General features: G+C 41.1%; 1 protein-coding gene across 1 annotated transcript; it reads left to right on the forward strand.

Moving 5' to 3' along the window:
- Positions 1-33,241: 33,241 nt before the first annotated feature.
- Positions 33,242-40,229, forward strand: LOC122042385 (probable methyltransferase PMT21). The gene is made up of 8 exons (XM_042602483.1): positions 33,242-33,420; positions 34,617-34,915; positions 35,423-35,571; positions 35,695-35,890; positions 36,465-36,675; positions 37,250-37,922; positions 38,048-38,125; positions 39,813-40,229. Exons 2-8 carry the CDS (start codon positions 34,646-34,648, stop codon positions 40,030-40,032), a joined length of 1,797 nt encoding a protein of 598 aa, XP_042458417.1. The 5' UTR covers positions 33,242-33,420; positions 34,617-34,645; the 3' UTR covers positions 40,033-40,229.
- The last annotated feature ends 31,860 nt before the right edge of the window (positions 40,230-72,089 follow it).

Genomic DNA, 72,089 nt, shown 5'->3' on the forward strand with positions numbered 1-72,089 from the left:
TCTATTATTGTTGTGGGTAACTTTTTCCAGTTCTTGTACTTAACTCCTGTAATCTTTGTGAACTATTAGTGGATTGACCAATGAAAGCACTCGACGATTGCGAGCCTTGGAGTAGGAGTCGTCGAAGGCTCCGAACCAAGTAAAACTTGGTTTGTTAGCATTGGTTTATTTTTTTTCTTCCGTTGCGTACTTCGATTAATTTGCTATCGATTTTCACCATCGCTATTCACTCCCCCTCTCTAGCATTCTTTTCGATCCTACAAGTGATATCAGAGCAGGTACCACTCTGAATTGGTGCAACCACCAATTAAGCAAAGAGGGTGATATTTTTTTCTTCTTTTTCTTTTCTATTTTTTTGTTTTGAGTTTTTTCGATATAATCCAAATTGATACAATTACCTCTTTGGATATTTTTTTCGTTGCAAACTACTCTAAATTGGTGTAACACTAGTTCAATCTTAATATCTTAATTTTTCTCCCACACTGCTAATCCAAGACCTAGTCTTGGAACAATCTTTTCTTTTTCTATTTGTGTGCAAGATTCATGGCCCAAAACGAGGGATACAGCACTGTCCGTCCTCCCCTCTTCAACGATGATGACTTCCTGTACTGGAAGAAGCGGATGGAGGTATATCTGAAGACCGACTTCGATCAATGGTTCAGCGTCACCAAAGACTACAAGACTCCCGTCGACAACGCTGGAATTCCAATAAACTCGGAGAATTGGAATCCGAAAATGAAGAAGAAGGCCCAGATCGACTTCAAGGCGCTCAACACAATCCAGTGTGGATTAACAAAGGAGGAGCTAAATCGCGTCGGCCCACACGAAAGTACGAAGGAGCTGTGGGACAAACTTATCGAACTACACGAGGGAACCAACGACGCGAAGGTAACAAAAAGGGACCTTTATTTAAATAAATTATTTAACATAAAAATGCAGGAAGGAGAATCTGCGAGTCAACTTCATGCAAGGATAAAGGACATCCACAACAGGCTTCATACAATTGGTTATCAAATAGAGAACCAAGACTTGATAAGGTATACTCTAAACACGTTTCCCCGAAGTGTACTGTGGATATCTACATGGATGCTTATAAAATTTTGAGGAACTTATCTAAATTAAAACTCAATGAATTGTTTTGTGAACTTGAACTCCATGAACATACTAATATAGGTTGAGAAAGGTATTACTCTTTTTGTAAGTCCCTTAAAAGAAGTCAAACAGAAGAACAAACCAGAGCCAGAATCTGAACCTGACTCAGAAGACGAAGAAGAACAACTTGTGAATATGGTCAGAAAAATGTTCACAAGAAGAAAGAACAACTTCTCGAAGAAGGACCTGCAAAAGGTAATTAAGTCAAATGACACGAAGGCGAAGATCATATGCTACTGGTGTAACAAGAAAGGACACTACAAGCACGAGTGTCCAAAGGTGAAAGATGACAAATCCAAAGCAACCAGAAAGAAAAAGGCACTCAAGGCGACGTGAGACGAATCATCTTCAGAAGAATCAGATACCGAAGATCAGAAGCACTACAACTACCTCGTACTGATCGTAACATGACCGGAATTAGAAAGCGAGTCGGAACAAGGCGACGAGTCCAAAGACGAATCAAGCCACGAGTCCGCACTTGTTTCCGAAGGTTCGAACGAGGTATCTTCTATCCTAACCTCAAAATTCTTTAGAATTATCACATGTTTAAATAATAAATTAATTAAATATGAAAAACAAAATGAAACACTCCTTGAGGAAAATCAACACCTTAAGGAACAGATTGAAAGTACAAATCTAAATCAAGTCCTAAAACTTAGGAAGAAAACAAAAATTTTAAAAATGGAATTAATAATCTTAAAGGATAATTAGAATCCTTCATAACTAGATAAAAAACTTGGACCTGATTCTTAAAGCCCAAAAAGGTGTATATAATAAATCCGGGCTTGGATACAAGTCCAGCTCAACAAACAAAACTTTTATATCACTGATAAGTCAGAACAAAAATCTGACTAAAGTTTGAGTTTCGAAAGCGTGTCTTACCATGCAAGCAAGACTCAATAAATTCTATGTACCCAAAACTGAAATTCATTATCTAAAACCAAATCCAACTAAACCCATTAACTCAAAACTAAAGAATCAAATAATAAAATAAAGTCAAACAAGTTAAACTCAAATAATAAAATAAAGTCAAACTCAAATAAATCAAATAATTATCATCAAGTTTATTATAACTATAAAAATAAACGACGTAAACCTAAAATATAAAAACTCAATAATTTAGGGTGAGACTCCAAATTAGTTGGCACCTCTAAAATATTAGTTTACCCTGCTGGATAATTAGAATTAGATCAAATAGGGACAAAAGTTTAACTTGAAAAATAGCATTAGAGAAGTTTTGGATGATAGTAAGTTAGGGATGCTCTGTCTATGCATGTCTAGGAATATATGCCTTCAACCTGATGTATTTGTCTTAGTAATACTAACTGAAGCTACCCTCTACCAATCCTAGCTACTAGCTAGTTAAACCAAAGTTTTGTGATTAAATTCAGTGGATATAACTATTTGAAAAACCTCGAAGACATGATTACTCTAATGATGTCTAGGTGACTCACCATAGTCTAGAAGTTTATCCAAATAATACCTATTTGTTAAACCCAAAGCTAAACTTGAATCTAATACAAAGTTAAACCAAACCCTGAAATTCAATTTAACTCATCTCACAAAACCATAGGATCCCTCTTGTTTGAAAATTTAGATTAGTGAGATGAATAAGGATAATTTAAAAATTAAAATTTAAACTAAAATCAAAATAATTAATTCATTAATATTTTGTGCAAATAACTTTAAAGATATTACTTGTGTCTGAAAAATCTTTGATTAGGGGAGGATATTTATTCGAATAATTTTGAAAATTCTAGGAAAATTTATGTACTTATATTTTCTAAAAATTTCCTATTTTGTTAGTTTTTCAAAAATTTATTTTAGCCTTAGCCTAGATCAAACTCTTAGAAAGAATGATCCTATAGATCTAGGAATTGAGCATCTCACAAATACACTAGGTTACCCTGACTGTGTATGTATAAACATAGAATGGTATGAGATGTGTAGACATTTTGCCTGGACTTCAGATACTTATATCAGTACATCAACATAAATCTGGGTGAAAAATACAACAAAATATTGATCAAATCAAGTAATCCTTTTTCAGTAAATATCTAATTGGTCAAAAATACTTGATTTGACTAACCAAGTAAATACTACTATATTCTGATAGTTAGTTAGTAACCAAGGGTTAGACAGTTAAGGACCAATGATAGATGAATAATTTTAACTAAGTTTTTATTACTATTACTCTTTTTAAATTTTTATCTCAATTAGTCTTCTAACCCATGTTAACTTAATCTTTGACTTAATTACTAACTTAAATTAATCTTCAATTAATTAATTAATAAAATTAACTCAAAATAACCTTTAAACTTGAATTAATTAATCAACCATTAATCAAATTCATACTTTTTCTTAAATCAATCTTTAATTAACTTATTAAGCTAATTAATCATCAAAATTAATCTACGTTAATTAACTTAAGTTTCAACTTAATTTCACAACTTAAAATTAACTTATAAGTTACACAACTTATTTAATTTAGTCAATTCTATAAATCTACTTCATTCTTAACCTAAATCAAAGAATTGACCTAACCTAATTATCTCTTAACTTATTTTAACAGATTAATTAATCTATTAAAACTCTCAAATAAAATCCTTAACCTTAACAACTAAATTAACCATTTTAACTTAATCATCTTCTTTACTTAATTTTCCAAGTTCACCTAATAAAAATTAATTAAACAATTTGTCACTTAGATTAATCTTTAACTTAATAAATTTTAAATTAAATAGCTCCTAAAACTTAACCCCTAACTAATTAATTTTTAAAAAATTATATATATATATATATATATATATATATATATATATATATATAATAAATAAACCACGAGTGAGAGCTCAAAACCAAGGGTGCTCGCCCCTGGTATTTGGATCTGGGTGCCTGGACGGGGGTTCAAGCGCCCTGCATCGCACCCAAATCCAAGCGCCCGAACCCAGTTCAGGTGCCCAAAATACCTTATAAAATGATTTTTTTTTTTTTTGGGAGGCAACCTTTGCCCCTCATCCTTTTCTCTTTTGCAAAAACCCCCTCACCGGATTTTACGAGCAAAAGCAAGAAAAGAGAAAATATTTTTTTTCCTAAAACTTTCTTACTTCGGTAATTAAGCCGTGCATTACGGATCAATCGAGGTCGTCAGTTCTCTTATAAATATTCCTGATGCCTCGGTAAATTATTTTTAACCTTAAACTTTATTTATTTATTTATTTTTGCTTAGAACTTCATTTTTAGACTGTTATTTATTAATTAGGAAACGATCATGTTCTGGTGCTGGCCCCTCGACCGCTAGTACAGACTCTAGGTTCCCCACTGATGAACTTAGGGTTAGATTTGCTTCTACCATATATGTTCTTATACCTTCTAGACTTTTAGATAGACAATTTTTCATGCGATCATGCATTCCTACTGTAGAAATTATTGATTATTACAGCTTGCATCGATTAGTTTATTGTTCCAGTTCAGTTAACATAGGTGTGTTGAGCTGTATAACAACCTAGTTAGAGTCGATGATTTTACCTACACTACTAGGGTCGCTGGTATAGATATGACCTTATCTCCCACTATTATTAGTGACTTTTTGAGGTTGCGTCCATCCGCATGTCCTTTCCAGTGCTACCCTCCTCGGGATCCATCATTTGGCGATCCCTACTCATATATCACACTTGATACGATTTATTAGTATTTTTTGGGGGTTAGCGTGTACCGACTGTAACCCTATTTAGATCAGTTACCCTTAGAGTCCAGGACTATGTCCTCTATCGAGTCCTAGTTACATGCATTTTGCCCCTGACCACTCGCGACATAGCGATGATGCGTCCTTTTCATTCCTTTCTCCTTTATGTATTATGTCATAGATTAGATATAGACATTAGTTTACATATATTCCAGACCATCTTCTATTCGGCTGATATCCCCACTAGTCAACAGGTCCACATGCCCTACTGTCATTTTGACTGCATACATTGCCTCATTGGACATTGATGTCATCGTAGGTGATGTTAGAGCCCTAAATGAGTTTGACATGGTAGGTGCTAGGAACTTCTCCCTAGAGGTGCACATATAGATGATAAGGGTGTCATATCCTGGAGGAGAGTGGCCCAGCACCAGCCCGATCCAACTGCCCTACCCCGACCTGATCCTGAGGCCCAGGATCAGCCTGATCCAGCTCTAGATGAGGAGGCAGAGCTAGATGGATATGTTGCTGATCTCTTTGGGGCACTGACACCGACACCAGCATCGGCACCTCCAGTCCCTCATAAGTTAGATGACCGAGTTACCGGACTTGAGGCTGCCATGAAGAGTCTTTGACAGGAGGTCTCCGATCTTCGATGGGACATGCCCAGTTCTCGAGAGGAGAACTAAATTTGTCATACTGAGTTGATGGATCTCTTACGATCCTAGAGTTCCAACCCATCTTCCTCATCCTCACAATAGTATAGTCTTTGACTGTTATTATTCTTGTTTGGTTGTTGTTGACTTGATATGACTTTACTTTCACTTCAGTTACTAGTATTCCATTTTTCTTTAGCCAGTTTCACTTTAGTGATTTGACTTGCTATTGCTTATTACATAATAATTGATCTTAAAATGTTATCAGATTAAGGGGGAGAATTTTACTTATATAAGTTAAAAATGATTTCTAAAAATGATCTCTTTATATTTTTTTAAAAAACATCTCTCTTTGAAAAATACTTTTAGAATATTTTGAAAAGTTATTTCACTTTGAAATTGTTTTTCAACAATGCTCTTATATACATACCTCCTTAGAAGTGTTGCTTTAACTTCCTTTTACTTATACATTTCTTTCCAAATTTTTTACTTAGAAAACTTTGAATTTTTGAAAATCATTTTGACAAACAACTTTAAAATATTTTTTGAAAAGTTATTACTTTTGAAAATCTTACTTGCAAAATTTTTTAAAATATTTTTGAAAAGTTATTACTTTTAAAAATATTTATTCCTCCTTCCAATTAAACCCTAATTATTTAAAGTAATTAGTGCTCAAAATTCCTGACATTGACATAATTCTTTGAAACTTGCTTGAAGATCTCTGCTTACAATATTTTCATACTTTTCTTTTTATGTATTATGCCTTATTTTCTTTTGATGTATGCCAAGGGGGAGGATAGTGGGGCAAGTTAGGAAAATTGAACTAAAAATTGAACTCACTTTAAAAACACTTTATGCTTTATTAATTTATTATATATTTTTTTCTCTAACTTTAACCCAATTGTCATTACATCAAAAAAAAAGATTGTTGGTGCAGGTTGCACTAACAGTCTGGTTTTGATGTATGCCAAATAGGTTAAAGTTAGATGGATTGTTTGTCTAACGCTTCTACCAAGTGTGTAAGAGTTGACTGGTCTAAAGGACCTGACACCAGGTTGAAATCTAACTAGGTCCGCGGGGCCCGATAACTCGTGCAAAGTTCAGATGGGTTCGCGGGGCCCGATTTCTGACAGGAAGTCCCGTTGGGTCCGCGGGACTTGACAACCAACTGAAATCCAGTTGGGTCTGCGAACTTGACAACTGGCAGGAAGACCTGGTGGGTTAGAGACAAGTCGAGTGACTGCAAGTGGTAAGTAAAGGTAAACAATTGGAGGAGAGATCCAGTAAGGATGCGTTCCCAATTGAGGGACCTGTAGGCATCGGTCTAGCTTAGGTCCATTTGGGAAACCTGAGCTGAAACCTTGACTAGATCCTTAACTACTCATATTCTATTATGTTGTGCTAACACTGTTTTGCAGGAAAAAAAATCTATTTTTAGGTTGCCCAAGATTAACCTTTTCTACAGGGGAAAGCTGTTGAAGAAAAGGAGTCCGGGCGCCGGGAATAGACCCATATAAAGACCTTTGACCCGGAACTTAAAAACAACAACTACTACAAGTTTTCTTCTTGCTCGGTGCTCCAAAAAGGCTCCCGTAACACTGCTACGCTCCATCGACAATCGACGACCAAGACTTTTCAATTCTATTGTTGTTGTTGGTAACTTTTTTTAGTTCTTGTACTTAACTCCTGTAATCTTTGCGAATTGTTATTGGATTGCCCAACAAAAGCACTCGACGAGTGCAGACCTTGGAGTAAGAGTCTTCGAAGGCTCCGAACCAAGTAAAACTCAGTTTATTAGCATTGGTTCATTTTTTTCTTCCACTGCGTACTTCGATTAATCCGCTATCGATTTTCGCGATCACTATTCACCCCCTCTAGCGTTCTTTTTGATCCTACAAACACTACCATGGGGCCTGGTCTGATCTAGATCAGACTCAATGTGGGTCTGATTTTCTGAAAACTAGGACCATGTTTTAGTTGAAAGTTAGCATAATATTGTAGCACCTCCAAAAAGATCGAAATAAGCAATGAAGGATAACGTTAGACTCTTTGCAACCTTAGAAAATCACTGATCGATTTAAACATGTCTAATTCAGATCATGCCTAACCTGGGCCTAATTTCCAAGATATCAGGACCACATTCTGACTGAAAGTTAGTATAACATTATAACACCTCTAGAGAGATCAAAATAAGCAATGGAGGGCAATGCTAGACTCCTTGCAACCTCAGAAACCTATGAAATCTAAAATAGTTCTAATCAGACCTATCCAAGTTCATAAGTGGATTTCAGTCAAAATATACCAATTGACCTAGACAAGTTTGATCGAATCCATTTGAGGTCTTATGAGTTTTTGAGATTGAAAGGAGTCTAACAGTGTCTTCCAATGCTTATTTTAGGTCTTATTCATGCTAGGTTACATTTATAATAGTAGGAAGAGGTATAGTAAGCACAGAGCTCAATGCCACATAGCGAAGAGAGAGGGTTAGAGACATGATGAGATCACGTGCATCCAAGCTATAAGTACCACAGGTTGGCTTTGATGTGGTCAACCAAGTCAAGTTAGGCCATGTTATATTTTAATCCTTGTGTCTAAGTGTGCAGGAACTTAGGAACATAAGAAGTCGAGTAGAAGACGCAGCTAGCGAGAAGAGTAGCACAAGAAGCGAGTTAACGGGCTTGATGCATCCGAGGGACGAGGCGCTGCAGAACAGTACACCGGTGGATGAGAATGACATGCGCGACGCTTCTGAGGGACAAGAAGCTAAAGTGAAAGACTGCTCGAGGAGAAGGTTGGAGTTGAGTTCAGGTGAGCTCAATTCTGGATGGCCGAAGAATCACCCAAGGTATCAGAGTCGAAGTCGGACAAAGTCAACTCTAATTTGACCTTGTCCAAGCGCCCAGATTTCAGGCTCCCAGAGAGGGTTCAGGTGCCCAGACTGCCTTGGTGGTGAACAAGTGCCACGTCGTTGCGGATCACTTTCGGGTCCATGTTAGCAGCGATTTAGGCGCTCGGACTGATCCGGGCGCCCGGGAGTGGATAAATGGCTTATCACTTAGCTGTTGCGAAACTGATTGAGACAACTAGCTGGGGTGCCCGAATCGGGTTCGAGCGCCCGAGATCCGCCATATCAGTAAACGATCACTTCGACCAATGAAGCTATAAAAAGAGGCTTGGGGCACGAGATTCAATATAACACATGAATACGAACACTATACTGTCATTTTCTTATTATGTAGTGATCCGGCAGTAAGAATGGGGGACCCACTTCCTGAAGGGTCCCAGCCTGAGGACAGATGGAGGGCTGACTAAGCGGGTAAGGGCCGCGTCGAGCAGTTGAGCGGGTCCAAGCGGAGCCAGATATAACCCAGCCATCGGCTTGGGTTTTCGACGCCAAGGTGGGTGTCTGCCCGGCTGGAACCGAAGGGCCGAGCGGGTGGTCCGTTCGGCCAGGATAAGGGCGAGGATACAAAGGTTAGCCGAACGGCCTATTCGTTCGGCTCGGGATATGGGATGTCAGCAAAGGCATGTCTAATGATTATGCCGTACACAAGATTTCACGATAGAAGATCTTGCCGTCACATCATGGAGAGGTTGATACAGTAGCGGTATGACCTTATGGATGCCCTTCTGACAGACCCATACCTGGGCATGGTCGAAAGCAGGCGATTGCTTTGATTGGCGTGCCCAGGCTCCTTCGAGAGGTCTATATAAGGTCTCCATTTCTTCAGGGGAGGTACACGAGTCTTCTGTTTCTAAGCCACCTCTTTGTTATTCCTCGCCTGACTTGAGCGTCGGAGGCCGTCGCCGACACCCTCCGGCTCGGTTTTGTGCGGTTCGCGGAGCACTCGAGGATCTAGCGAGGGCGCCACATCCCAGTTCGTTGACCCTGGTTGAGACGGGATCAATTTGGCACCGTCTGTGGGAGCACATGCATCGGCGGAGGCAATGGGCGAGGCTGGAAGAATATACCGTGGCACTCTCACAAGAAGAGTTGGGCCTTCGGTCGAGATAAGGCCGCCAAACTTGTGGAGCAAAAGCAGCGGCGGTAGACAGCCAGGAGCAACAAGCAACGTTTGCGTCGCGGCGGCGGAAGCACCTCCACCCCGCATTCCATCGAGCCTTATTTCGTACCCTGGCCGTATCAGCTCGAAGGATAGAGGATCTTCTTGAGACGAGATGCCTAGGCGAGATGACAGAGGGAAAGCTCCCGAGCGGACTCATCTCCCGAGCGGATCAATCGCCAATTTTGGAGGCTATTCTACGAGACCCTCCGCCCAAGCGCCCCCCGCGATCGGCGAGTACAATGGAACAACCGACCGGATGATCATGTTGGGAGCTTAATCCATGCTCCATCAATATACCGATGGAGTAAAGTGTGAAGTCTTTCTTACCACTCTCTCGGGATCGGCTCAGCGGTGGTTTCGGAGGTGCCGGACGGATCCATCACAAGCTTCAAGGACTTAGCGGCCTTCCTCCACCACTTCGCCAGTGATCGGCGTTATCAAAAACAAGCGTAAGTCAGCTCGCCATCGAGCGCCGGCAATCGATTAGCTACCATCGATCCAACCAAGTGGCGATGGACATTCCAACGGTCCCCTGAAACCATGATGAATGCCTTCACACAAGGCCTAGTGGATGGAGATTTCTTCCGATCGCTCATCAAAGCCGCCCCGGGATTATGATCACATGCTACATCGGGCCTCGAGTACATTAGCGTGGAAGGCGCAAGCCGCCGGAAAAACTCCAACCGGCGGGCACCTATTCAGGCGAGCAGGCGACCGCCGCTCATCAACCGCCGGGGACCAAGGGCAAGCAATCCGCTCCCTCGTGTAAGGTCCCAAGAAGTAGATGTCGCTCGAAGCAAGCCAAAGAAGAAATGGACCCCTATGTTTGCTCCTTCCACACGGATCGCACAACACAAGGGATTGTCGAAGTCTTCCTTTCGTGGCTAAGCCCGTTCCAGGAAGGCCGAACGGTCTCCTTCCATCGGCAGGAGGCAAAGGACCCATGAAGCCGCCGGACCCGCAGAGGCGACATCAGCAGGCCCGATCGGCGCCGATCTCAGCGGGAGAATCGCCGGCGTCAAGAGAACGATCGGCCGTCCGCTCGGGAAGAGGAAAATAAAAATACTTCCGGCGAGATCAACGTTATTCTGGTGGGCGGAGGAGACTCAGCCGAAGAGAAAGGCGGTCGGCGACTCTGATCCACGATCGGTTGTAGCAGGCGGGCAAGAGGACGGAAATCACTTCGGGCTGGAGACTTAGAAGGAGTAGAAGTGCCCCACGACGCTCTGCTCATTAAAGCGGTAATAGCAAATTACACTATTCACGCATATTTGTTGACACAGGGACCTCGGTCAACATTATATTCAAGAAGGCGTTCGATCAGTTGCAAATTGATCAGTGCTGCTACCATGACAACGCCGCTCTACGGGTTCACGGGTAACGTACAGCCGGTCGGACAGATCCGGTTGGCTACCTCAACTGGAAGAAGAGCCGCTCGGGAGGACCAGGACAATAAACTTCGTGGTGGTCGACTCTCCTTCGTCCTACAGCGTCATTTTGGGACGACCGGCCAAGCGATCGTCTCAACCTTCCATCGAAGATCAAGTTCCCGTGGAGGACAAAGTAGGAGAAATACGTGGCAGCTAGCAGCTCGGCGGTGCTATATAGAGATGATTGACGAGCTTTATTCCGCTCGAGCGCCGGATCGAGGTACACGCCAGCGAAACCTCCCTTTAATTTATGATGAAAGGAGGAGGTTCAGATCCATCGACCCGATCGGAGGCCGACTTTTATCGCCTCGATGCGGAGGAGGCGAAGGAGGAGTTGATCAATGCCTCAGCGAAATCATGATGTCTTCGTCAGGTCGACACATGAGTTGCGAATTTCGCGAGCATAGCGGCATGGGTTGCATGTCCGGCCGGACCTCGGCGATAAGCGGAGAAAAGGTTTGATGTCGGCGAATGCCATCATCAGGCGGTAGAAACTTACGGGGCCCCACATCTGGTCGATTCGTGGTGGCTAACGTAGTATTAGTCTCAAGCCGGGCGGCAAGTGGAGAATCTGCATCGACTTCGAGACTTAAACAAAGCATGCCCCAAAGATTTTTATCCCCTGCTGGACTCCATAGCCGGGTGCGAGTTAATATGTATGCTCGACGCTACCAAGGCTATCATCAAGTGCGCTCGCCCGTGAAGATCAAGAAAAGGTGACTGCCGACGGCACGTATTGCTACAATGTGATGCCGTTCGGATTGAAGAATCTGGGGCCACCTATCAGCGCTTGATGAATAAAGTGTTGGAGGGATCGGGCGGAATCTGGAAGTCTATGTGGGCGACATTCTTATCAAATCAGTCCGAGCGGCCGATCTCTTCAAGGACATGGAAGAAACCTTCCGAGCGCTACGCAAATATGGAGTCAGGCTAAATCCCGAAGTGCCTGTTCGGAGCAAAAGGAGGCGTTTCTTGGGGTACATAGTGACTGAGCAGGATTGAAGCAAATCCCGACAAAGTGAAAGCTCTACAAGACATCGCCTCCCGAAATACAAGGAAGTGCGGTTGACGGTCGGATAACTACTTTGTCGATTCATCTCCAAAACCGCCGGCCGGAGCCTACCATTCTTCAAGATCTTGCGCAAGGCTACTAAGTTCAATGGGATGAAGAATGTGACCGGCGTTCGGAGAATTGAAAACATATCTCAATTCTCTGTAGCCAAGCCGATCGGGGTGAGTCACTTTATATTTATCGTCAATCAGTAGGCATCTGTAGGCTCGGCCTTGTGAGGCGGCGAAGCGGTGTATTTTAGAGCCACATTTAAAGATGCGAATCTCGTTACAGGGTTGAGAAGTTGGCCTTTGCTTTGGTTCTAGCGCTCGGCGCCTTCGACCATATTTCTTGGCTCACACCATCATTGTCCGGACGAACAACCCACTAGGAAGAGTGTTGTTGAATTGAAGCGTCCGGACGGCTCATCAAATGGACGACAGAACTAAGTGAATTTGACATCCAATACCAGCTCGGCGATCAAAGCGCAATCCTTGGCTGATTTTGTGACCGAAGTGCAAAAGCCAGAGCCGGAAGCTCTGTGGAGAATATATGTGGATGTGTCTTCCACTCGGCTCGGAAGTGGGATTGGAATATTCCTGCTCTCGCCTCAAGAAGAAAGATGCACTTATCCGTCGGCTAGATTACAAAGCTACCAACAATGAGCGGTATGAGGCCCTCATGGCGGATTATAGGCGGCCACGGCATGTGGGAGCCGGTCGGGTGACACTTTATTCAGATTCACAGTTGGCGCCTCAGCAACTATCTGGCACCTTTGACATCAACAGCGCTCGGCTTAAACTCTACGCTGAGGCCTTTGAAAAACTCAAAGCTAATTTCCGCGAGGTTCTTATTCAGAAGATTCCCCGAACGGAGAACCAGACAGCCGATGAGTTGGCCAAACTAGCAAGTTCTATAACGCCGGTCATTATCCCGAAGCCAATTGAACAAGTATCTTTGGTAGCACATGTTGACCGGATGGAAGGCCTCATATTTCCGGACGACTGGAGGACACCCATCATGGAGTTTTTGCGCTCGGGCACCACTCCTGCCGATCGGGATGAAGTCCAGCTGCTCAGGAGGAGGGTCGGTCGGTTCACACTCATCGGCGATCAGCTCTATAAGAAGGCTTTCTCTCGCCCGTTGTTGAAGTGTGTGAGCTCGGAAGACTCGGCTTACATCCTCCAAGAGGTACATCAAGGATCGTGCGGAGGACATTCAGGCGGACGATCACTAGCCAAGAAGATTTTGCTAGCTGGATACTTTTGGCCGACCTTACAAATGGACGCCGCTCGGACAGTATCTACGTGCCTTTCTTGCCGAAGTATCACAACTTCAGACCGGCAGAGGAGATGAAGACATCAACCATTTCATGTCCTTCGATCAATGGAGAATGGATATTGTGGGTCCATTTCCGATGGCGACCGGGTAGAGAATTTTTGCTGGTGACGGTCGATTATTTTTCCAAGTGGGTGGAGGCGAGCCACTAGCGGGATCACCGGCGGATGGTCAAAAATTCATCGGCAACACATCATCATGAGTTCGGTATCCCTCGCGATTGGTTTCGACAATGGGCGGCAATTCATGAGGAAGGTGCTAGAAGATTGGTGCAAAAGCTACGACATCGAGCAACACTTCCGTCGTGGCTTACCCAAAGCAGCGGTCAAGCGAGTAGCCAGCGGAAATTCTCCGTGGCGCTCGGCTCGACCACGTGGGAGGAAGTTGGCCGGATGAAGTGCCGGGCGTTTTATGGGCCATCCAACGGGCGTCACACCTTTTCATCTGGTGTACGGCGGCGAAGCAGTCATTCCGGTTGAAGTCGGCGTCGAGTCCGTCCGGGTCCAATTGTACGATGAAGGCAATGCCGATCGGAGGAACATGGAGCTGGATTTGATTGACAAGGAGCGAGCCAGGGCATCCATTCGGCTGATGGCATATCGTCAACGAATGAAGCAAAATTACAACCGCCGCGTCATTCCCCGATCATTCCAGGTCGGCGACCTTGTCTGGAAGAATGTCAAACCGGTCGGCAACGTCGGCAAGCTTGAAGCTCCGTGGGCAGGTCCCTTCAAAGTCATCGAAAAGCTCCGCTCGGGTGCGTATTATTTGGAGGATGAGGACGGTCGGCAGTTAGATAGGCCGTGGAGCGCGAACCACCTCCAGCCTTACCGGGCGGGATGAAAGGTGTACCACTGTAAATCATCCTATGTACTTTTTTCGACTGAATACTGGAAATGCAGAAATGAAGAATCAAGAGAACAAATATAAGACATTGTCAAGAAACGAAGGCCCCGCGTCGTTCGGCCGGAGGTAAATGGGTCGAGCCAAGCGCTCGAGGATCGAAGACCCAGTACCTTCCGGACGGAGGTAAATTATCCGAGCCAAAATGCTCGACGAAGCAGACCCTGAGCCGTTCGGCCAGGAGTACGTTCTCCAAGCTGGGTGAAAGGGGCATATGGATTATCCGAGCCAAGTGCCCGAATAGCGAAGGCCTCCCAGCCGATTGGATTCGCAAGCAAATGACCCGTGCTGTTCGGCCGGGCACAAAGACTGTTCAAGCGCGAGATAAGTTATGAAGGCCGAGGTCGCTTGACCTGGTAAGGAGTTAGCCTTGAAGGCCGTCTAGCCCAGACGTTAAACCGTAGAGCTGCGCCGACCGGCTATAAATAACCGCGCCGTCGAGCACCGACGTTAAAGATCGAGAGACGAGCCAGCGTCTATAAACCTCCGAGCAGAAGACCGACGAGCCCCGTCGTTAAAAATCGAGAGCCGCGCCCCGCCGCGCCGTCGTACAGCAACGCCGGGTCGACGGCAACCTCTTTCTCGATCTCCAGGCCGCCACCGCCACGGCCGCGATCTGCGTCAGCGGGCTCCCCACCAGCCGCTTAAACCGGTACCGCCGCGTGCCGGCGAGGAAGACCAGCAGCCCGAGCGCGATCGACCCGGCGCAGATCCCGTAACCCCACCGACGCCCAAGGTTGTCCTGGATGTACACCAGGACGGTGACGGCGAGCAGCGAGCCGAGCCCCGTCGTTAAAAATCGAGCCGCGGCCAGGCTATAAATATCCATGACGTCGAGCTTGACGTTAAAGATCGAGGCGGTCCGGCGTCTATAAACCCTCGGTAGGAAACCGGGAGGCAGTAGCGTCATAAGCGTCAGGCGGAAGCCGGCGAGCCCGTCGTTAAAATCGAGGCCGGGCCGGGCTATAAATATCCGTCGAGCACCGGCGTTAAAGATCGAGACGAGCCGACATCTATAAACCTCAGCGGAAGGCCGGCGAGGCCCGTCGTTAAAATCGAGGCGCGTGAGGCTATAAATATCCGCGCCGTCGAACAAGGCGTTAAAGATCGAGGCGGTGGCGTCTATAAACCTCGGCGAGACCGCGAGCCCGTCGTTAAAAATCGAGAGCCGCGACCGGCTATAAATATCCAGGCCGTCTAGCACCGACGTTAAAGATCGAGAGCAGGCGGTTTATAAACCTCCGGCGAAGACCGGCGAGCCCGTCGTTAAAATCGAAGCCACGTGGGCCGGCTATAAATATCTGTGCTTGTCGAGCACCGGCGTTAAAGATCGAGGCAGAGGCGTCTATAAACCTCCGAGCAGAAGACCGCGAGCCCGTCGTTAAAAATCGAGAGCCGCGTCGACCGGCTATAAATATCCGCGTCGAGCACCGGCGTTAAAGATCGAGGCAGGCGGCGTCTATAAACCTCCGAGCGGAAAGCCGACGAGGCCCGTCGTTAAAAATCGAGGCGCCGGCCGGCTATAAATATCCGCCGTCGAGCACCGGCGTTAAAGATCGAGGCAGGGCGTCATAAACCGGGCGGAAGAACCGACGAGCCCGTCGTTAAAATCGAGAGCCACGCCGACCGGCTATAAATATCCGCGCCGTCGAGCACCGACGTTAAAGATCGAGAGACGGTTCGGCGTCTATAAACCCGCCGGCCGGAAAACCAGGAGACGAGCCGGCGTCTATAAACGTCCGAGCGGAAAGCCGTCGAGATCCGACGTTAAAGATCGAGAGTCAAACCCGCGACTGTGAGCTTACTGGACGAAACTAAGGACGCCAAATAACGAGCGTTCGCAAGTACTAAATTGATTAAGTCCGATCGGCCATCAGTTTGCCAATACTTCGCATTCACTGAATGCAAACAGCATAGCCAAGCGCTAAACGATTTCGAGGAAAACAAGTCAACTGATTAACCTGATCGGTCGTCTAGTGGGGAACACGTCGAGCTTAACTGACTCTACGAATAAGCACCAAACAGACAAAAGACGGCAATGAAGGGCAAGCAAAAATAGAGGCAAAAGAAGACAATTACGCCGATCGGCTCATGCAAAAATTTTACATCAGCAGATGAAATACAGAAAGTACTGGGAAGAACTCGCTTCACTCCGGGTCCTCAAAATTAAAAAAGGCGTCCGGGATATCGTCAATCATAGCCGCCAGATCTGAAGAGGGAATGCTCAGGTCAGCAGGAAGGTGCCCCCCCTTCTTCAAATACGCCATGGTGACCTTGACCGCCTCGGCGAAAGTTGAGGAGACGTTGCCACCGAACTTTTCGCCGAACCGCTCCGAGCGGAGGTATTCTTGGCGCGCTGCTGCTAGGCGACTCGGCTCCCCTTCCTTGTACTTTCTGAAAGCCGCTCGGGAAGCAATTAGTGAATCTTGGAGGACTTTCTGGTCCACCTCCGCTTTAGTGCGTTCAGCGGAGCGCCCATCCCGTTCGGCAGCTAGTTGGGCTTCCAGATTCTTAGATTGCTGATCTAGGGCTCGGACTTCAACTTTCATCTTGTCCAGATCAGCAATCGCCCGCTTCTTCCGGCTACTGGCGCGCTTCACGTCTGCGTCGCGTTTCTTCACCAGGCCTTCAAGTCGAGCCACCTCTGTAGCCAGGTCGGCGGCCTTCTTCTGTTCGGCCGCGAGGGCATGATTCACCCGCTCTGCTGATGGACCCCCCGATACTTGGAGTTTTTTCATGAGATCCTCCAGCTCGGCTAGCCGATGGCTAGTGGCGATTTGCTCGGCCCAATGATATAAGGGAAATAATAAAATCAGAAACCAAATAGTAGCAGGGCACGAGAAGAAAAATGAACCTACCTGAGTGGCCTGCTGCATGTGGTTATCACCAAGCTGCTTGGGCGTCATGAGGGCCACCTGAATCTGAGCGTCCTCAAAAAGCTTGGCGAGCGGACCCCTCAAGGTTATCTCATGAACGGGGCTTGAAGGCCGATCGGCAGACAATAAATATTCCTTCGATGGGAATCGAAGGGTAGTCTTGACGGTCGGGTGGCCAGCCGGCACTTCCTCAGCCTCAGTCGCCTGGCCCGAGGACTCCCCAATGGTTGAAGTTTCGCCCAACCGTCGTGGCGACAGCAGTCGGTGGAGGAGAGCCATAGGACATGCGGTGGGCGAGCCATTGAGGTCCGATCTGCGGGCGTGCGATCTGGCGGCGACCTCGATCGGCGCTGTGGTTCGCCTTCTTGGGTCGGCGGAGGCTAGGGTCTCTTGACGTTTCAGCTGAACTTCCGTGGTGAATCCGGCTGGGGACTCCAGCTCGGTGGGCGGAGAAGCAGGATCCGCCTCAACCTCTGTTGAGGCGGATGGAGTAACTTTTGTTTGGGCGGACTGCGTCCCCAGCTGGTTGGGATTAGACCCCGCGCAGCGATTCTTTTTGGTAGCCGCCTCAATCTCACGGCTTTCAATTTCGGATGATCAGTAGCCCATGACTTCAGCTGCAAGGGAAGAAATTAAAATCGAGTTAGACAAAAAGGCGAAGAGTAAAGGTCCTTACCCATACGGTGGGGAGATTGGCGAGCAGGAGATAATCAAAATGTACAACACCTTGAGAAGCAATGGTCGATTTTTATCCGCTGACCGGACAACAGTTTGTCGCATGAAGGTAGGTTGGATTATACGAATTTGCGAGCTCATTTGAGTCGTGATCTGCCATTTAGTTCGAATCTTGGCTCGAAGTCGTATATAGAAGAAAAACTCCTTCCAGTGCTTGTTGGAGGTCGGCATATTATCAAAAAATTTGAAGCCTATTCTACTTTGGAAAATAAAGGTGCCCAATTCTGATTGTTTGGGGTAGAAGAAGAAGTGGAATATTTTGGGGTCAAGTGGAATACTATGCAGCCTAAAGAGGACGACCACCCCACTCAACAGCCTAAAGGAATTCGGCACAAGTTGGCCGAGCGGGATGCGGAAATAATTACAAACTTCCAAAATAAATGGATGGGTAGGAAATCTAAGGCCACCCTGGAATTGGTCTAGAAAGAAGCAAATGGTACCGATCGGCGGGTTATGGGGCCGATCGGTCGGGTCGGCTATAACTATTTCATGGTCGTCCAGGATCCCGTACGTCCGAACAAGACGCCGAGCGCCCTCCTCGTCAAATTTACTTTCCATACTCATATACCATGGACCGTGAACATGGGTAGCGGGCTCGGAAGAGCTCGCCATCTCGAAGAGACAAAAGGATAGCAGCGAAAGAGAGGTGAAACGATTAGGAAAGACCTAGTAAGCGAGGAAAGAAGGCTCACTAAGAAGGAGATGGGCGGAGAAGATCGCCGGTGAGATGGTAGCCGCCGAAAAACGGGAACTGGATCGCCGGAGGCCGCCGCAGCAGAGGAGTCAGGAGGACAAAGCACGAGCAAAGATGCGGCGGAGGAGGAGGACTAAGGCTTTATATGTAAAATACCGGAAATAGGCGAATATGATAAAGGAATTTTCCGGAATTTTTGGACATTTTTCGGGAATTTTTCGGAGCTCGTACGGACGAGTTGTCGGGGATAAAAACGGGGTCCGGAAAAGCCTGTTTAGGCTACCCCATTTAAATGAGGAAAAGTTTATATATTTAATTCTTTTTTTTCTTTTTCCTTATTTATTTTCTTTTCCTCGTTACTGTGTCGTTCCCTTCTTTCTTCCCCTCAGCGCGCCCGACGCGATTTTCCCGAGTTCCTTCCCTCGGCGCCGACCCGTGCCCTAACCGCTCGGCAGTTCTTCTCCTCTTCAGTCCTTCTGCCCGGCGCCACTGCTCTTCCGCGGCAGAGATATTTTCTCCTTCTTCTTCCGAGCCATCCACTCGACGCCTTCTTCTTCCACTTCCCTCAAGCACCGGCGACAAATCTGCCACCGCCGACCCACTGTCGCCTTGCGTGCCGTCGCCTTTTCCCTCTGCGGATTCGCGATGCCTCTGCCCTAGGTCGCCGTCGCACGAAGCACCGTCGACCCACCACAGATCTCTCTCACCTGTGCCGATCCGTCGGCATCCGAGACCCCCCAGTTGATTCCTCACCATGCCCTAGATTCCGGTTCGTGGTCACCGCCGCACAGAGCAGTGCCAACCATCACTGGAGATTGCTTGCTTCCATGCCCTAACACTGCCTTACTGCCCTCTTTTATGCTCTGGTACTGTACTGCCGAGCCAACAAGGTGAGTGGGTCGTATTTGGAACATTTGGTTGCATGCTTGATTTCCTTCTGATCTGGTCCGCAGGTGTGGGGTTTCTTGGATCTGGCAGTCGTTGATTTTTCATCAACAGTGATACATACGAATTGAGGTAAGGACATAGGGAGTTGATGCATGATGTAGAGGATTGTTAGATTTGGTAAATACATTGAGTTAGGTTGGAATTGGATTATTATGATGATGAATATGAAATAGTTTGATTAGGATCTTATCCTATTGGTCGTTGAGATTTTATTTAGCTATTCGTTGAGTTCTAGATAAATAAATGTACGTATATTGGTGACACAAGATTTTGACGCGAGACGAGTATCTCAGAATTGGACCTTTCTATTTTCGGAGGCGGGTACTTTTGACTTATGTCATTTGATATGCTTAGTAATTAAATTAACATGTTGTATTAATTGTGTTTCTTATCTGTTTCGGTTAATCACTACCCAAATCTTACATGCTTGATTGATTGATTGGTTTTGCATCTCAGGTATATTTTACCTGTTTATACATGCTTATAGGGGTAGTGATATGCCATGCTTGACCATGTTCAGGACCTAGGTTTTATACCTTCTGTATACCTTTGGATTGTTTTGGATTCGTTGACCTTTGATGCATTTTTATATATATGTGGATTAGGTCAGGATATTCTTGTGGTTAGTGCCATGCACCATTTGCATGATTGCATGCTGTGCGATAGTCCGCCCATTATTGTTGAGCACATGCCAGTTACATGGATCTGCACACACCACCACTCATGGGTTAGTGGTCGATTTGGCAGAGTGTGTTGCAGTAGGACTCTGTTAGGCTCTGCCGCCATGGGTAGTGTGACACAACATGTTATCCTGCAGGATTCCTCCCGTCTTTGAGTACTGGAGTTGAGAGCATCGCTCCCCATCAATGATTTAGGGTAGGAGGATAGGTGTACTCCGACAGCATCACTCATCACGAGTAGTGACGACAGAGTGCACGGTTGTCACGACCCTACCCACTCGGCCTCACTTTTGTATGAGATGATCGGCTGGCGTCAGGACGTGACATTGGCATCATATGCATGATGCATTTATTGCTTGTGTTTGTGTTTGCTGCATTTATATGCTGCATATTGTTTGGATACCTATGTTTGACATGCATCAGATTTTATCCCTCGAACTGTTTGACCTTATACTCGGGACTGTTAGTACGATTCTCTGTTTATTTCGGATGCATTCTTATCTTTCTTATCGAGACCCATGATTAGTGTTAGGTGTTGTTTCTTTACTTTGCATATCAACTGTACCTGAGGCTCACACCCCATTGTTGATATTTTCAGGTTGATGCTGTCGGGAGGAGTTCCAGTCGCTAGTCATCCCTGTGCTGGTCCTGCAGACCTCCAGGATATGTTTGGTTTTCTTTGGTTTCTTTCTGTTCTAGACTGTTTGAACTCGTTATGTTCTGGATTTATTTGCTTATGGACATGATATAGATTTTATTATATCGATGGATTTGGATTTGGTTTTTTTATTCTACTACATGCCTGCCTGGTTGGCAGAAGAGGTGAGTTCATCGGTTTTGAGCTTTACGAGTGTAGTTGAGTAGGGTGGTTTTTGAGTCAGAGTATTACTACTTTGTATATATAAACTGCGTGGTGATTGATTTTTATTATTGTTATGATTCCAGCCGCTTGTGGCCGAGTATTTAGTGCTTGTAGAAAATTTTTGATTGTCCGCTGTACAGGGGAGATGCTGCCGAAATTTTCTCGGACAGGGACTCTTCTGGGGGCGTGACAATTTAGTGGTATCAGAGCACAGTTTTACGATCTTTTGTTTCGTATTTTGGATTTTCGGGATTTATCTGATACCAATTTATTTGATATCAGAGCGGGTTATGATACTTGCTTTTGGGTGTTCTGGAAATTTATCGGATACCTGTTATTAGTATTCGGGATATTTGGGTTAGCCAGGTTTGCGAGACAAACTGGGCATTATCGGATTTTCGATATGGTTATGTTTCGGATTTCCGTTTCGGATTTATTTGGATTTCCGGCGATATGTACGTTCGGAATTTTGAGGTCAAATTGGGGACTGGACAGCGACGGAACATCTCCAGACAGCAAATAGGTATGTTGTTATTTTATGTTGGTTATATTGGTATTGATATCTGTAATTTAATTTAACAGATATGAGACGATCTACTCGTATTGCTGCGAGACGTGGTGCTGGACGACCACGTGCGAGGACCACGGGATCTCTGGATATGCCAGAGATGCCCACTGTTAGTGAGCCTGTCAGTCAGGGACAGACTCAGGATGCAGCGGGAGCATCGGGCTCTCAAATCCCGATAGCTCCTGTAGAGATACCTACTTTGGCCACACCGACGGTATCCACGCCTACCCTGTTTACAGTACCATCAGGGGTACCATTGGTGTACCCGACATCTGCTCCAGCGCAGCCTACGGCGTATTCAGTGCCACCACCACTTGGATCTACAGTGTATTCTATACCAGTGGCACCTGTACCCCCAGTGCCTACAGTAGCAGCAGCTGCTCCACATCCGGTACCTTTTCCTACCGTACCTCCAGTTGCCACCACTTTTGTTCCCCAGGCAGTACCACCGACGGCTTATGCTCCGGTATATACAGCAGCACCGGGAGTTCCTCCTCCGGTTTATTCCGCGGTACCACCTGTAGTAACAGCTCCAGTGTTTCCGCCAGTTCCTGTAGCCGTCCCGACACAGTTCACTGATACTATCGCTGCACGAGCTAGGATTCCAGCACTGGCCGAGTCGATGAAGACTCGTTTCACTCTTTTCCGCGGAGATCTCGATCTGAGTATGGCTCTGTCATGGATAGAGACTATGGAGCAGACTTTCTTCTATATGGCTTGCTCCGAGTGGGAGAAAGCAGAGCTGGCTGCTTACCATTTACGGGATGAAGCTAATGTTGGAACCCCGAGGTGTTTTGATGTGATCAAACAAGTTAAGTTAGGTCCTGCGTTGTTTAACCCTTGTGTCTAAGTGTGCAGGAACTTAGGAACACAAGGAAGTCGAGCGGAAGACGCGGCTAGCGAGAAGGACGGCACGGGAGAGAGCCGACGGGCTCGGTGCGTCTGAGGGACGAAGTGTCCGCGGAAGAGTACACCAGTGGACGAGAAGAACGTGCGCGGCGTTCGAGGGACGAGAAAGGAAAGCGGAGGAGAAGGTCGGAACATCAGGTGAGCCCTTTTCCGGATGGCAGAGATCACCCAAGCGAGCGGAACCAGAGTTGAAGACCCGGACCAAGGCGAAAAAAGTCAACCGAAGTTGACTTAGGGTCTGAGGCGCCCGGAACTGTCCGGGGCGCCCGGAACAGTCCGGGGCGCCCGGAACCCCTTCGGGTGCCCAGACCAGCAGTTTTGACCAGAACGCGTCTAATGCGTTCTGAACGTTGGGGGATAAAGTTTTATCCCCCCAGGGCGCCCGGAATCCTTCCAGGCGCCCCGACCAAGGCTATAAATATAGCCTTGGTCCATAAGCAAATTAATTAATCAAGAACAACTACTTGTAATCCAGTGCTTTCATTTGTGTTATTTCTTTCTGTGCTTTCAACGCTGTAAGAGGCTACTCCGCCCAGAGGAGAATCAATTAGTGCGCCTTCTTTGCCTTGGATTAGCAATCCTCTGATTGCAAACCAAGTAATTCCTCTGTGTCTACTTTCTGTTTTAAATTAGTCTCTGCCTTTTTAATTACAAGTTCTTTTAAGTTAGTTGAATATCCGAGAAGGGTTTTTGGTTTTATTTTGTAGGGCAATTCACCCCTCCCCTCTTGCCGGCCTCCAAAGGGACCTACAGGTATAGGACGCTTCAGGAGGACTAACCGCCGATCGAAGCAACAAAGATGGCCGGACCAAGCATCGTTCCACCAAAATTCGAGGGGAACTTCACAGACTGGAAGCGTCGTATGGAGGTATTTCTAAAAACCGAGATTGAAATTTATTTTATTATGAAATACGGTTTTGTAGCTCCAACAAATCAGAACGGTGAAGAAAAAGAAGAAAGCAATTGGACAAAGAAAGAGCAGAATGAGTTCGTAGCAAACAGCCGTGCGGAACATCACCTGCTAAGCGTATTACCGCCTCAGGAAGTAAACCGCATCAGAAGCTACTCATCAGCTAAAGAACTTTGGGAGAAGTTTCTAGAACTCCATGAAGGCACATCCGAAGCAAAGCTCGCTAGAAGGGACATCCTCCGAAACAAACTAATGAACATCCGCTTGGAGAAAGGTGAGAAAGTAGCCGGTCTACATGCAAAGGTAAAAGAACTAGTTACTGGTCTCGAGAACCTCGGTGAAACGGTAAAAAATCGGGACGCATTACGCTACGCACTCAACGCCTTTCCAAGAACTCCAGAGTGGACGTCAATCATCGATGCCTACTACATCTCAAAGGACCTGGAGGTAAGTACATTATAGGAATGTTTTTCTACTCTTGAATTACACGAAACTAGATGTGCAGGAACGACGAAGGATACAACCCAGACTATAGCGCTGAACACAACTCAGAAGGATGAACTCGAGTCAGACTCCGAAGACGATCAAGAAGCGCACATGGTAAGAAATTTTAAAAAATTCTTTAGGTCTAATAAATTTAAAATGCAGAATAAAAAGAATCAAAAAGGAGGAAGAAAGGTGCGATGCTACCAGTGTCAGAAGGAGGGACACATAAGAGAAGACTGCCCAGAACTCAAAAAGGACAAAAGGAAGTCTCCCAAGAAACACAACCTAAAAGCAACTTGGGATGACACTTCTTCATCTGAATCAGAAGCTCAAGAATACGCCGGGATAGCACTAATGGCAAGCTACGATGGACAAAGTATATCAGAATCGAGCAACGATGAAGAGGGAGCGACCTCGGATGAAGGCAGCGAAGCAGGGGGAGATTCAGGCTTTAAGTCTGACATGGTAAGTGAGGTATGCCTCTTACCCCCTGATCAACTTTACTCTGGCATTAAGGCAATGACTAAATCCATGTATAAATTAGAAAAAGAAAATGCCAAATTAAAAAATGAAATTTTGGAAACAAAAGGAATTTTAGCAAAATCATGTCTAATAGAGGATTTTGATAAATTGAAAATTCACAATGAAAAACTAAAAGAAGAAATAGAAAGATTGAAAAAATATAAAAGTTCAAATATTTCTACTTTTAGAAATTATAGAGGTTTAAATTGGTATTATAGATTTCATCAAAGTCAAATTAGAAATATATCAAAAATCTATGTACCTAGGAAATACTTGGTTAACCCTGTAGGTAGGAACCTCTACTGGGTTCCAAAAACCTGTTTAATTTAACTTAGCATTTTCAGCAAGGAAATTAAACGACTAATTTCATTATGAGACTTTGGCTAAGGAAGTGGTTGTTGCTCCAATAACCAAGAAGGCCTAGTGCCTCGCCACGACCGGGAAGCCAAGTATCGAAATGAAAAGTTTAATTGACTAACTGAAAAAGCATTAATTTAATTTACCTAATGCTTTAAAAGAGTTATTCAATTTATATAATTTATAATAAATTTTTTTAAATTAATTTTTTTTTAATTGACTTAAAAAATTTCTGAAAATTATTGACTTAGAAATTTTTTGAAAATTGACTTAGAAATTCTTTTTGGAAATCGACTTAAATCTTTTTAAATTAACTTAGATATTTTTTTTAGGATTTTTTCTATGAATACTGTCTTAGACATTTTCCTTTGAAAATTACCTTAGAAATCTTTTATAAAAATTCACGTTAAAATTTTCTGAATATTGACTTAGAATTTTTTTTTTACTAAATATTCTCTTTTGAAACATTGCCTTAGAAATTAATATTAATTGCCTTAGAAAGTTTTTATGAAAATTCACTTAAAATTTTTTTTACCTTATACTTGTTTAAAGAACCCCTATTTTTAATGTGATCAAAGGGGGAGAAGAATGTTAAGTCTAGGGGGAGGTATATAAACTTTTTTATGAAATATCTTTGGACTTAATTACAAATAAATTATTTTTATTGCATCTGTTTTTCCCTAGCTTAACTTGGGTTGCTCACATCAAAAAGGGGGAGATTGTTGGAACCCCGAGGTGTTTTGATGTGATCAAACAAGTTAAGTTAGGTCCTGCGTTGTTTAACCCTTGTGTCTAAGTGTGCAGGAACTTAGGAACACAGGAAGTCGAGCGGAAGACGCGGCTAGCGAGAAGGATGGCACGGGAGAGAGCCGACGGGCTCGGTGCGTCCGAGGGACGAGGTGTCCGCGGAAGAGTACACCGGTGGACGAGAAGAACGTGCGCGGCGTTCGAGGGACGAGAAACCGGGAAGGAAGGCTGCTCGAGGAGAAGGCCGGAACATGGGTTCGGGTGAGCCCTATTCCGGATGGCCGAGATCACCCAAGCTAGTGGAGCCGGAACAGAAGACCCGGACCGAGACGAGCTGAACCGAAGCGGAGCGACCAGACGTAAAAAGTCAACCAGAGTTGACTTTTGGGGTCCGGGGCGCCCGGAACCATCCGGGGCGCCCGGACCCCTCCGGGGCGCCCGGAACCATCCGGGGCGCCCGGAATATGGTTTTTGCCAGATCGAGTCAAACTCGATCTGAACGTTGGGGGATAAAGTTTTATCCCCCAGGGCGCCCGGAACCCTTCCAGGCGCCCCGACCAAGGCTATAAATATAGCCTTGGTCCAGAAGCAAATTAATTAATCAAGAACAACTACTTGTAATCCAGTGCTTTCATTTGTGTTATTTCTTTCTGTGCTTTCAACGCTGTAAGAGGCTACTCCGCCCAGAGGAGAATCAATTAGTGCGCCTTCTTTGCCTTGGATTAGCAATCCTCTGATTGCAAACCAAGTAATTCCTCTGTGTCTACTTTCTGTTTTAAATTAGTCTCTGCCTTTTTAATTACAAGTTCTTTTAAGTTAGTTGAATATCCGAGAAGGGTTTTTGGTTTTATTTTGTAGGGCAATTCACCCCTCCCCTCTTGCCGGCCTCCAAAGGGACCTACAGCTAATGCCTGGTGGGTTACTCAGCGTTCTATTATTGGTGAGCGCAACGTCACATGGACCAGGTTCAGAGAGGCTTTTGAGAGCCGTTTCTTTCCACTGTCCTATCAGATGTCTCGCCGACAGGATTTTATGAGTCTGAGACAGAATAACCGCTCAGTGACCGAGTATAATACAGAATTCCTCCGGTTGGCTCAGTTTTGTCCAGAGTTAGTTGCGGAGGACAGAACTCGCATGATGCAGTTTATACAGGGATTGGATGGTTATCTGCATGTACAGCTTGCCGGATTAGGGATTACATCTTACTCTGATGCATTGAATCGAGCTTTGATGATAGAGTTAGCTCGGCAGACAGCATATCCGGACAGGAAAAGAAAGCATACGGGTCAGACATCAGGGCAGGTCCAGCAGACTCAGGCGACAGGACAGCCTCAGAGTAGTCGCAGACAGTCAGGTCAGAGTTCTTCTGGGGCGTCTCGTAGGCCTCAGAAATCAGGGCGGTCTTCTTCAGGACGTTCCCGGTTTTCTCAGCAGAACCGGCAACCACCTTCCGGTGATACTCATTGTTTCAGATGTGGATCCAGAGATCACCTCACCCCAGCTTGCTCTCTGGGACAGTCAGTTTGCTTTTATTGCAAACTGCCGGGGCACCAGAGCCGAGATTGTCAGCTGAAGGCTCAGCACACGGCTTCCGGAGGGTCAGGTCAGAGGGGACAGTCTAGTCAGTCAGGGGCATATCGAGGAGGGCAGAAAGCCCAATCTTCACAGCGTCAGCAGGGAGCAGCTCCCTCCGCAGCAGCATTTGGCATGCTTGGACAGGAGTACTCTAGTGCTTCTATAGCACCCCAGAGTTTTGCTCCAGGACCATATTATCCGACTCAGGGGCAGTATCAGACTCAGTTCCAGCCAGCTGCACAGTATCAGTCACCATCCTCTCAGTCTTATCTGGCACATAGTCCAGCAGCGCCTCAGTGGCAGGCTTCTGCCCAGCCGCAGCAGCCGCTGGCAGCATTACCACCTCCTCCTCCGCCAGAGACTGGTCGTGTTCATGCTATTACCAGAGAGGATGCTCAGCGGGCCGACGGATCCGTTTTCCGCGGTACGATTTCCATTTATGCATTTACTGCTGATATTTTGATTGATACTGGTAGTTCGCACTCTTTTATATCCCGTACCTTTATGCGGGAGATTGGTAGATTACCTACTGTTAGGTTGCGGCGATTGACTGTCTCCCTACCGTCCGGTGATACTTTAGACGTCACCCAGGAGATCAGAGGTTGCCCGTTAGACTTTGGCAACATGATACTTACGGTAGATCTTCTAGTATTGGAGATGGTCGAGTTTGATATCATTCTTGGTATGGATTGGCTATCAGTATATCATGCTACCGTTGATTGCCAGACGAGGGTGGTCACCTTTCGGCCTCCGAACCAACCCTCGTGGAGTTTCACTGGCATCAGAGACGACGGCATCTCGATTATTTCGGCGATTCAGGCGCAGAAGCTGCTGTCTCACGGCTGTCATGGTTTTCTGTTGTCGTTGATCAGTACTGAGGACAGTAGTAGTTCGCAGCTCTCCGACGTTCCTGTTGTCCGGGAATACCCAGATGTATTTCCAGAGGAGCTGCCAGGTTTGCCTCCCAGAAGGCCAGTGGAGTTCGCTATTGAGCTGATTCTGGGAACCGCGCCGACATCGAAAGCTCCGTATCGTATGACACCAAAAGAGTTGAACGAGCTGAAGGTTCAACTCCAGGAGCTTTTAGACAGAGGATTCATTCGCCCTAGTGTTTCACCATGGGGTTCTCCAGTTCTATTTGTCAAGAAGAAAGACGGCACCATGAGGTTGTGTATTGACTACAGGCAGCTGAATTCAGTGACCGTCAGAAATAAATATCCATTACCACGGATTGAGGATTTGTTTGATCATCTCAGAGGTACATCAGTGTATTCTAAGATTGATCTGCGATCCGGATATCATCAGCTGAGAGTCAGAGACTCAGATATTCAGAAGACAGCTTTCCGTACCAGATACGGTCATTATGAGTTTTTGGTAATGCCATTTGGGCTTACCAATGCTCCAGCGGTGTTTATGGATTTGATGAACCGCATCTTTCTGGAGTATCTGGATCAGTTTGTTATCGTTTTCATTGATGACATATTGGTCTACTCTCGTTCCGAGGAGGAGCATGCACAGCATCTTCGCACAGTCTTGGAGATTCTTCGACGACATCAGCTGTACGCGAAGTTCAGCAAGTATCCTCAGTCGGTTTTCTGGGACACGTGGTTTCTAGCAGAGGTATTTCAGTTGATCCTCAGAAGATCGAGGCTGTCACCGGTTGGGAGCAGCCGAAGTCAGTTCAGGAGATCCGCAGTTTTCTGGGATTGGCCGGATATTACCGACGTTTTGTCGAGGGCTTCTCGCGTATTGCTATGCCACTGACACGTCTTACCCGGAAAGGCGTGAAGTTCATATGGTCCGAGGATTGCGAGACCAGCTTCCAGGAGCTGAAGCGGAGATTAGTGTCGGCTCCAGTTTTGGTTTTACCTTCTGGAGAGGATGGATTTGTACTTTACACCGACGCATCTCTTCAGGGTTTGGGCGCTGTTCTGATGCAGCACGGCAGAGTAGTCTCTTATGCTTCTCGTCAGCTGAAGGAGCATGAGAAGAACTACCCAGTTCATGACTTGGAGTTAGCTGCCATCATCTTTGCTCTGAAGCTTTGGCGTCATCATTTATACGGTATCACATTTGAGATTCTCACTGATCATAAGAGTCTCAAATACATTTTCACTCAGAAGGAGCTTAATCTCCGACAGAGGAGATGGATGGAGTTCCTGAAGGACTACGATTGTACCATTAGCTACCACCCGGGAAAAGCTAATGTGGTTGCAGATGCACTCAGCAGGAAGTCCAGAGGGACTTTAGCTTGCCACCGGATTTCGGTTACGGATTTGATTCAGAGTTTTTCTGAGTTAGACCTGGAGGAGCAGGGACCGACAGAGCAGGGTATTCTTGTTACCATGGTTGCTCAGTCGTCGATCAGGACGAGGATCCGAGAGGCCCAGGCTGGTGATCAGCATTTGCAGTTCATTAGCAGTCAGATAGCTTCCGGGCAGCAGACCGAGTTTACACGAGACGAGGAGGGTATTATATTCTTCCGAGGCAGATTATGCGTACCTCAGTCTCATCCGGTCTTACAGGAGCTACTTCAGGAGGCACATCGTTCTCGATTTACGATCCATCCAGGCGGGACCCGTATGTATCGAGACTTGAGGCGTTCCTACTGGTGGAACGGCATGAAGAAAGACATCGCGGATTTCGTAGCTAGATGTCTTGTCTGTCAGCAGGTGAAGGCTGAACACCAGAGACCTGCAGGATTACTTCAGCGGATTCCTATTCCTGAGTGGAAGTGGGATCACATTACCATGGACTTTGTGGTAGGGTTGCCGAGGACACGACGAGGCCATGACGCGATTTGGGTAATCGTTGATCGATTAACCAAATCCGCGCACTTTTTAGCGATTCGGAGGACTGATTCCCTGGATCGATTGGCAGATCTGTATTGCCGAGAGATTATCAGACTACATGGTGTTCCATTGAGTATCATTTCGGATAGAGATCCACGGTTCACGTCTCGTTTCTGGCAGAGTCTGCAGCAGGCCTTGGGCACACAGCTCCGTTTCAGTACAGCTTTCCATCCACAGACAGATGGGCAGTCAGAGCGGACCATTCAGACTTTAGAGGACCTGCTGAGGTCATGTGTTATGGATTTCGGAGGCAGTTGGGAGGACCATCTGCCGTTAGTAGAGTTTGCCTACAACAACAGCTTCCATTCGGCTATCCAGATGGCACCGTTTGAGGTGTTGTATGGTAGACCTTGTCGGACACCCGTCATTTGGGATGAGGTTGGAGAGGCTCAGTTGTTGGGATCTCATAGAGTTCAGCAGGATGTAGAGTTGGTCCGTACTATCAGACGGAGGATGTCAGAGGCGCAGGATCGCCAGAAGAGTTATGCTGATCGAAGACGCAGACCACTAGAGTTCTCTGTTGGCGACCATGTATTTCTACGAGTTTCACCCACGAAAGGGGTGAAGAGATTTGGCCTCAGAGGTAAGCTAGCTCCGCGGTACATTGGTCCCTTCGAGATCTTGGAGAGGATCGGAGCAGTAGCTTACTGACTGGCACTACCACCGTCCCTGTCAGGCGTGCACGATGTATTTCATGTATCCATGCTGAGGAGATATGTACCCGATCCGACGCATGTGCTGGCAGATATCCCAGTTCCAGTTCAGCCTGACATTACCTATGAGGAGGTTCCGGTACGGATTCTCGACCGGAAGGAGCGTCAGTTGCGGAACAAGACCATCCGGCTGGTTAAAGTCGGATGACAGCATCATTCGGACGAGGAGGCTACTTGGGAGCTCGAGGACACTATCCGAGCTCGAGATTCAATATAACACATGAATACGAACACTATACTGTCATTTTCTTATTATGTAGTGATCCGGCAGTAAGAATGGGGGACCCACTTCCTGAAGGGTCCCAGCCTGAGGACAGATGGAGGGCTGACTAGCGGGTAAGGGCCGCGTCGGGCAGTTGAGCGGGTCCAAGCGGAGCCAGATATAACCCAGCCATCGGCTTGGGTTTTCGACGCCAAGGTGGGTGTCTGCCCGGCTGGAACCGAAGGGCCGAGCGGGTGTCTGTCCGGCTGGAACCGAAGGGCCGAGCGGGTGGTCCGTTCGGCCAGGATAAGGGCGAGGATACAAAGGTTAGCCGAACGGCCTATTCGTTCGGCTCGGGATATGGGATGTCAGCAAAGGCATGTCTAATGATTATGCCGTACACAAGATTTCATGATAGAGGATCTTGCCGTCACATCATGGAGAGGTTGATACAGTAGCGGTATGGCCTTATGGATGCCCTTCTGACAGACTCATACCTGGGCATGGTCGAAAGCAGGCGATTGCTTTGATTGGCGTGCCCAGGCTCCTTCGAGAGGTCTATATAAGGTCTCCATTTCTTCAGGGGAGGTACACGAGTCTTCTGTTTCTAAGCCACCTCTTTGTTATTCCTCGCCTGACTTGAGCATCGGAGGGCCGTCGCCGGGACACCCCTCCCGGCTCGGTTTTGTTGCAGGTTCGCCGGAGCACTCGAGGATCTAGCAGGGAGCGCCACATCCCCAGCGTTCGTTGACCCCTGGTTCGGACAGGATCATGTAGTTTCTTTTCTGAACTTTCAACGTCTCTAAGAGGCTACTTTGCCTTTAACGACGGAGTCATTTAGTGAGCTTACTTTGTCTTGGATTAACAACCTTCCCGATTGTAAACTATATAAATCTTTTGCCTTTTATTCTTTAATTTATGTTTATTTTTCTAACTACTTAACGTGTGTTTGTCTTTGCTAAACAAAAAGCAAAAGAAAGTGTTAAATTTCTTTATAGGACAATTTACCCCCTCTTATCAGCTACACTAGGACCTACACAAACTACAAAAATTACTTTTGAATTAGATTTTCTGAAAATGTGGCTTGGATGCATTGGAAACCAATGTCTGGAAAGCTAATATTGGCGGGAAGGGTAGAATGAGAAGTTATCCAAATCAGTATGTCATTTGGTCATTCTCAAGGTATGATGCATGATTTAAGAATTTTTCAAAGTTACGTGTGCCCTTTGGTGTGTGTGTAGGAATACTATGTCATGGACCTTACGTCGCACATCTCGTGCACAACTAAAAAAATTTCAGTTTGAATTTTTTTATGCCTAATACTATAACTCAACCTCTAAATCTTAAAGACAAAATCGTAAATGACATACCTGCAAGTTAAGAAAAAAAATTGAAATGTCGAGGACGTAAGTCCGCAATGTACGATCCTTAGTGTAAAATGTTTGTGTGTGCATATATACATGTGATTTGATATGCCACACCCCTTATGTCATACCCCGTGAACACCTAAATTTTTTTTATAGTTAATACTATAACTCAATCCCTAAACTCTAAAGACAAAATCTAATTAGCATAATAGGTTGCTTAAAAATATTAAACAAGAAAATTAAAAAAAGGTCATGTTGGCGCGCACAACGTTGGATATATATATGGGTTGATATGGCGCGCCTCCTATATCAATGATGTCATTCGTAACCCTCATAGGTCCCCTAAGTCGCAAACGATGCCGTTGATATAGGGGTAAATGAGACACCCAACATATATATACACTTAAGTCATGCCCGTACGGTGCACAACTGTGTAGTGTGTAACTTATTTTATTTATTTATTTTATAGTTAAGTCATTTATGATGGCAAAAAGTGAATACGCTCGTCCCTAGCGTCCCCGTCAATTTGTCCCAAGGCCAACACGGAAGAAGTAAATCACGGACGACTACTAGCATTTTAAATAGTGATTGAACATAAGGAGGTATTTATCTCGATTTTATCGATATTCGAATCTTAAATTTTATGATAATAACATTTCATATGCTAGCCACTAGAGAAGATATAGTTAAATCATTTATAATTTTATGTTTAGGGGTTAAAGTATAATATTTTTCACATTTTAGACCTCAGTCGTCTACTGACTCTCGCGATTTGTCTCGCCCAACGCTGCTACGTATATTTTGCCCCAACTTCCTCCCATTAGTTGTAAAAATACCCAGAACACAATATTTTAAAAAATAGAATATGAAATACAAATACTGAAATTATTAGCGCTTAGTGAAATTGGCCCCCAATGAATGATTGCTTACTCTCTCTCTATAAAGGCCATCGACTGAAACGAAAGCTTCAATCCACTAACAAGTATGTTTATTCTTTCAGTGCAGTGGGATGTCTCTCTCCGCTGAACGCAATCACCTCCTCTCTCCTCTCCTCCCTTCTAGCTCGACCTTCTCACGGCAGCAGCAGCGGGGAGTCGAGGACTTCCGTTGAGGCTAAGGGATCGATCCATCGAAGGTGCGGTTTATCCAGATCTGGCTCCGTTTTCATGTCATTTACTTTCTCTGTTGTAGTATGATTCAAAACGGTTTCTCCTTTCGCTATCCATTCCACTGGGTGACTCTTGCCTTCTACCGGATGAAGAATGTGAGATCCCTGCCGCTTTGAGTTTCTCACTACTGTTTGCTCTCGCTCGTTTTTTCTACTCCAACTGGTCTTCTGGAGTCCGGCTTGACGGAATTAAGACGCAGATCGTAGATCGAGCATTCTCGATTTCTGATATCTGGGAACGAATAGTTTCCTGTTTCTTTGCCTGGTACACTTCTGCCGGTGGCCGTGGGTTGTGATATGGAATTGGGGCTGAAGTCTGTTTCCAGCAGGATGTCCTTTTACTTCAATTTCTGCTACTCCATCTCTGTAGGATGGCGTTTAGTCACCTATCTCCGTCTAGTTTTCTGTACTCCATCGTCTTCTTGGTTTGGATAGTCTATTGATCTTAATGAGGATTCAGTGATTAGTTGAGTACTCTCCTTCAGTTGAAAATAAATTGTTATAACTTGGATCTGTTTATGAGTTTGGGCAGAATGGCATTAGATCTACCAGAAGGTGGTGAATTTTTTTTTCCCTATTTTAGTCAATTACACTGAGCTTCAGGTGACGTTTACAGTACGAAATTTGTTACTGAAAAAACTTTTCTTGCAATAGAATGGCATAATTATCTGTGAAATTGTATTTTCTGCTGATCTGTTAAGGCATCTAGGTGTATCTAAAACTCTTAAATCCAAACTTTTGAGATGGTTAGCTCAAGGCAATCAATTTAATCACGCTATAATTGTTCGCACTTTATCATGGGAAATGAGTTTGACATCCTTTTTATTTTGAAATGAGGTGCGATCAAGAATACACATTGATATTCAAGACTCCCCTGAACTACAAATTTCCTCTTGACTTGATTGCCTTTGGATTGACAATGATTTTTGAAACTGTGTTTGTGCCATAAGCAGTCCCAGAATTTGTAGTTAAGGATTTTCTGAAGTACTCATTTATTTTTTAAATGATCAGTTATTTATTTATTTTTAATATGTCAGAATGGTTATGTACTATGTTCATTTATTAATATTGCCTTAACAATTTTATTTTCGTCTGCATTTTTTTTTTAAATGATGGGGTTACTATCCTTGACATTTTGCTGATGTTTGATTGTTTTCTTTCAGGCTTTCATTTTAGGAAGACAAAAGAAATAATGAAGAATAAAGACCCTAGATCAGAAGCATATATTGATAGAAGCTCTAGAATTGTTCCAGCGACTTTAATGCTCATTGTCCTATGTGGGTTTTCTTTCTATCTAGGAGGCATCTATTGCTCTGAAAAGAACAGATACTTTAACATGGATGTTGTGCCAGCTATTCAATTGCGCAATAAATCTTCTGCCACTTCTCTTCAAATTGACTCAGTTGAGTTTCCTGAGTGTGGTATTGACTATCAAGATTACACACCATGCACGGACCCCAAGGTATATTCAAGCTCTGATCACTACAATTGATGCAATGAAATCTGAGTTAGTAGGATCTAATAAACCGGAGGTATCAGTATGCATATTCCAACTCATTTAATAATGCTTTAGAAGTGGCCAAATGTAAAAGTATTGCATTTCTTGCCATCTAATGGATCAATCAGTCTTCTCTTTTTTAGGTTCTCTTGGTGTATTGATTTTTTGCTTTATTTGATTTTCAATTGTCAAAATATTATTCCTAATCTTAAACCTTGATTTTTTGCTAGCCCTATCTTACAATTTACCTTTCTTTCAATTTGCCTTTCTTGAATCTTGATTCAGGATCATGTAGCTATTTTGTTTTGTCATACAATGTTTTACACACTTTTTCAAGTTACAAGTTCCATAAATTCAAAGAATAATAATTATGAGAATTTCAGTAGTTTAATAATGTGGCATCCAAGCATTTGATATGTGGCTCCTGTTAGATATTATCTTGATAGTCACAAGTTTTTTCTTTTCATGTAGAGATGGAGGAAGTATGGTAATTACAGGCTTAGTTTCATGGAGCGCCATTGCCCACCAATGGCCGAGAGAAAAGAATGCTTAGTGTCTCCACCTCTTGGGTATAAAGTGCCAGTGCGATGGCCAAAGAGCAGAGATCAATGTTGGTATAGGTATTCTTTCTTTACATTGTCCTGATACTTTGCCTTGTAATCATAAGTTTCTACAGATTTTTCACTTAGACATGATTAGGTATTCAGGTAATCCTCATGTTCACTCTTTTGAATATGGTCCAGAAATGTCCCTTATGATTGGATCAACAATGAGAAATCAAATCAACACTGGCTCAGGAAAGATGGAGAAAAGTTCATTTTTCCAGGTGGAGGTACTATGTTTCCCAATGGAGTTGGTGCTTATGTTGAATTGATGCAAGATCTTATTCCTGAAATGAAAAATGGAATTATCCGAACTGCTATTGATACTGGGTGTGGGGTGAGTGCTGAACAATCAAATTGAACTGTTTTTGTTAGTGATACTTCCCGGTAACTTATGTCTACCCCAATTGGTTATAAGACAGCAGTGGGACCTTCATCATTTCCCACATTCTTTCTTTAATTGGAACAAGAAATCCCTCTAATCTAACTATACCTTTAAATTGTTAGTCAAACAACCGTTCTCATTTCTTATTAGTTTAGCTCAGATAAGAACTATGCCATTGACTAGCATCCATGTACATGTTGATGGTTATCTTGATAGTCTGAGTATATAAGTTTACCTTCCAGAAATCTTTGTGATTTTTCACCTTTTGAACTAGGCAAAGGTGCTTTGATGGCTAAGGGCTTGAGAATAAGCTAATCATAATGTTCAATATATATCCAACATTGCTTGATCTAGATTTGATCTTGTCATGGTGTGGTCAGACAATATAAAGCAACCCATATCAGATATAAGAAAGTTAATTAGATCCATCACAACATTATTATATATTATGCATGTTCACTGAATCTTTCAACCATAGCATTGCATTTATGTTCAACTAATCTGTGTTGCTCATTTTCACTGATAGGTTGCAAGCTGGGGAGGTGATTTGTTAGACCGTGGAATATTAACTGTTTCTTTGGCACCCAGAGATAATCATGAGGCTCAAATACAGTTTGCTCTTGAACGTGGGATTCCAGCCATTTTGGGCATCATTTCGACTCAACGCCTTCCATTCCCGTCCAATTCATTTGATATTGCACATTGTTCCCGATGTCTTATTCCATGGACAGAATTTGGTAATTTTCTGGCTTTGCACATATCAACCAGAACTAAATCAAAAGGCAAAATAAATTTTATTTTATTGTCTGGTAGATTTTTAGGTGCCCTGCTTCTACTAACACTATTTATTCTAAAGGAGGACTATACAGCTATGCAAAGTACTCCCACACATGTTTTGGTAGTAGGTTATGATTTTATTTACTAAAAGGATCTAAAAGGACAAAGGGAAACAATCTTACTTTGCCTTTAAGTCTATACTTCTGTTTGATTCTTAATAATACAATCTTCTTAACATGTATGTTTAGGTGGACTTGCTATTTCTTCCATTTCTCTCTCTGTTTCTCTAGTTTCACCAGTATTTTTTTTTTGTTTTTTTAGTGTTTATGTTATTGTCCAAAAATTGGGTGTCTTTTATAGGGTATATTCCTTTGTATTTTTTTAGCATGTACTCCATACATGCTCTTTTTTGAAATTGCTGCTTCTCTAGATGCATCACTGTTATAGCATAGCTATGTGATCCATTGGGACGTTCTTTATATGTAATATATATCTAAGATGGACAATAATAATTTTTTTTCACTCATTTTTCAGATGGAATTTATCTATTAGAGATACACAGAATACTTCGACCTGGTGGCTTCTGGGTTCTCTCTGGGCCACCTGTAAACTTTGAAAATAGGTGGCGTGGATGGAATACAACTGCAGAAGAGCAGAAAGTGAACTTTGATAGGTTAAAGAAATTGTTAACGAGCATGTGCTTCAAACTCTACAACATAAAGAATGACATTGCAGTGTGGCAGAAATCTGCTGACAGCAGTTGCTATGATGAACTTAGTGCATCTGCTTATCCACCTAAGTGCGATGATAGCATGGACCCAGATTCAGCATGGTACATTCCACTCCGAACTTGCTTAAATGTTCCAAATCAAAAGTTCAAGAAATTGGCTATAAAATCTATGCCAAGGTGGCCCCAAAGGCTGCATACAGCTCCAGAACGCCTTGGCATGGTACCAGGAGGGAATTCTGAGGGATTCAGGCATGATGAAAGCAAGTGGAAGGCCAGGGTAAAACACTACAAGACATTGCTTTCAGCTCTTGGAACTGATAAAATCCGAAATGTTATGGATATGAATACATTGTATGGAAGCTTTGCAGCAGCACTCATTGACGATCCTGTATGGGTAATGAATGTTGTCTCCTCTTATGGTCCAAATTCCCTGAGTGTGGTATATGACAGAGGACTAATTGGAACCTATCATGACTGGTAAGTCCATGACTATTGTCAAAATCAGTTTCAACTGCCTACCCTAGACCCGTAGAATATCATATATAAAACTTAAAACATACCTTAGATAGTAGTAGTTTAATGATCAAACTCTTTTCATGCAGGTGTGAGTCGTTTTCAACATATCCTCGAACATATGACCTCCTTCATGTAGATGGGCTATTTACTGCTGAGAGTCACCGGTAAAAGTCATTTGAATCTTACTTTTTTCACCTCATTTTCTTCCTTTGGTTGTTAACTTCTAATTGTCTGAATTTTAAACAGCGGTACCAAATTTTTCCCTATGGAACTGATGACCTTCAGATTCATTTTTATAATTTTGTTATTATATTATTATTACTATTATTTTATTTTTATGAGAAGGAGTATCTATTTTTGTTTGATGACTGACAGTACCTTGGGCGATACATATTTGATCTAATATTTGACTTTGAACGTACATATTTGTGGGAAATCACTCATAACATATGATTATATTAAACTTTATTTGTCGATACATTGTTTGACCACATCAAACTTTATTTGTCAAATTCAACTACTTGAAATTGACTTTCTCAACGGAAAATAGGGAAACCAATATTTGTGTGACTCTCAATGGTTCAGGGATACAGCTAGTTGTGGGTTCACAACTCTTTGTGATTCAGGATGATGTTTGCCCTTTATTCTGGCATAGTCCTACTAATCCCATCCTATGATCAACTGCTTGATTATAAGATGCTTTAATTATCACCCAATGAATCACGGTAAGAGAGTTTTAGTAGCACCACCCCATGACTTCCTAGGTATTACTAAATAGTGCCTGTAAGAACCAATCAATTATGGTTAACGTACAGTTCGGTCCCTTCATCTCATATATCCCAGTTAAATCTACAACCATTGGTACATCGAGGGTTGTATATTGATTCGGCAACTATGTGATGTATCTTGTAGTGATATCGCATGTGCAATTAGGAAACTCCTTTCCTAAAACACATCTTTCAACTCTGATTAGAGACTTCATACACTATAGAACAATCTATTACATAGGATATCCACACCCATGGGTGTGGTGAATCCCTGACTACAATACTGACTCCTATATGTTTCGTTACTACACCCAATCTCATCACCTGATCACCCTAATGGAGTCGGTAAATGAATTAAAGTGTAGCCCCAACATATAGAGTCTCAATGTTATCCCGGGTCATAAGGATTACTAGTGTACAACCACAACCAAAGACTTATCCACTTGATAAATGATAACCACTTGGAAAGTCCGTGTGAGGGATGCTCGATAAACTCATCGTATGATCATCCATTTGTATGTTTGAACATCTCTATATCCTTATTAATGAAACGTGGTATACGACATCACAGATGCTAGTCTCTATGTCGAGCGGCTTTTATCCTTATTTTTATGCCGCCCAATTGACTAGGAACATATTTAGAATATACACTCAATATTCCATCATATGTACCACCACATCTCACTATAGTGTATATTCAATGACTTTATCTATGCATCTAGCATGAGTATAAAGATAAAGTAAATGTCCAACTGAATTGAATTATATTAAAATAAAGGTTGTTTATTTATAAGAGCTAATAAAGTCAATAAAGTCCTAACCATGTCGGCCACCAATCCTTCTTTATTAAGGGAGCTCATTTCAGTTCACTAGTGTGAATAGTAATCTTAATCAATTGTTGAATGTTTCCACTAATAACATTATTTGTTTGTTCATCTTATATGACTAAGAGCATAAACTGGTCCAGTACCGTTTGAATAGTATGTAAATAACACAAAGTGCTACCGGAATTCCATTCTCACCTTATGACTAAATGCAATGTACATTGCAAATTGACAGCAAGCGTCTTCTGTTTTCTTATCAGGTGTGAGGTGAAATATGTGATCCTTGAGATGGATCGTATTCTGCGTCCAAATGGGTATGTTATAATCCACGAATCAACCCACTTTGTAGATGTTGTCTCAACCATCGCCAAAGGGACGCGATGGGATTGTGAAAAACATGACACAGCATACAACACATCGAAAGAGAAGCTGCTGATATGTCAGAAAAAACTATGGCATGCAAAGGGAAGTCAGCTTTGAGCCACTAGTGAAGAAAGGTGATCATATTCTACTGCAGAAAAACATCCAGTGGGAGTGCAAATTTTTGGTCAAAAGGCTCGTCGTATCTGATATTTGGTTTTAAGTATCCATAGAAGAATAATAGAAATAAGTTGTTGAACATCTGATAAAAAGGGGACCACATATTCTTTTTACAAGGGTTTAATTTGGTTTCGAGAGATTTGAAAAAGAGCATTTATCTTGTGCATATCTGATAAAATCCGTTGATTTGGAATGGGATAGGAAGAAACGCTACTATAAAAGGCGTATTTTACTTACAGTTTACAATGTTAAGGTGTATGTGGACTTGCTAGAGTAGCAATTTGTTTTAAAATTGTATGTTGTGGTTGTTACTGAAATGATCCTATTTTTTGTTGAATTGACATAATGGAGCCCCTAGATTCAAGAACGCCTCCCACAATTCATCTGTCTAAAATGAGAGGGGAAAAAATTATGTAAAGGATTATTGATATATTATAAATATATAGTTAATCATATTATAAATACAAAATAAAATAAACTTTTACCTACTTTATTTAATTAATTATCATACAATAGATATCAATTTATTCAACTTATAAATTTTAATTTCTTTTTTTTTAATTCAAATTATGGCTTTTATACTTCTAGTAGATTTTTAGAGTATTGCTAAATTTATTAAAATTAATGTGATATTTTTTTTACTATAGTTTACTCGATAAATCAAGAGAACATATGCTATCAAATAAAGAATTTTAACGTGGAATAAGGTAGTAGTTAAAATTTTAAAAAGAATGTAGTAACGAAAGAGTTATGAAAATAATGAGGGAAGTTAAGACTGAAGTTTTATTACAAAGAGAAAAGGAACATCTGCATAAAGTTAAAGTGAGAGAAAATTTTTTATCCAAATAAAATACATTAAAAGATGAATTAGATGAATGAGATAGGATACTAATAAAGATGAAAAAATAAAAAGAGAAATAAAAGAATTATTTTTATCAACTTTTAATAAAATGTTATGTGGCCAACTTAGTTTAGAAATTTTAATTAGATCAGAAGAGTATAAAATTTAAATTTTTATGGAAAAATTTAAATTTTACAACTAAAATGGACATTACATGAGATGAAAAATAAAAAAAATGATTGAATAAGATGATATTCTAGTATAGGTATAGAAGTACGTAGGGAAGTAAGGTATTGAATGACTTATAAAATTATTTAACTTGATATTGAAAATGAAAAAAATATCTAATCAATAAAAGGTAAGTACTTTTAGTCTTCCATATAAAAATAAACAGCAATTTACCAAAAGGTGTACTAGGTTTAATGTATTTACCAAAAGACGCATCACCGTTTTGTATTTATCAAAAGGCGTAGTTTACCAAAATCAATTCCCAGATTACCCCTCTGGCTAACCTGGCAACCGCCTTTTTCAAACACAAATTTCCAAGCATCCAAGCCGAAATTAGAATTGAAAAATATTTTGTGGTTCAGATGCACATCTTCTCATCGTCTCTCTCCCTCCATCTCTCTGCGTGGTGTTATAAACTTGAAAGAAATATGAACCCTGCGCTTGCCATTACTGCTCGTGCTGGTTGGTGGGATTGCAATATACCAGTTAGGTTTATGACATAATTGCGTAAGAGTTGCTAGAGGAGACCAAGGACAAATTTAGTTAAGAACGTCAGCCGAGAAGGACAAACTTCTTGCAAGAGGGAAATTAGTAGAAACACACATTTAAAGATTTAGACATGTATGTATTAATTTTTTTACTGTAAATTAGGGTAGTGATGGTAAATAAAAATGACAGTATTGGTGGGAAGGGTGGCGGCAAAAAGTGTTGTTATAGTTTATTTTGGTTGTGTGGGGAATAAATATTCAACAACACCTAAATTATGATGTAATAGAAGACTTAATCGATTTAAGTCTTGTTAGTTTCTGACATTGATAGTTCAGTTGGGTTAAAAAAATTTTATTTATGATTTAGGGTTTAGTCAGTGGTGGTCCTAGTTTACAAGAAGTATCTGCTTCAAAAGGGACATGATATCTATGATATCAAGCCCACGTTGGGCCTGATATCCCACCTTAGGCCTGATATCATCGATATTAGGCCCAACGTGTTATGTGGTTAAAACTTTACTTTTACATCAGATAGTTCTTTTCCTCGATCAATAATTTAACTACAGCAATAGATTATGTAGTTGCAAAATTACTAAATTAGTTTGTAATTTATTTATTAGGGATGATCATATAACTGAAGAAATTCTCTCTGAGATATGGAATACTCTTGATGCAAATTCTAGTATTGGACATGCAGCTAATGTAGGAGAAGTATCCAGAACAAATATTCCATCGTCTTCGCAGTATAGTTGTGTGCCTAACACAAATAGAAATACAAGCAGTAATTTCACATTTGATCTAAATGAAGAAGCTAGTATTCAAGAAGATGAGGTTCTGAACCCGTGTGCAACACTTGTTGATTACTATGAGCCTACTTGGAGTGAGGAGGAAGGGTATTATAATCGAAATGGAGAGGAAATGCAATGCAATACAGATGTACAAGAATTCTTTGCTGATGATACAGATTGAACAATATGAAATATCTCAAGAGCAATACAATGACTTAGAGGAGGAGTTCCTAATAGCTGATGATCCATATATTCTAAATTCTCGATTGCTCTAAAGGCCAATTGAAGAGGCGATAGATCAGCATGAATTTTTTGTAGGACAGATATTTCCGTCTCGACAAGAGTTCAAGAATGAACTTGTGAAGCATGCCATGGTTAAACATATGAGATATAACCCAGTTGACACTTGGAAAAATAAAGTAAAAGCTGTCTGCTTCAATCAACCGTGTAAGTGGAGAGTAGTTGCTCGGGGGGATGTAGAGTTCATTGTTACGAAATATATAAAGGAACACCAATGTGACACCATTAGGGAAAGTGCTGATCATCAAGCATGCTCTTCATCCTTTGTAGCTTCTTTTGTTGAAGAGCAATTTCTTGCTAATGAACAATACAAGCCAAGTATGATTATAGCAGATATAAAAGTTAGATTCGGAGTGACCATATTCTACAGAAAAGCATACATAGCTCGAGAAAAAGTGATGAAGAAAGTTGTTGGAGATTATGACCAAGCATATAGAGATCTTCCACTATATCTGTATGAGTTAAGAGTCAGGGATCCTGAAACCTATGTGGCACTACATAGGAATGGAGATAATCAGTTCCAACGCTGTTTTTTTGGGTTTTGGAGCTTGTAGAAGAGTATTCAGGTCTTATCTTCGTAAATTAATTGGAATTGATGCCACACAATTAAGAGGCAAATATCCGGGTGTGTTGTTGATGGGTACATCAATAGATGCTAATGACAATGTCCTCTCAGTAGCCTTTGGAATTGCTGAAGTTGAATGTGGGCCTGCATGGGAGTGGTTTCTGGATCATAAGAAGAGATTCTTTAATGTTGATTTAGAGTCAATGAGTATAGTATCAGATAGACATCGTGACATTATATCAGCAGTTAGGAAAGTCTATCCTACTGCCCATCATGTTTTTTGTTGCCACCACATGTCTTGCAATATGATAATAGATACTGGCAGTAGGTCAGGTTTAGGGTTGTTTTGGACAACAGCTCGAGCAAACACAACACTACAATATGATCTCTTAATGCAGTCCATGCTTGAAAAACATCCAGATGCTCATAAGTGGCTTCAAAACATTGACCCTAAAAGATGGGCTAATGCACACTTTAGTGGTAGAAGGTACACAATGCTAACCACCAATTGTGTAGAGAGTTTAAATGCTTTGTTCAAGGAGACGCGTGAACTTCCCATAAACAGGTTAATTGATAATACCAGAAGAAAGGTAGCTCAATGGTTCTTTAACCGTAGGGAGGAAGCGTCGAAATGGTATGTTGCGTTGACACCTCATGCTACCAAAGAAATGGAATCAAGGAGGAAGAAAGCTAGACGATATAAAGTCCACCCCTACTCTCAATCCGAAATGGAAGTAGAGACATGGGGTGCTTCATACATTGTTGATTTGGAGAGAAAATATTGTAAATGTGGGGAGTTTCAAATTTCAGGATTGCCTTGCTCACATGCAATTGTCGTCATAATTCACCGGAACATGGATACACTCCTATATTGTGAGCATTATTTTCATTCACATAATTGGAAAACGACATACATGGATCGTATTTACCCCTATCGAAGTAACGAATTTTGGCCTAGGGGAGTAAACAACATTATAGTGCTATGTCCCCGTAGCCTTGTGTAGCCTGTTAGGCGAAAGAAGGCAAGGATCGAGTCGAAACATAATGGGAAGGTAAAAATCAAATGCAGCAGGTGCAAACAACTGGGCCATAATCATAGGACCTGTAGAATGTCGCCAGCCCCTGGTTCTTGACTGAATTGTAAATTGGAGGAGTTGAGTCATATGTTTTGTATGAAGTACATATATAGGATTGTAAGAAAAACAGTTGTGGAAAGTGATGTTTCTGTTATATAGGTTTATGGAGTATTTATTTTGTGTTACAGTGTTATTGTAGGTATGAGAAGTATAAACCATCACCTGCAAGGCAGAAATAATACTCCACACCATATCTCCATTGTGTAAAATAAAAATGCGATACATTTCTATTCAACAGGAAGGGATTAGTAATTTCAAAGTCACGTAAATATGTTGTGAAATATAAATGAGTTAAAACTCGCACAAAGGGATTGTAGTAATCCTTACAAAATAAGATAGGACAACAGTTCTCGGTCATTGAAAAATAAAAGAGGTGCACTATTCCGTGTCAACTGGCACGTAGTTATACCTTCTTAGACAGGGGTATAAATACGTTTGACACCATATATACCATCTCCCCACCAAGATCTTCACAGGGAAAATGATTTCAGGTAAATCCAAGTAGGGGAGGGCCATCAGTGGGTTTTGGTCAAAATCCACTGATGGACCTAGACACCTCTGATTGAACCCATTTTAGTTCGAGTGGTATTCTGGAGATGCATGGACTCCAATACCTATAGAGCTTTAAATAACGATTTGCCAGCAGAGTTGGAGTCCTTGCATCTCCAGAATACCAATCGAACTGAAATAGGTCGAATCAGAGGTGTCTAGGTCCATCAGTGGGTTTTGACCAAAACCCACTGATGACCCTCCCCTACTTGGATTTACCTGAAATCACGTTCCCTGTGAAGGTCTGACTGGGGATAAGGTATTTCTGGTGTCAAAACGTATTTATACCCCATGTCTAAGAAGGTATTGCTCCGTGTGAGTTGGCACGAAACAGTGCACAACTTTTCTTTTCAACCCTATGGAAACACCTTTTAAAATTGATCTTATTTTATTTTTTTGATCAGGCCCCTGTTAGCATGTTTGTAGTTTATATTAGGGGGAGATAGAATCAAGTTTTATGAAACGATACGATACCAGACCCACGTTGGGCCTGATATGAGAGCATATCAGGCCCAACGGAGGCTGATTATATTTTTTTTTTTTTTCCAAACACCTATAGAGCTTTAAATAAGGATTTGCCAGGAGAGTTGGAGTCCTTGAATCTCCAGAATACCACTCGAACTGAAATGAGTCGAATCAGAGGTGTCTAGGTCCATCAGTGGGTTTTGACCAAAACCCACTGATGGCGCTCCCATACTTGGATTTACCTGAAATCACGTTCCCTGTGAAGGTCTGACTGGGGATAAGGTATTTCTGGTGTCAAAACGTATTTATACCCCATGTCTAAGAAGGTATTGCTCCGTGCCAGTTGGCATGGAACCTAGTGACCTTGTGCTCTTGAAACCGAGTGTTGGTCCGAGCCTATTTGATTTTTTAAACAATCCCAACCGTTACCATGTTTTTAGTTTTGAGAAGATAGAAAGGGTGTGCAGTATAACTTATATACATTATGTCTCTTTCCACTGATAAGCACCAACATCGTATTTTGTATATTATGACTTATATTTGACTAATCAATATGCAATATTATTAATATTCCAGTGACAGTTTATAATCTTCTCATATACTACATACCACTGTATTATACAACAAAGACTACATACAAAGATATTAAACTACCTACACTACGTAATAAGTTCATTTACATTCTATACAAGTTTTTACCTTACAAGACTATAGATATTTAATTCAATGTTTTAAAATACTTATCCCTCAAAATTGATACCATTACATCAATTCTAATTTTTTTCATGTCTCCTTGTTTGAAGTACATCTTCATATCATATAGGAGACATCGAATATATTGCATTACAAAGAAGTCACAATCAACGCTGTAAATAACAATATTTTTATGGTCAATATTTTTTTATCAATAATTTATATTCACACTCTGTGCTCGATTTACCTTGCTTGTTGTTGTGGACATTCTATTATACGAGAGACCCATTTATCGAACGGATAATGCCTTTCCAAGTTTGGATCAATAGCAGCAACGTGCTCACGACTATATAGTTTAAAATCTGATACCTGAAGATTGAAGAGGAAATTTTCATTTTCCATCAACTAGCATTTATATTAGAATACAACCATACACATTATTATTAGATGCTCACCGCTGCTTCAAATTCATATTTGTATTTACTTCCACTTGCTAGAGAATTGTACTGATTGAACGTCATTGATTTGGTGTCCACCAGCAGCAAGTGGAAGTGTGCATTATCACTGCACAAAGGTATAAAAATATACCTTACCTCTTCATCTCCTCTATCTGTCTTTATCAGGTGCTGGAAGACAAATTTACTTGACGATTTCATTAATGACTACAAATATGCAAAGTCATACATACATAACCAAATAATAAAAAGAATTCTAATTTTTTACTATACTCAAATCAATTTCTTACTGTGAAGAATGTTGAACAATATATTGACTTATTGTATGTGCTTCCAGACGGGAATGCCCCCCTAAATAGAATTTTACAATACGTGTCGATTACATCCCCTCTTGTCAATATCTCTCCATTCACACCAAATAAAAGGGAATACAAATTTAAACAAAAGGGTGGTTCCTCCCAAACTATATCATTTGTAAACCTACAAAGTAAACAAATCAGAGATTATTTTTACAAATTTAATTTTGATAACCTTAGCTCAACTATGTAATTAGAGAAGCATATAATAGTCTTGACTAATCAACTATGTAATTTACATACTTTATTTTCTCCAAGGCTTTTAACAAGTACGCCACATCTTCGTCATGTTTTTTTTTCTTGGAAGACTTAAATTGCTTCTTCACATACTATGCACACAAACAAAAAAGGCAATTAGATAATCCATTAAATCTAACAAATTACAATGAATTTGCAGATATCGTCTTACAACAATGGCTTATTTCCTCATTTTGTCATATTTGCCAAACATATCTACATCCTTCTCTGCCTCTTCATCAGATTTGTCTTCCATCAATTGCACAATATTAATTTCTTCTTTCATTTCATCCAAATCAATTTTTTCCTTTCCCCTTGCCCACAACATCAGATTCTTAGACAACTTTTTTTCCTTCTCCTAGACTTGTAACTTTCTCCGCATGCTCACTTATTTGTATATTTCTATGCTGCCTCTTAGGTAAAGTTTTGAGCCACAATGGACTATCAATTGGAGTATCCCTATAATCATAGTGACTTCTGTCACACCCTCTCCTACTTCTTGTTGTAACACCTACAGGTTCAATTTGAGGATCGTCTACAGGCTCGCTATATTGAGATTTCATGCCTTTATTTTCAACTATTTTAAGTAATTCTTTCACCCTATCCTTCAATTGCATGTTCTCCATTGTTAGCTCTTTAATTCTGTTTGCTTGAATAATGCAATTACAACACTCCTTATTAATCTATCTTCCTCCTTCAGTGACTTCAATTTGTGATGCCTCCATTGCATGTGGACTGTCATCAACGCCAGCAAGGTTCTCAACCAATGATTTTTCATCTTGGTTAGGGATTAGGTCAATCACAACCTGTAAGAATATTAAATCACATGTTAAAACAAGACTTTTTAACCAAACTATAGTCAAAGTATTCAAAATTTACCTCTTCAGATGAGACTTGGTCAATCAATTCCCTCACCTTACTAATATGTGAAGGAATATTTCTCCGCTTATTTGTTCTTGCTCCTTTTATTTTGTATGGTTTTTGGATTGGAACATGCTCCAAAAACCATGCCTGATTCACCATCACAAGGGTTAACTATTTAAAAATGTCCGCAACATATTAATAAATTTCACATAAATTATACACTTACTGCCAAAAGACCAGCAAATCCCTTTAGGTAAGGGAGGTTGGTGTTAAACTGTTTTGTCTCAGTTGATGAAAATATGTCTCCAATTTTAGGTAAGGGAGGTTGGTGTTAGACTGTTTTGTCTCAGTTGATGAAAATATGTCTCCAATCTTAGGTAATTGTGGAGCCATAAATTCATGGATTGCTTCAACCCAGTTGAATCTATCAAGATTCTCAAAATCATCTACTATATCTATAAGACATAACGGGACCTTATATGTACTAGAAGAAAATAAGATACAAACAAATATATATAAAATATAGAATTTGTAAAATAATAAAACATCATCTTCTCCTTCAACGCGATTGCCATAAAATTTAAGCAACTCCTCAATTCTTGATCTAGTAGCTTCTTTTTTTGTTTGAGAAGTAAGTTAGAAAGAGGTCACTCGATGTTTTAGCTGAATTCATCGGAATTGAAGCTCCTCGGTCTGTAATACCAAGCAGTAATGAAACGTCTCCTCTTGTGAAGCCAACCAGAACACCTGACCAAGTTAAATTATTATTAGACTTCTACCAACACATACAAAAGTATTAGGAACACCGTGGACATGATATGATGCCATATCAAGCACATGTTAGGCCTGATACGATGCTGTATCAGACCCACGTTGGGCCTGATACGACATCGTATCAGGCCTAGGTTTAGCAAAAGATTAAATTTTACCATACAACTACTTTGTGATTAAAATACGAAATTATAAATTGTACCTGAGAATCTAAAGGTTTGACTACTTGAATCCCAATTTTGAAATATATTTACCAAAATCCCACGGATGTGCTGCATATCTTCTATGCCCAAAAAAATACGAAAGGGTGACTGCTTGATCAGCACTATGTGTCGGTCATGTAAAATAACAGACCCTTTATGCGTTCCTTTCTTCGTGGATGCTTGAAAAAAACTTTTAAAGTGACCGAGGACACTGTTCCAATGTAGTTTCTGTCCAACATCAACTGAACCCTATACTTTATAAAAATAAAAAAATTTTAAATCATACTAGTTCAGCTTCTCAAAATCACAGAGTTTGTAAAATGATAACCTTTACAGCTAATTGATGTGGAGAGGATGATGATACACCCGATCGACGTCTTTGCGCTATTATGATATTAAATGATTGACGTAAACCCTAGAAACCTTCACTGGTGGCTCGCGAACAGTCCTAGTTTTTAATTCAACTGAAATGCTTGATGCCGCTTAAGAAACACTCGAGGTCACTAAACTAGGGTTTCATAAGAGGGAGCTGCACTCGCATGTCACGAAGGAGAGAGGTACACTAATGATCGAATTTATTTTTTTTAAATCAAAGTTATTCAAAAATGTGGTTCGGATGCCTGGGAAATGACGATTGAACAGAGGAGATTGGCGGGAGGATTATATTCGGTATTACACATCATTTACCTGCGCCTTTTGGTAAATACCAAACGGTGATGTGCCTTTTGGTAAATACAGTACACCAAGTACGCCTTATGGTAAATTGCCGAAAAATAAAAGAGCTATATACAAATTATAGGACAATAAGCACATGAGCCATAATTTGAAACTTTGGAAAAAAATGATAGAAAATAAATTAAGAAAAAAAGATCAAGATGGTTAAAAATCAATTTGAATTTATACTTGAAATGTCAATGATAAAAGTTATATATTTTCTTGACAACTGATTGAAAAGTATCAAGAAAAAAAAGTTAAACTCATTGAATTAAAAAAAATTATGATAAAATTTCGAGAAAAATTATGAAAAATTTTTTAAAAAAGAAAGGTGTTAGTGTAATGTAATGAAACAATTAATGATATATATAATGATGTAATGATAATAATCAAGAGTGAGGATTATAGGTGGAGTAATTGAAGTGTTTTCTATAAAATTGAATTACAACCAGAATCAACTCTAAATCCATATTTTTTATACTAGTTATGAATGAATTCACTAGAAAAATCGAAGATAAGTTACCATGATACATGTTATTTGTAGATGACATTATTTTGGTCGATGAGATTTGTGAAAGAGTAAATACTAATTAAGCTTGAATCTTAGTGGGAGACATTAGAAGTTAAAAGTTTTTGACTTAGTAGAGTAAAGATAAATATATATAATTTAAATTTAGTAGTAATAAATGTAGCAAGATAATTATTAAGATAGAAGATGATGAATTATTTGTAATTGAAAGTTTGAAGTATTGAAGAGCATTTTTATGAAAGAATGGAGAGATTGATAGAGATATTTTACATTCGATACAGATAGAATAATTGAAATAGGAGATGTTAGATGCTCTTTGTGATCATAAGATACCTTTAAACCTTAAAGGAAACTTCTACAAAATGATGGTTAGGTTTGTTATGTTATATAGAGATGAATATTGGACTTGACGCAAGTACACAAGCAGAAGATAAAAGTTGCAGAGATAAAGATGCTAAGGTGAATATGCAAATATACAAACATGGACAGGATAAGAAATAAAAACATCAGAGAGAAAGTTAAAATTATACTTATTGAAGAAAAATTCTAAGGGACATTCAAGATGATATCGACATGCACTTAACTGATCAATAAATATCTTTATTAGGTGATGTGAGATAATGATAAATACACACATTAATCGAGGAAGAGAAAGACCAAAGAAAACTTGATTAACAATAATAAAAAAAAAAAAAATTATTTAAATATAAATATTGATATAATAGAGGATCAAGTTCAATGACGTAGGAAGATTCGTTTAGTGGGATAAATCCTTGCTTGTTGTTGTTTTATTATAGAAAATGTGATCTTAATTTTCATGAATTTTAATCCTACGACATATACATATTTTATTTAAAAAAATAATTCATAATAATTTTTCATGTGTAAAGATGTTTTTTGGTCATATTTTTCTTCTATTCAGATAGATCCTTAAGGATCCAATAGAAGAATAAATATAGACACCACCCAAGAAAGTGCAGGCAGTTTTTGAGATTACAGGGAGAGACAAGCATGTAGTAGAAGGCAAAGAAAATCGAGACTCATAATATTTTTTAGACTTAGAGAATACAATATCTACTATCAAATGCAATATTGGTTCAAGAATACAATCTACTATGAAACACAATATTGATAACGATTGTGGTAAAAGAAATAATAAAACTTTGGATGGATTTGTGATTCGAACAGTCGACTAGTGTTGATATTAGTTGACATCTAATTGAGTTAATTAGGAACTCGACTTGGGCTTCAATGAGATCTAATAGAATATTTTGCGGTCAATTAGGGTAGCCAATTGTAAATTGTAGGATCTTAGGATGCAGTTAAGAGGATGAATAGATGCTTGCCGATCTTCTTTCACATTCTTATCTACAAAAGTAATGAAAAAAAACTTCAAAACACAAGAACCAAAAAACACAAACCAATATAACATGGTTCAAAAAAAACCCTTCCTTGAATTCAACACCACGATGCATGATCCATAATTAAGGTGTATCACTTCTCATAATCAGCATTATCTTTCTCTTAAATATCTTCTGAAAGCAAAGAAATCTCTTACAATATATGTTGTTAAAGAACAACAAAATGAAAAGACATATAAATGAAATACAAGAAATGAATGATCACACAAATGAAACTCTTCTTTTGTAATTTCTTGTTATTTACTTTTCATAGCTCAAGGATGACTTAGAATGCAACAACATTCATCCTAAGACTAGCCAAAAACCTTTCTTGTAAAAGCCTTAACAGAACCAACCTTTATAAGCCCCTGCACTAGTCTAGAAGGCATTGCCTAGTTGATTGCTTAAATACCTCCAATTGATTGCTCTATTGTGACATGTTAGAATTTGAACATTTAGCTATAGCTTAATCTTGATAATAACATTTTTGGTTTTCCAGCTCCATTCCAATCAACTTGTATTATGATTCTAATCAATTGTTCTTCACCAATCAATTGCCTTAATCACCTAAGTACTCAATTAAAATAAAACAAAAACATTTTGTATTTTTTCTTAAGTTGACTCTTTAGCCAATTACTCATTAGTTGATTGCTAAACTACCTCAGTCAATTATTTAAATCATGAATATGTCTAAACCACACATTTTATATTCGCCAGTCTTGAATTCAACCATTCCATAATTTTGTTGTTTTGTGTGCATTATTCTTGATATGTTGATGGCTACTATGATTCCACACTTACCAAGGTTGAATTCATGTAGTGTCCTAAAGAATTTGTCCCTGGGATTTTCTCATCTGTCTAGTATCTTGTTAACTTTAACCTAGTAGGGTCTTTAGTGTCATGAGACTCCTTATCTTTGGGACTTCATCATGCCAAAAAGCTCTATACTTCTAGGACTTTCATTGTCTAACATTTAGTCACTATATATTTATCTATTAGGACTTCGACTACTAAGGATTTGAGCTTCATTATTCTATTTGAACTTTCATTACCAAATATCTAATTTTCTCATTATTCTATTTGAACTTTCATTACAAGTATCTAATTTTCATTGACTTATTTGAACTTCTCATCAATTGCTGGACATACTATCATTGTTGATCTCCCTGGAATTCCATCTTCTACAAGACATTTGATCCACATCAACCTGCCTTGAGTTATGTTGCAAACACTCACTAAACATCTATCTATGAATGTCTAATTAACCTTTAACTCACTTGAACTTCTTCACTATCAAATATTTAACTAACATTGACCTACTTGATTCGTTCATCTAAAACATGTGGCAAAAAGCGATTCGCTCGCCCCCAGCGCCCCCGTTCCTAGGCCAATACGGAGGAGGTAAATCATGGGTGGCTACTAGCCGTTAGTGCAAATGGCCAAGACATGGGCGAGGTTATGCTCGGTCACGTCGAGTTTCGACCCCAAGACCTCATGTGGCAACTCTCCATGTCTTAACCATCGCACCGCCCGAGGGGACATCGTTCATCCAAAACATAATCCATATAATGGTCAATATTAACCATGGGATTAAGTATACCAATAATCTCTCTAAACATCTTCTAATAACAAATATATTGCTCAAATTTTAAAACGCAATTCATGGTCAACCTTGATTAGGTGTTATTACACCAATATAAATGGTAATATTAGTCTATTGATACCAAAATAGGAATTTGTTGATGACCCTTGATACCAATAAAGCTTTAACAATGATTAAAATTTTGAACATCTACAGTAGTAGTTAATTAGAAGGAAGATATCAACCAATTAATTAGCAAGCAATTAATTGAAAAATAATAAACAATCAACTGATCAACATATTTAGGTCATGAATAAAAATTCTATAAAGGCTATCATGGAGGATTCGAGACATCTGTTCATGGGGATTCTTTGGTGAGTGTTACTACATTCCAAAGCCTTTAGAGAGCAAACCAAAGTAGCCAAAGTGATCAAGAAGCGTTCTTCTTTTGCATAATTTCATTTAGTTGTAATTTTTATTGTTATCGCTTTTATTTGTGTACTTCATTGTTGTTGTAAGGTGCCTCTAGAAGGTGCCTACAGAGAAGAAGAAATAGTAGTGACCGGGAGTGATCTAGTTACAAGTTAATATTGAGGATTTGTAAGGGCAAAGTCCTCAAGTAAGAAAAGTGGACCAAAGATCAAATTCAAGGATCCAAGGTGAATAGCAAGGTAATGAAATTGTTAGCAGATATCTCACCTAATGATATTTTTGTGTAACATAGGTGAGTATCGGAATGTACACGAACTTTGAATGATGCTAATAAAGCTTCATGAAGAACCCCCATCGGTACAAATAGAGAAAGAAGCCAAGGGAAAAAGATCATTGCCTCAAGAGCAAGCAATTTTAGATGTAGAGAGGAGCTCAAAACTTTAAGTGGAGTTCAAAGAGTTATCAACCTCAACGTTTAAGAGTAAAATAGAGGAAAGGCTCATCCACCTCATCCAAAAGGAAAGCCCAACTCTTATACAAGCATTGAGGAGTCCACAATTAAAGGTATGCCAATTTAGTGTAATAAAAAAAATCATGTTATACGATTCCAATGTAGGGAATGAATATACTAAAAAATAAGTGTCCTATCTTTGTGAGGAAAGAGGCTCAAGTGGTAAAAATCTAAGAGAGTCATGCCGATAGTATGCAAGGGGAAGGAACACATACTGTGTTTCACTTATAACGAGAAAGGACACTACCACAATCAATGGCCAAGTGGAAGGCAACGTAAAAGGCAAAAAGGAAGGAGAAAAAAAATCAAAGAGGTGCTCCTAAAGTAAAACCTGAGGTATTAATTAGTTTATCTACAATTTATTATGATGCCTCTTCTCATGGTAAAACAAGATATCTTGATCTCAGTGCTAGATACCATGGATACCATGAAGATAGGAAATCACATGCTCCTAGGAGCAAACTTTAGAAACTCCCATGCTAAAAAGTGCTAAAAAGGATGAATCTTGAATTAAGGAAAGGAAAATCAAGTCTTAAGATCAAGGCTTGATATCCTAGAGAGATCTAAGAAAAATGACAAATGAATTTATTGGATCAAAGAAACAAAATCTAAGATTAAGAAGGCAAAACCAACCCAAGGACAAGGATGACTTAGATCACAAGTCCAAGTCTAAGAAAAGCATGTCAACCTATCATAGAGTTCCATTTAACTATGGAACCAAATATAATTCTTGAATTGATAGCAAGGTAACAAGGGAGGTCATCCCTAATGTTGACCTTGATGAGACTATATTATGGCTAAGCTTTATAAGAATCCTAAGAGAGATATTAGGAGGATATCTAGAAAAGTTATTCCTAATGAGTACCTAGTAAACTCTAAGAGGTCTAATAAGTATTGATTTCCAAAGAGTATGATCCTTTTATACAAAAATGGATATAGATGTGTCAACTATTAGAAGGTTCTAGAGTTTGTCAACAAAAATATATTATTACTATCTTTTAAAATTGGCATATAAGAATTGAAAGGCTGCTCCAAAACTTGAGGAACGAGAGACTTCATTTTTCTTTCTGTTTGTCGGTAACTTTGTTATTTTTAGTTCTTCTACTCAACTTTTGTAATACTTTTATGAACTAATAGTGATTGCCCAATGAAAGCACTTGATGAGTGCAGTCCTTGGAGTAGGAGTCGTCGAAGGCTTCGAACTAAGTAAACATGACTTGTGTTAGCGCTTGGTTTCTTTGTTTCCTTACCTTCTTATTTCGGCTACGTAACTTGTTTTTAGTCGCAATTTTCGACGAATGCTATTCACCCCCCCCCCCTTTAGCGTCTTTCTGATCCTACAAGTGGTATCAGAGCGATGCTGCTCTGAATTGGTGAAACCACCAATCAAGCGAGGGGTTCATTTTTTTAAAAAAAAATTGTATATCATTTTTGTTTAAAAATTATTCTTACATCTTTCGTTTTTTCCCTCCAATTTTTTTTTAAATTTTTTTTCTATTTTAATTTTTTTACCATCAGATAGAATTAGTAAAATATCTCAATTGGTAAAATTTGTCATAATATTTTTTATTATTATTTTATTTTATTTTTTTGAAATTGGTGAAATATTCTTATTTCTTTATCTTCCACACCGTTAATCTAAGACTTAGTCTTGGGATTTCTTTCTTCCTCTTATTTGTGTGCAAGGTTCTACCTTTAAATGACCTAAATTGAAGGATACAGTACTATTCATCCCCCACTCTTCAACGGGGATGACTTCCCATATTAAAAGAAATGGATGGAGGTGTACATGAAGGCATACATCGAGCAGTGGTTTAGCATCTGCAAAGGCTACACTATCCCGACAAATAACATCGACAAACCACTTGAACCCGAGGATTGGAACCCGAAAATGAAGAAGAAGGCCTAGATAGACAACAAAGCCCTATGCACCCTCCAATGCAAGCTGATAAAGAAAGAACTGAACCAGGTCGGACCTGTCGAAAATGCAAAGGACCTTTGGGATAAACTCATCGAGTTACATGAAGAAACAAACGATGTAAAGGCAATCAAAATAAATTCACCTATGAATAAATTATTTAACACCGAAATGCAGGAAGAAGATAAGGTGACTTGGGATGAAGAATCAGACGTTGAAGATCGGAAGCATCACAACTACCTCGCACTGATGGCAACCGGACCGGAATCAGAAGCAAAATGGAACAAGACGATGAGTCTGAATACGAATCAAGCTACGAGTCTACACTCATTTTCGAAGGTTCCAACGAGGTATATCTATCCTAACTGCTAGATTTTTTAAAATAATTGCATGACTCAATAAAAAAATTTAATAAAATCTGAAAGACAAAATAACACACTCCTTAAGGAAAATCAACACCTTAAGGAATAATTTAACTTTCAAATGGAAAACATTAACTCAACTCAAGTCGAAAGATTTGAGGAAGAAAACACTAAATTGAAAACTGAAATAACTAATTTAAGAGAATTATTAGAAAAATTTACAACTAGATCCAATTACTTAGACATGATACTTGGATCTCAACGAGCTGTATATAATAAATCTGGGCTTGGATACAAGTCCATCTCAACAAATAAAACTTTTATATCACTTATAAACCAAAACAAGAAATAAACTAAAGTCTGGGTTCTGAAAGCATGTCTAACCATGCAAGTAGGACTCAATCAATTTTATGTACCTAAAAATGAAATTCATTACCTAAAATCAAAATCGACATAAACTTATAACTTAAACCCAAATTCAACAATTCAGAAGGAGACACCAAATTAGTTTGCACCTCTAAAAATAATAGTTTACTCATATGGGTAATTAGGACTTGCTTAAATTGGGATAAAAGTTTAACCTGACAAACAACACTGAAGAAGTTTTTGGATGATAGTAAGTTAGGAAAACTCTGTCTATGCATGTCTAAGAATATATGACTTTGACTTGGTGTATTTGACTTAGTGGAACTAACTGAAGATACCCTTTACTAATCCTAGCTGGTTAGACCAAAGTTTTATATTAACTTCAGTGGGCGGGACTATTTGAAAAATTTTGAATGCGTGGTTACTCTAATGATGTCTAGGTGACTCACCACAGCTTAGAAGTTTATCCAAAGAATGGTTGTTTGTTGAACCCAAAGCTAAAATTGAATCTAACATAAGTTAAACCAAAGCTTGAAATTCAACCTAACTCATCTCATAAAACTATAAAATCTCTTTGTCTAATGTCACGCCCCGGGGGAGTCCCTGTCTGAAGAAATTTCGGCAGCACCTCCCCTGTACGGCTGACAATCTGAATCATTTCTACATGCACAATATACATCAGCCACAGGCGGCTGGAATATACACACAACCACGCAGTTATATGATACAGCCTACTCGGCTGAACCAAAACCAAAACACAACGAAAAATGATAGAAACCAAATACAAACCAAACATAAAACTACTAGCCGACTAGGCTTACACAACCAACAATAATACAAAATACCACATAACAACTTCAAAACTCCAGAAACAAAACCGGAGCACAAACTAAACACACTGACACATAAAACAAACAAAACATAAATGAAACCGATAGATCTTCTGAGATGACGTGGGGACCAGCAGACAGGATACTCCAAGCGATATCACAACTAACCTGGTACCTGAAAAAAAATAGTGTCCACGGGGGTGAGTTCAACAACTCAATGAATACCAATAGACATGCCTAGTAAGATATATCTAACAGAAATAAACATGGAATACAGCTTCCTAATCATATATAGGAAATATGCAAAACTGAAAGGTAACTGAGGAAGCTGTACACCAAGAACTCCTATCCAGAACAAAAGGGTCGTCAAATCAGATACACAATATGCCTCCTATATGCATATCAAACAAATGCATCCACCAAAATGCAGCATATAAGTGCAGCAAACACAAGCAAATAAATGCATATGATGTCAATGACATGGTCACCCCTGACGCTAGTCAGTCATCTCACACACAATGGTGAGACTGAGTGGGTAGGGCTGTGACAACCGTGCACTCTGACGTCACTGCTCCTGATGAGTGACCGAATGGACGGGATGCTGTCGGAGTACACACATACTCCTACCCAAATCATAAATGGGGGAGCACAATGCTCTCATCTCTCGGTACACCATGACGGGGAGGGATCCCTGACGTGCTACCACGCTGCGTCACAATACCCATGAGAGGATCAACGGAGCACCGAACAGAGAAAAACTGACGTGCTACCACGCTGCGTCACGCTACCCATGAGTGGACCAACGGAGCACCGAACAGTGATGAAACTAGCGATATGCTCTACAATAATGGAGCAACCTATCACGCAGCATGCAATCATGCGAATGATGCATGAAACTAAGCATGACAATATCCTGAACCAAATCCACATATATATATATAAATGTGTACCCTAGTACAAATAAGTCAAATCCACAAATCTAGGGTATACAGGTCCTCTATGGTATAACAACCTAGCTCCTGAACATATCCACCTCCATAACATATGTACCAACAATGTACATGGATCAAAGCAAAAGGTCTAGGTACACAGATCAAGTATGATGTAAAAATATAGATACACATGTCAGATAATAAAAATCCAGAGTCTAGTCCTAAACTTAGTAAAGCATGGTATGCCACTTACTCTAGGAACTAAGGTACTCATGACATTAATCACAAGGTATAAACATGGATACATAACAAGCGACAAAACAGAACATGCTATCGGTATCAAACCGTGACATACCAAAGACAAACATGATCATTGCTTGTAGCTATAAAATACTATGCATATCCAATTGACAGTATCATAAAAGATAAGTCAAGAGGTACCCGCCTTCAATAGGAAGGTCCAATCCAGTCCAGTCCAACGTCGAGATGCTCGTCTCGTATAAAAGTCCTGTAGTATATGGTATCCAGATTTAGCTAATTTCATATAAATTAATTAGCTAGATCAAATCCTCGAGAAGCTAACAAAAGTCCAGATCCAATTATAAACCCTAATTGGATCATCAATTATACTCATTTATCAATCTAATATAAATTAATCAACTAGTACAATCTATTACTACTAATAAAATTCAATGTAGAATGGAATCACCTCTAAACTCACCTGATGTATCATTGTTGATCCAAGGTCGAAGAATTTCTTGTTGACACACAACTGAAAACCTTGCTGCTAGAAAACTACTGCCGAAAACTAGAACCAATTAGCACGTACAATCCCAAATACAACTAGTTAGGAATTCTAGCACTAATTTACCAAAACCACAAGGCACAACCTCACTTGTCGGAATCATCACACTCTTCCTCTTCAATTGTAGGTGCTGATCACGAATCTAGCGATGTAAGCGTCCAGCCCATAGTGTTGTGGTCGCTGAAATCAAGCAGCTCCTTGTTGGGGTTGCAAGGTTGCAAACATAGTCCCATATTGAAAACACATGGAAAAGATCATGGGTTTATATGAGAAAGATATCTCCATTAGCATGAGGCCTTTTGGGTAAAGCCCAAGAGCAAAATCATGAGGGCTTAGGCCCAAAGTGGACAATATCATGTCATTGTGGAGATATCTAAATTCTTTTCGATCCTACAATTGGTATCAGAGCCCGAACTGCCAGAAGGTTTAACCGTCAACTGTGCACAAGAGCTATGGTCTGATTGAACCATGTGAGTACAATATTGACCTCGAACAAAGAAAGTGGGGGCTCCTATGTTCGGATCAAGAGGACCAGACACCAGGCAGGAAGTCCTAGTAGGTCGGGTGGACCGAGAGGCAGGAAGTCCTAGTTGCGGCTAGGCAAGGAAGTCCTAGTAGGTCGGGTAGACCGAGGGGCAGGAAGTCCTAGTAGGTTGGGTAGACCGAGGGGCAGGAAGACCTGGTGGGTCAAGGATCGGACGTGAGAAGCCCATGGTCCTTTGTTTGAGGGGGGGATTGTTGGGGTTGCAAGGTTGCAAACATAGTCCCATATTGAAAACACATGAAAAAGATCATGGGTTTATAAGAGAAAGATATCTCCATTGGCATGAGGCCTTTTGGGTAGAGCCCAAGAGCAAAATCATGAGGGCTTAGGCCCAAGTGGACAATATCATGTCATTGTGGAGATATCTAAATTCTTTTCGATCCTACACTCCTCTCCAAGATTACTGCCATCATCCTCAACCCAAGAGAGAAAAGATGAACCAGCGACTAGGGTTAGGCACAAAGTCGAAGAAGATCAAGAGAAGGAGGTTCGGTCGAAGCTAGCTTACCCTTAGAGCCTTGAATGTCCACCCCCAGCCAGCGATCGGTTGATAGCCGCGGAACAAGGTCAGCGCTAGGGCAGAGGAAAAACTAGGGCTCAATGTTGGTGAGGAGAAGAGGGCTTCAGCGCTGCTAGGCGTCGGGAGAAGGAGAGGAAGAGGAAGGCGGCAGTGGCATTGGGTGTGCGGATTGGGTGTGCGTCTCGGGAAGGAAGGAGATGCACAAATCGCTCGCTCTCTGTTCCCAGGCGTCGTCGGCGTCGGCAGAGGAAAGGAAAGAAGAGGAGAAGATCGGGTTTGGGAGAGGAAACCGGCGCGAGGAAGAAGGAGAAAAGGAACGGCGGAGAAGGGAGTTAGGGCTGCTGTGTCGCGGGGAAAATCGGGAGGAGAAAGAAAATAAAGAGAAAAAGAAAAAGGAAAAGAATTAAAACTTTTCCTCGCTTAAATGGGGTAGCCTATACAGGCTTTCCCGGGCCCCATTTTATCCCCGTTAACTCGTCCATATGATCCCCGAAAAATTCCTGAAAAATTTTCAAAAATTTCGAAAAATTCCCTTATTATTATTCTCTATTTTCCGGTATTTTACATTCTCCCCCACTAATAAAAATTTGGTCCCCAAATTTCGGTATCTACCATCAACAAATACTAATAACAGGTAAAGCGTATAAATGCTGAACGGTAAATTAAACCACATACCTCAAGTGAAAAGATGGGGGTATCGAGCTCGGATAGTATCCTCGAGCTCCCAAGTAGCCTTCTCGTCCGAATAATGTTGACTTTATCCAGTCGGACAACCTTGTTCCACAACTGACGCTCCTTCCGATCCAGAATCCGTACCAGAATCTCCTCATAAGTGACGTCAGGTTGAACTGGAACTGAGATATCTGTCAGCACATGCGTCGTGTCGGATAGGTATCTCCTCAACATAGACACGTAGAACACATCGTACACGCCTACCAAGGACGGTGGTAGTGCTAGCCAGTAAGCTACCGCTCCAATCCTCTCCAAGATCTGGAAAGGTCCAATGTATCGCGGAGCTGGCTTACCTCTGAGGTCAATCTCTTCACCCCTTTCGTGGGTGAAACTCGCAGAAATACATGTTCGCAAATGGAGAACTCTAAGAGTCTTCGACTCTGGTCAGCATAACTCTTCTGGCAGTCCTGTGCCTCTGACACTCTCCGTCTAATAGTACGGACCAACTCTGCCTCATGCTGAGCTCTATGAGGTCCCAACAACTAGGCCTCCCCAACCTCATCCAGAGGGTGGGTGTCCGACAAGGCCTACCATACAACGCTTCAACGGTGGCATTTGGATAACCGAATGCAAACCGTTGTTGTAGACGAACTCTACCAATGGCAAATGGTCCTCCCAACTGCCCCTAAAATCCAATACACAAGACCTCAACAAGTCCTCTAGAGTCTGAATGGTCCGCTCTACTGTCCATCTGTCTGCAGATGGAAAGTTGTACTGAAACAGAGCTGCGTGCCCAAGGCCTGCTGCAAACTCTGCCAAAAAAATGAGACGTGAACCGGGGGTCTCTATCCGAAATAATAGTCAACGGGGCACCACGTGATCTGATGATCTCCCGGCAAAACAGATCTACCAATCGATCCAAGAAATCAGTCTTCCGGATCGCTAACGAGCGCGCGGATTTGGTTAATCGATCAACGATTACCCAAATCACGTCATGGCCTCATCGTGTCCTCGGCAAACCCACCACAAAGTCCATAGTAATGTGTTCTCATTTCCACTTAGGAATAGGAATCTGCTGAAGTAAGCCGGCAGGTCTCTGGTGCTCGACCTTCACTTGCAGACAGACAAGACATCTAGCTACAAAATTCGTGATGTCTTCCTTCATGTCGTTCCACCAATAGAAACACCTCAAATCTTGGTACACACGGCTACCGCCTGGGTGAACAGCAAATCATGAACGATGAGCCTCCGGAAGTAACTCCTATAAGACCGGATGAGACTGAAGTACGCATAATCTGCCTCGTAAGTGTATAACACCCTCCTCGTCTCGTGTGAACTCGGTCTGCTGCCCGGAAGCTATCTGGCTGCAAATAAACTGCAAATACTGATCAGCAGCCTAGGGCTCTCGGATCCTCGTCCTGATCGACGACTGAGCAACCATGGTAACCAGAGTACCCTGCTCTGTCTGTCATATCCCCTCAAGGCCCAAATCGGAGAAACCTTGAATCAAGTCTGTGACCACAACTCGGTGGCAAGATAAAGTCCCTCTGGACTTCCTGCTAAGTGCATCGGCAACCACATTAGCTCTCCCCGAGTGATAGCTAATGGTAAATCATAATCCTTCAGGAACTCCATCCATCTCCTCTGTCGGAGATTAAGTTCCTTCTAAGTAAACAGATATTTGAGACTCTTATGGTCAGTGAGAATCTCAAATGTAACGCCATATAAATAATGTCGTCAAATCTTCATGGCAAAAATAATGGTGACCAGCTCCAGATCATGTACAGGGTAGTTCTTCTCATGCTCCTTCAACCGACGAGAAGCATAGGAGACTACTCTATCGTGTTGCATCAGAACAACGCTCAAACCTTGAATAGATGCGTCGGTGTAGAGGACATATCCGTTCTCTCCAGAAGGTAAAACCAAAATCGGAGCCGACACTAGTCTCCGCTTCAGCTCCTAGAAGCTGGTCTTGCAATCCTCAGTCCAAGTGAACTTCACGCCTTTCCTGGTCAGGTGTGTCAGTGGCATAGCAACGCGTGGAAAAACCCCAAACGAGCCTCCGGTAATTCCTAGCTCGACAAAGGAAGTTGCGAGTCTCATGTATAGACTATGGTAACTCTCAACTGGTAACAACCTCTATCTCCTGTGGATCCCCGGTATACCCCTACTGGTGACCATGTGTCTCAATCATCTCACAGAAGACAATCAAAATATGCACTACTGATCTTCACATATAGACATTTCCGTCGAAACATCTCTAGAACTATGCGAAGATGGTGTACGTGATACACCTCAGATCAGGAATAAAATACCACGTCGTCAATAACGATAACGAATTTTGATCCAATATCCTAGGGATACCCAAATCATCGAGTCCATGAAAACATCTAAGGCTCTGCAAGCCCTAATGGTAACACCAAGACACATAATGTCTGTATCACAGACATTCCTAACCATAAGATCTCCGATAATAAGTCGGAAATCTGATCACCAACAACATAAATCACCAAAGAATAAATCCTCCAGTGTGAGAGCAACGCTCCATCACAAGAAATACCACATATGTGAGAGCAACGCTCTACCACAAACAATCCATAATATATGGGAGCAACGCTCTACCACAAACAATCTGTAATATGTGGGAGCAACGCTCCACCACATCAATCCAAAATATGTAAGAGCAATGCTCTACTATAAACCAACAATAATATGTGGGAGCTACGCTTCACCACAAACGATCCATAAGTGCCCAAGGCACCTAACTATCTAGCTAGAGACTGCACGAGATCACTCAGCCACATATCACTGTGGGAAGCCAAAGGTATAACAACCTAGTAAGCAAATCAAATCCATTGTCAACTCTCCCAACATCGTAGTGGGTCACTCACCCACCAATAGGAGAATTTAGTTAACAGGGTAATACAACCAATATCATAATGTAGACACTCAACATTCTACATTCAACATAGGTAGAGTCATCATGATGCTACCAACCACACACTTGGCACACGTGCACACACAACATATGTATGATCGACATAATCCTCCAATTAGTACACACATAACATACTCACAACAAAGGTATAAACCATCGTGATACCTCCAACAATGCATACCGAACCCGTGTGCACATATCAATATAGGTATAATCGACAATACACCTCAAACAACACTCACATGACATATATACACCTATGTCAAGAGTATAATTAATGTAATACTTCAAACAAATCATAATCGACACGAGTGTGCACACAGAACAAATATAATAAACAAAATACCTCAAATATTACACCGAACACATCTGCACATATCACAACTCAGATTAAGTTGATAAGATACCTCCAATAAAATACTCAAACATATGTGTACATTTCACAACATAGATTTAATCGACAAAATACCTCCAATAAACTAATCAGACCACTCGGGTATAATCTACTAGAAACCCACAATAATCATCATATGGACAAATATACACTCACTACATGCAATTTTGACCATCTATCATAGAACTCCTACAACACATAATAATCAAGTGTATAAATAACACAGGTATGTATAATCAGTATATTTAATCCAATCTACCACAGAAACCCTATGCTACCTACTCTCATGGTTTAGGGGTATAACTAAATAAAATCTAACATAAAGATCATACAAGAAAACACAATCATAGACAATCCAACTAGGTACATACAGTCTAAAAGTAAAGTCCACATGGAATAGGATACATCGATCCTCAATAGACTGACCAAACCGACAATGGTATACGGCTAATTCAGTCTTTTCTACGTCAGTACGAGTCATGTACTCAAATGTACTCTAGATACCTAACTAAGCACAAATAATCAAAAGATTCGAACCTCTAAAAATAGAGTATGACTGTCCTCTACTGATCAAACCAACAAAACTAAATCAGTCATCTACTAAATAATCAAAACTACCTTAATCCTCCACAAGCAACTAAGGTATATCAATATACGACTACCCAAATCAACAAGTGTAAATCAGACTCCTACTGACCGATCTAACAAGAGTAAACCAATATTTACTGATGAAATTAACTAAGATACATGGTATACTACTGGCTAGGTCAAAATAAATAGGTAGATACTATCCACTACACAGCTAATAATAGCAGAGGCAGGTATGTGCCTCCATCTCCTACTATTAGTACTAGAAGCTAAAAACTACTGGTGTATGATATGAAAAATCACCAGAAACGATAACCCTTAATCTCTATTACGGTCGATCATCATCAGTGGCTAACCCATCACATGTAATATGACTACAACATCAGACAGATACCAGATACAAAGTGATATTATATGTCATAACTATCACAGTCAACAATGCATACACTAACAAAATAGTAGAATAACAGTATACCAACATACCTCCTATAGCTTGGAGATATCCTGCTGCTGCCATGTCCCAAAACCCGAAAAGTCATATCGAGAAGACTAAAACATGAAATCCGAAACACAAGAAAAATAAGACTCGTAAGCCGATCTCTGATACCAAATAAATTGGTATCAGATAAATCTCAAAAATCTAGAACACATAGCAAGTATCGTAACCTCGCTCTGATACCACTAAATTGTCACGCCTCGGGGGAGTCCCTGTCCGAAGAAATTTCGGCAGCACCTCCCCTGTACGGCTGACAATCTGAATCATTTTTACATGCACAATATACATCAGCCACAGGCGGCTGGAATATACACACAACCACGCAGTTATATGATACGGCCTACTCGGCTGAACCAAAACCAAAACACAACAGAAAATGATAGAAACCAAATACAAACCAAACACAAAACTGCTAGCCGGCTAGGCTTACACAACCAACAATAATACAAAATACCACATAACAACTTCAAAACTCCAGAAACAAAACCGGAGCACAAACTAAACACACTGACACATAAAACAAACAAAACATAAATGAAACCGATAGATCTTCTGAGGTGACGTGGGGACCAGCAGACAGGATACTCCAAGCAACATCACAACCAACCTGGTACCTGAAAAAAAATAGTGTCCACGGGGGTGAGTTCAACAACTCAGCGAATACCAATAGACATGCCTAGTAAGATATATCTAACAGCAATAAACATGGAATACAACTTCCTAATCATATATAGGAAATATGCAAAACTGAAAGGTAACTGAGGAAGCTGTACTCACCAGGAACTCCTATCCAGAACAAAAGGGTCGTCAAATCAGATACACAATATACCTCCTATATGCATATCAAACAAATGCATCCACCAAAATGCAGCATATAAGTGCAGCAAACACAAGCAAATAAATGCATATGATGCCAATGACATGGTCACCCCTGACGCCAGTCAGTCATCTCACACACAATGGTGAGACTGAGTGGGTAGGGCTGTGACAACCGTGCACTCTGACATCACTGCTCCTGATGAGTGACCGAATGGACGGGATGCTATCGGAGTACACACATACTCCTACCCCAAATCATAAATGGGAGAGCGCAATGCTCTCATCTCCCGGTACACCATGACGGGGAGGGATCCCTGACGTGCTACCACGCTGCGTCACACTACCCATGAGCGGACCAATGGAGCACCGAACAGAGCAAAACTGACGTGCTACCACGCTGCGTCACGCTACCCATGAGCGGACCAGCGGAGCACCGAACAGTGATGAAACTGACGATATGCTCTACAATAATGGAGCAGCCTATCACGCAGCATGCAATCATGCGAATGGTGCATGAAACTAAGCATGACAATATCCTGAACCAAATCCACATATATATATAAAAATGTGTACCCTAGTACAAATAAGTCAAATCCACAGATCTAGGGTATACAAGTCCTCTATGGTATAACAACCTAGGTCCTGAACATATCCACCTCCATAAAATATGTACCAACAATGTACATGGATCAAAGCAAAAGGTCTAGGTACACAGATCAAGTATGATGTAAAAATATAGATACACATGTCAGATAATAAAAATCCAGAGTCTAGTCCTAAACTCAGTAAAGCATGGTATGCCACTTACTCTAGGAACTAAGGTACTCATGGCATTAATCACAAGGTATAAACATGGATACATAACAAGCGACAAAACAGAACATGCTATGGGTATCAAACTGTGACATACCAAAGGCAAATATGATCATTGCTTGTAGCTATAAAATTGTAACGACCCACCTCTACTAACTAGGCTGTGAGGCCGATCGTTACATTAATCTGTGCTAACTAATCCATGACCATCATTAAATACTAAGTGCAGAAGCTGTACTAACTGAAATTTTGCTAAACTATTAACATTTCTTGGTTCTATACATGCTAAGGGGTGTAAACTAACTATTCTTGACATGTTTTACCTTCCCCATGGTCAAGGAACTGAACTCAAACATTTTCCCGCTGATATCAGACCTCCCAATCGATCCATTGATCGATTGGAATGTCGGATCGATCCGGTGATCGATCCAGCACGCTACTGTGCTCGGGCAATATTCTGGATCGATCGGCTGATCGATCCAGACTGGTCAATCGATCCAGTGATCGATCCCAGTGCCTTTTGTTCGCGACGGAATTGGCTGGATCGATCGGCTGATCGATCCAGACGCCTACTGTTCGCGAGACGAGTTGCCCAGTCGATCAATCGATCGATTGGAAACCCTCGAATAGATCGACTGATCGATTCGAGTTTCTGATTTCGTGCCAATGATCTGATTTCAGCACTGTCTCGTGCCAAATCACACATAATGATTCCAAAAAATGACTAAGAACATCCTAACAATAATAACTAACATTCTAGCATCATAAAAATAGTGTTCTAAGCATAATAGAGTGCATGGTTAACTAATTCGTAGCGATTAACATATTAAAGTGCAAAATGCTAAAACACTGAAAAGTTCTAATGTTTAAACCAAACATGCTAAAGTTCCCTAAGATCTCTATTCCAAGTTCCTGCCCACACACATCTTCATCGCATTGCCCTCCAGCCTCCGCTAGTCCATCTTTCCTTTACCTTTATCTGCAGTATAAGGAAAAAAGTATCTGTAAGCTTTCGCTTAGTAAGAAACCATCTACCTCACTAAAACATGCACACGATGCAATTCATGATTTTAAAACATGCTATTTGAAATACAAATTGAATATGCTAAACATGGCATGACATACAACACATAGAAAGCTAACTAGTCATGGCAATAAGAGCTAATCATAAACTATCATGTTGTATGAACAGAAACTACACTGTTACTAAAGCTGAACTGAGCTAATTCTAGCTAATGCTAATGTTGTACTGAATTCACCTAACTATCTTGTGAGAGTTTGAAAACTTAATACATATAATAGGTGAATATACATAATCATACTGCTGTTTGGGCCCGACAACTGTACTTGCTATGCCGCGTCCCTAACTAGACCCGGGTTTGCAAGTCCTGAATTTAGTAGGGCTACTAGGTTATCTGAACCTAGGGACTACTGTGGGAGCCCAACCCAATGGATATCTAATCCAGTACAGTGCCACTGAAAAGTAAAATACTGAACATAAGTTAATAAATTCTTGTCTTGCTTTTACTAGGTTGTTTAAACCTAGAACTAGGTTATCTAAACCTAGAGTCGACTGTGGGAGCCCACCCATTGGACATCTAGTCCTGTAAGAGATGGAGCAAGACTAAATAAGCTATAAAATGAAATGCTTCTATTGCATTTATCTAAGTTAAGAAAATGCCTAAGTTGCATTTTTCTGTGCTAACTATTCAATCGAACACTTGGTATGCGCTAATTCGCATCCTTTGTGTCGATAGTCTACATATTACTAAACTAAGACATGAAATTCACACGAAAGCTACTTATACTGCAGGAAACACAAAGCAAATAAATGCAATAAATACATATGATGCCAATGACATGGTCACCCCTGACGCCAGTCAGTCATCTCACACACAATGGTGAGACTGAGTGGGTAGGGCTGTGACAACCGTGCACTCTGACATCACTGCTCCTGATGAGTGACCGAATGGACGGGATGCTATCGGAGTACACACATACTCCTACCCCAAATCATAAATGGGAGAGCGCAATGCTCTCATCTCCCGGTACACCATGACGGGGAGGGATCCCTGACGTGCTACCACGCTGCGTCACACTACCCATGAGCGGACCAATGGAGCACCGAACAGAGCAAAACTGACGTGCTACCACGCTGCGTCACGCTACCCATGAGCGGACCAGCGGAGTACCGAACAGTGATGAAACTGACGATATGCTCTACAATAATGGAGCAACCTATCACGCAGCATGCAATCATGCGAATGGTGCATGAAACTAAGCATGCCAATATCCTGAACCAAATCCACATATATATATAAAAATGTGTACCCTAGTACAAATAAGTCAAATCCACAGATCTAGGGTATACAAGTCCTCTATGGTATAACAACCTAGGTCCTGAACATATCCACCTCCATAAAATATGTACCAACAATGTACATGGATCAAAGCAAAAGGTCTAGGTACACAGATCAAGTATGATGTAAAAATATAGATACACATGTCAGATAATAAAAATCCAGAGTCTAGTCCTAAACTTAGTAAAGCATGGTATGTCACTTACTCTAGGAACTAAGGTACTCATGGCATTAATCACAAGGTATAAACATGGATACATAACAAGCGACAAAACAGAACATGCTATCGGTATCAAACTGTGACATACCAAAGGCAAACATGATCATTGCTTGTAGCTATAAAATACTATGCATATCCAATTGACAGTATCATAAAAGATAAGTCAAGAGGTACCCGCCTTCAATAGGAAGGTCCAATCCAGTCCAGTCCAACGTCGAGATGCTCGTCTCGTATCAAAGTCCTGTAGTATATGATATCCAAATTTAGCTAATTTCATATAAATTAATTAGCTAGATCAAATCCTCGAGAAGCTAACAAAAGTCCAGATCCAATTATAAACCCTAATTGGATCATCAATTAACTTATCCAAATGGGATCCCACATACTCATTTATCAATCTAATATAAATTAATCAACTAGTACAATCCATTAATACTAATAAAATTCAATGTAGAATGGAATCACCTCTAAACTCACCTAATGTATCACTGTTGATCCAAGGTCGAAGAATTTCTTGTTGACACACAACTGAAAACCTTGCTGCTAGAAAACTACTGCCGGAAACCAGAACCAATTAGCACGTACAATCCCAAATACAACTAGTTAGGAATTCTAGCACTAATTTACCAAAACCACAAGGCACAACCTCACTTGTCGGAATCATCACACTCTTCCCCTTCAATTGCAGGTGCTGATCACAAATCTAGCGATGTAAGCATCCAGCCCACAGTGTTGTGGTCGCTGAAATCAAGCAGCTCCTCTCTAAGATTACTGCCATCATCCTCAACCCAAGAGAGAAAAGATGAACCAGCGACTAGGGTTAGGCACAAAGTCGAAGAAGATCAAGAGAAGGAGGTTCAGTCGAAGCTAGCTTACCCTTAGAGCCTTGAATGTCCACCCCCCACCAGCGATCGGTTGATAGCCGCGGAACTAGGTCAGCGCTAGGGCAGAGGAAAAACTAGAGCTCAACGTTGGTGAGGAGAAGAGGGCTTCGGCGCTGCTAGGCGTCGAGAGAAGGAGAGGAAGAGGAAGCGGGCAGTGGCATTGGGTGTGCGGCTCGGGAAGGAAGGAGATGCACAAATCGCTCGCTCTCTGTTCCCAGGCATCGTCGGCGTCGGCAGAGGAGAGGAAAGAAGAGGAGAAGATCGGGTTTGGGAGAGGAAACCGACGCGAGGAAGAAGGAGAAAAGGAACCGCGGAGAAGGGAGTTAGGGCTGCTGTGTCATGGGGAAAATCGGGAGGAGAAAGAAAATAAAGAGAAAAAGAAAAAGGAAAAGAAATAAAACTTTTCCTCGCTTAAATGGGGTAGCCTATACAGGCTTTTCCGGGCCCCATTTTATCCCCGTTAACTCGTCCATACGAGCCTCGAAAAATTCCCGAAAAACTTCTAAAAATTTCGAAAAATTCTCTTATTATTATTCTCTATTTTCCGGTATTTTACATCTAAAAACTTAGACTGGGTGAGATGAATAAGGATAAATTAAATTAAATTTTAAAAAATTAAATTAAAATTAAATTAAATTAAAATTAAATTAAATTAAATTAAACTAAAATTAAATTAAGTTAAAATAAGTTCACACTTTAGCTGAAATTTTGTTTCTCTTAATTTTTTTTAGGAATCTAAATGAATATTGGACAGTGATTGCTCCCGACATAGGACCGAAGATCAAACAATATTCACAAAATTAACATTCAAAAGACTAGGAACAGTTGCCTTGGAAACAACGACAAACTGAAGGTAATTAGAATAGGTAACATTGAACTAGAATCTAATTTCATTATTAATAAAGTTCTCCTTATTGAAAATTTTAAATTTAACTTACTTAGTGTCAGTTAATTGTGTGATTCAGAATATAAGGTTAGGTTTACATCCACTGAATGTTTAATTAAATATAAGAAAGATCCTACAATAAAATTAAAAGGACTTAGGAGTAATAATATTTATATAATTAACCTAGCGAGCTCCTCACTAAGTGCCACTTGACACAAAAAGAGAAAACTTGGCTGTGGCATAGGAGAATGTCCTATACTAACTTTAGAAACCTCACCAAACTATTTGCTTAGTTAGAAGACTATCAAAACTACCTAACTTAGACTCAACAATTTATAATGTTTGTCAACATGGAAAATAGACCAAATCAGCTAATTAAATTCAAACTAATTCAGCACTTGAATTATTATACTTAGATTTATTTGACTCACATGAGATTAAATCCATAAATGGAAACTTATATTGTCTAGTAATAATTGATGATTATTCAAGATTCACTTGAGTATAATTCTTAAAAAATAAAGATGAAATGTTTGAAATATT

Source organism: Zingiber officinale, chromosome 2A, assembly GCF_018446385.1.
Source record: "Zingiber officinale cultivar Zhangliang chromosome 2A, Zo_v1.1, whole genome shotgun sequence".
NCBI classification, from domain to species: domain Eukaryota; kingdom Viridiplantae; phylum Streptophyta; class Magnoliopsida; order Zingiberales; family Zingiberaceae; genus Zingiber; species Zingiber officinale.

What these genes read in the sequence shown, in the direction of transcription:
- LOC122042385 (XM_042602483.1), top strand. Translation starts at nt 34,646, where the DNA reads ATGAAGAATAAAGACCCTAGATCAGAAGCATATATTGATAGAAGCTCT. An exon ending in CACCATGCACGGACCCCAAG is followed by an intron (nt 34,916 to 35,422) that starts GTATATTCAAGC and finishes CTTTTCATGTAG; the next exon opens with AGATGGAGGAAGTATGGTAA. An exon ending in TTTACTGCTGAGAGTCACCG is followed by an intron (nt 38,126 to 39,812) that starts GTAAAAGTCATT and finishes TTTTCTTATCAG; the next exon opens with GTGTGAGGTGAAATATGTGA.